Consider the following 72,089-nt stretch of genomic DNA (forward strand, 5'->3'; position numbering starts at 1 on the left):
GAAATTCTACAGAAGTCTGTTCAAAGTGGAAAAGCTGTCATCTGGAAGGATTTTTCATCCCGAATCCAACGAATCTAGTTTCATGGTAATCCGAGTTCGTTTGAGGCATGAACTTGGCTATTTTATCTGATTGCGCAGAATCCTGCGGGAATCGGGGTTTTCCTATCTTATCTAGAATTCATCCTTATCTTGTGCATGGGAAGCTGAGTTCGTGAGGGACTTGTAACTGGAGGTTGCTCCTCTATAAGAGGACCCTCAAAGGGGGAGGGATTGGGATCCGATAGAGCTGGAGAGGCCAAGAGAGCTTATTGTAATCAGTTGAGTGGTTATTCAATAAAGTTCTCTTCCCCTACATTTCTTCTTCTCCTTCGTGGTATTTTCTGGTGTTGTGTTTCGCTGCATTATTGTTGTTAGGTGTGACCTAAGTCATAGAGACTAGGTACCCACGCCAGGAAGGCTGATCGGTTATCTTCGATAGACCGAGCCGCACGTTGTTGGGATTCGCTTTCGTAATCCCTTCGTATGTGTCAATAGTATCAATACAAGCCTGAAAAGAATGCAGACATTACCTTGTCACTTTACATTAGTTTGATTTATTTGCCATGTTTATCAATGCTCCATTCTGCATCATTTGGCTCAAGCAAAGAACTCAGGATGTTGGTAAAGGAATTCTTGCTCTAATAATTTATTGAAGCATTTAATGCTTTTTCTCGTTTCATCTAAGTCATTTCCAACGTCATTGCATTCACTTAATCTGGATGTTTTGCTGTTATCTGCATGTGCAGTATGGATACCCAAGTGAAGCTTGCAGCTGTGGTGAAGGTCACACGGGATGAACGGGGTCAAGAGCTCAAGTGACCCAGGTTAGGGTCAAATTTCTGGATGACCAGAACGGCCTAATCATGCGCAATATGAAGGGTCCTGTGAGGGAGGGTGATGTCCTTTTGTCCCGAATGGGGTCATTGTGAACCCCTGGAGCCAGACTGCTCTTAAAACTAATAGTCTCCATGTCTTCTCAATCCCATTTTATTTACTCTGCAATGATCGGGGCTGACTAAACCGAGCACTTCACTCACTTAAGATCCCTGCTCGTGTATTCCTGCTAGATGTTGCTCTCCATCTAGTTGTTCCATTTATTTGTAAGAATAATTCATTTTGTCCAAAGTCGGAATTATCCATTTCGAGTTCTTTACCCACACATCTTGCTTCGAGTGGGACGACTCAGATACAGTGAGACTTTATTAAAGAAGATTTTACGAATATAAGTTGAAATATGCCTTTCATCATGATGTTCAGAGATATTGCAAGCAACGTATGAAATCATGGTTAGTAACAATGAATTTGAGAATTCTTGGTTTGGGTCTGGTTGGATGAAAAATAGTATATCTGCATATTTTTTTAGCTGACTATCCACAGGACAGTTTAACATTCCCTCACCTTTGCGGTAATTTGCTGAGAAAATTTGCTGCAAGAATAAGGTCAAGGTCTTTTTGATGGAAAAGTTTTGTAAGGAATGGGCTAAAAAATAAAGGTATATCATAGCCCTTCCAACCACACTAACACACTGGTCAATATAAGATTTATACTCTGGTATGTAGTAGAACTATCAGGAGATTTTACCAGCTTGGTAGGCTAGTATCTAACAAATCCTCAAAGGAGTATCTAAGCAGGAAAATATGCTGGAAACTGTTTATGGTATGATGACATGCTTAAAAAAAAAACAAATGTTTACATGGAATCTGAGATGAATTTTTAACAGGTCACATAATTTTCCTTGCTCCTCCATCGAACTTGAACATCTTTTGTCACCATATAAAACATATGTACATAATTTGTTTGAAACGCAGCAAGAGATTCAAAATTCAATACATTTTCTTCGATTAGAGCTTTCAAATAGTTTGATTTTTAGCCTGGTGAAGCTATCCTCTTCACCATATGGTCCATATCCACCATTTGCGAAGAAACTATTCTGCAACGCCTCTTGCAAGATCTCCATAAAGCAAACCTATTTCTGCAAGATCTTCTTCTGGTTCAGTAGCTTGTAAACCTTTTCCTGCTCTCCGCATTCACTATAAAGCTCACCAAGACCACCAATCACAGAACCTTCCAACAAGTGACCAAGTTTGATGACCCTGCCATGCATCTGTTTTGCTTCTTCCAAACCCAACACCCCAACACATGCCTTAATAGCCTGGAAAACTATAAAAGTATCCATTCCAATATCTAAACATACCATCCTGAGGTAAAGCTTCAGGGCTTCTTCACACAACCCATTCCTCACAAACCCGGCTATCATTCTGCTCCACAAGCCTAATTTTTTTGCTACCAAGCTGTCGAAAACTCGATAGGCAATCTCCATCTTATCACACTTCTCATACAATTCTACCAGTGCACCTAGAGTTTTCATCCCTGGCTGATGCCTGAATTTGATAATGTGGGCATGAATCTCCTGCCCCTGTCTCAGTGCCATTTCCACGACGCACGGTCTGATCATCGTCGCAAACCCCAACCTACTAGCCACCTCGCTATTCCTCCCATTTTGCAATGTGCTCCTGATAACATCCATTGCTTCCTTGGCCTTGCCATTTCTATTATACCCCTCGATCATCGCGGTGCAAGCCTCGACCGTCTTAATTTGAGCTTTGTTGAACACCTCACGAGCATCGCCGACACGGCCACACTTTGCGTACATGTCGATCAGTGCCACGGTGACAAACTCATCCTGTTCGCATCCATCTCGTTTAATCTCCTCATGAATTTGGATGCCGAGCTCAAGATCTCCAATGCTAGCGCACGAGTTTAAAGCAATGGTGTAAGTGAAGGCGTTGGGCCGGACTCCGGTGTCGGCGGCGGCGGCGGTCATCGAACAGTATAGTTGGACGGCATCACGGGGAAAGCCGGCATGGAGGTACATTGCGATGGCGGTGGTCCAGGTGGCAACATTCCGCTCGGGCATTTCGTCGAACAGGCGGCGGGCGGCACCCAGGAGGCCGCAGCGGGAGTAGAGGCGGAGGAGGCCGTTGGCGACGGCGGGGTGGGCTTGGAGGCCGGCGCGGGCGGCTCTGTCGTGGACGAGGCGGCCGAGACGGAGGTTGCGGGCGTCGGCGCAGGCGTTGAGGAGGGTGCAGAGGAGAGCGGGGTCAGGCGAGATGGACTGGGCGTCCATGAGGTCGAGCACGGACAGGGACTCTTCGAGGCGCTGCTCCAAGGGCCAGTCGGCGGGCGGGGCCGAGTGGAGGGCGGGGTGGGGGCGGCGCCCGGAGCGACGGAGGAGGGAGGGGAGGCGTGGCGAGGATGGAGACGAGACGGGAAAGAAGGTTTTGGGGAGGCGTTGAGGCAGGTTTGAGGCGAGCACAGCGGCCATGGGAGGAGGAAGTCGATGGAGAGTCGAGTAGAGGAGGCTCTGGAGTAAAGTGCTGAGCTGGGCGTGGACTTGGCTCGACGAATCCCATTGGTGAGAGACATTCCCTGGAGTGGCCAATCACTTGTAAATTTGTCAATTATTTTTTAAAAATAAAAATAAAAATGGTGGTGGAGACGTTGATGTTTAAGGCTGCAAATGGTCGGATCGATCCGTGATCCAACCCAGTCCGACCCGCGTAGATCTAAACCAATTTGAATTTTAGGACCCGTAGGTTCAGGTCGGATTCTACAATTAGATCCGAATCATTTTTTGGGTCGGATCTGGATTTACCGAACGGACTCGACTCGATCTGAATCGTCCTGGAGAGAGAAAGAGAGAGGGGAAAAGCAAAAGCTTTTTTTTTTTTTCTTTTTGTGCATGGGTTGTGGTATTATTGGCCGTCTTTAAGTGAATTTATGGCGAGTTTTCAAGGTAGACAGGAAGGAGATATGGGCTTCTTAGGAGCTTGTTAGCTTGCTCCTCAAGGGATGGGAAATGCCAACCAAACGAGGAGGAAAAGTTTTGTACCAAAAAAAAAAAAAAGAAAAAAGAAGAAGAAGAAGATGATGATGAAGAAGGAAAAGCCTAAGAGTGGATGGTGTATCGAGAGGTGTCGGATTCGTGATCAGAAATTTGTTTGGCAGATTGGTAGCAGCTGGGGGTCGACGCACGCCTGGGATCACTGTTGTAGGGGCAGAGCTTTGGGCCGCATGGGAGGGGCTGTCATATGCGAGGAGGTCCTTTAGAGCCGAGAGGATGTACCTTAAGGGGGATTCCTCAGTGGTGATTGACTGGATCCGAGGTGTGGATAGGTATAGTGATGGCCACCCTCTCATCAGAGAAACCCATAGGCTGGCTCGGGAGATGGGTGGCCTGCAGGCAAGCACATGTGTTTCGAGAGGCGAACAGGGCAGCAGACTGGGTCGCCTTCTTCGCCGCCTGGCACTTCGAAGACTTTCTATGGATATCTACAGGAGATATTTTTTCTTCTTTGTACGCTTTATTTTTTCGTGATTTGGCATGATGTATTCAAGTTAGAGCTATATAAAATATCGTATTTACTAAAAAAAAAAAAGAAAAAAGCCCAAGGGGAGTAGGGCTCAAGTGTGGAAGGATAGCAACAAGCATAGGTTCACATAATCCAAAAGAACCTCAGCCGTCAGGATTCTCTCGCGATCTATTACACCATTGATACCTCTGTGTCTCGATAGCTGGCTTTTTTTTTTTTTTTTTTCCTTCTGTTTTTTTGTTTTTGTTTCTTTTAACTTTTGAAGGGAGAAAGTCAGGGAACACTGAACTACAAATGGGTCATGTGCCATTTTTTTTCAATGGAATTGGATTTTGGAAGAAGGGCTGGGATTTTTTTTGTCCTCCTGAGAGGGAGCAGGGAGACAAACAAGTTCCGTCCAATCAGTCATAGATAAAAAATAGTGTGATATAAAATTTGGCTTGTAGACCGTCTTACTTGGTAAGTCATGGGTCATCTGTTCTGACTGGAGGTCAATCGCAAGTCCTCCACGTCATGGGTCACCCAGAACCTCATAATTACGTTATGACCAAATTAGATTTGCCCAAATTCTTTCCCAAAAGAGGAACCCCCCCCCCCCCCCCCCCCCCCCCCCCCCCCCCCCCCCAAAAAAAAAAAAAAGGGTAACATCCGACTCAAACCCAAATTTGACTCGAATCCGACTCGGACTCAATCTGACCCGACCCTCAACCAGATCAGATCGGGTCCAAAATTAGGACCTAAATAAAAAACCGGATCGGATCGGGATGAAAGATCTGATCCGATCCGATCCATTTGCACCCCTAGGTCCAACACTTGTAAATTTGTTAATTATTTTTAAAAATAAATATAAAAATGGTGGTAGAAATGGTGATGTTTGCAGCGGAGATAGTCGGAATGATGGTGGTAGGTTTAAAGATGGTAATGTGGAGGTGACAACAATAATAATAGCGGCATGGTAAAAACTATTGCAATGATGGTGTTAGTGGCGGCAGTAGTAATGACCGGAGCGATGACTATGACCATAGCGATAACAATAGTGGTGGTGGGGTGGTGGTGTGGTGGAGGTAAAGTAATAGTGAAGACATGGTTGATAAAAGAAATATGAGTTTTGTTTCTAAAAATATTAAAAATAAAGTTTACTTATTTTTTAATCTAAAAATAATAAAAATAATTTTAAAAAATAGAAAATAAAAATATTAATATCAAAAATTTGTTTTTTAATCTCAGTTTTAGTAATTTTATGGTTAAAATAGAAAATAAAAAATAAAAACAATGCTAAATTACATGATTAGCATTTCTTGACCATTTTGTGCGACGTACGTGCACATTTTAGGCTCAGGAAAGCGATTTGTGATAATAATTAGTGATGGAGATATTTTTCGCCCCACGTGTTCGTGGTGATAAAGCTGTTTAGTTGGGAAACAAATAGAAACCAACTCCTCCCTTGATTGCGAATATCTGCTTTTTTTAGCTTATGGTTGTGTTCAAGCTGATATTGATAAATAGGAGGAGAAATTGGCGCCTGTTTTTGCTCTTTAAAATCAGGATCATAAAAAACTGTTTTCAATTGTTGGTTGTTTATTTGGTTGCCTTTGTCATATCTTGTGGTGAGCCTGTCTCATTCTGGCATTAACTGTCTTAATGAATTTAATTGGGTTCCACCCTTTTATTTTTCCCCTCAAATTTGTCGCACTCCCTGATGGATAGGCATCCAACTCTCCACCAGTATGTCAAAACATTATAGCACTCATAGCATTTCTTGCTTGAAAGCGTTTCAAATGGTTCAAACTTTCAGAGGATTGTATCCAAGGCTCTTGCTTACACTTGGTCATCAGTCCAGTCCACTGAAGTTATGCCTTGATATAAATTTCTTGCTACCATTTGGGACTGATCTTTCCATCATTTAGCTATATACTTGTTGCTGGAAATTGGACCCGGGGGCAGTCTTCGGTCGAGGAGAGGGAGCGGCGATGAGTTCTCACGGCGGGGCGGCGGTCCGTCGGCGAGGGGCGTCCTCCGTCTGGGGCGGTCGGAGAGAAGGGGCGGCAGGTCCTCGTGGCGAAGCGGCGATCCGTCAGTTGGCGGCGTCCTCCGTCCGGGAGCCTGCACACGAACCGGTGGCCGGGTTTTCCGGCGCCGGCCCTCCGACGCTCAAGTCAGGGAGGGGGCAAATAGTGTAGAAAGGGAGATAAATAATGTCTGTAGAGTGTATCAATCTTCCAACCCCCTCCTGAGAGGCCAAGGCTCCCTTTTATAGGCGGGGGTCGGTTTACCTGCGATGTAACAGGGCGAGGCCGTAGTACGGCTCGGCATGTTGTTCAGGTCGGCGCATGGTCAGGCGAATCATTGCTCTGATGTCGGCGGTGAGGGCGTCGTATAACCCGAACTAGCACGCTGTCAGACGAATTATTGCATTGGTGTCGGAGGTATGGCCGAGATCGGAGACTTATCATAGTTGACTAGACTCTGCTGGGCTGATTTGCCGTGGAGAGCTGAGAGTCCGTAGATGACAGGAGCCTTGCGCATTTATGGTGGAGTAAGCTGGAGATCCGCATTTATTGTGGAGTAAGCTGGAGGTCCGCATTTATTGTGGAGTAAGCCGGAGATCCGCATTTATTGTGGAGTAAGCCGGAGATCCGCATTTATTGTGGAGTAAGCCGGAGATCCGCATTTATTGTGGAGTAAGCCGGAGGGTTATAGCGACCATGCGCAATAAATGCCAGAGGGGCGTCAGGGTATGGTCCTCGGCCAGACCTCTGAGGCGCACGGCCGTAGTAGGTGGCTGACAAGAGTAGACCTCGAACATCGGGGTTTTTCTTAGGTCGGAGGTCTCGAGGTCGGGCGTTCCGAAGTCGGACGTCGACTTCGGCCGTCCGGGGTCGGAAGTTGTACGGCTTCTTAGGGGCATTTATGTCATTTGGGAAAAAATCTTATTCCCCCCAACACTACCCCCCGACTTCCGAGTTCGAGCGACTTGTGGGCTCGGACGTGGGAAGTAAAGTCTGTCCCTGAGGTTGGGGGGCGAGTCTCGTCCGCCCCCTTGCGCTTCTCGGAGCTTTCATGGCGAAACCTGCGCCCTTTGGCGTCTCAAGGCTGCTTTATTCAGTGAGCTTATGACGAAGCTCGTATCATTATGCTTCTTGAAGCGGAGGTGGCGTCTCTTGAATCGCCAGGATCGCCTTACGGCGGATTAATGATGGGGGTCCTCGAGCTCGTCGAGGCGGTGCCTCAATCCCGTAATCGAGGCTTCTCGCTCATTAATGAGTGTGCCGTTACGGGGTTTAAAACGGACACGCGGCGTGACCCAAGGTCGGACGTTTCCGATTTCGTGTTACTGGATCACAATTCCGGAGAGGTGGAGGCCACATCGAGGCTCCACGTGTCCCAGATCTTATTAAGTGGGGGGAGCGGGGCAGCGTCCGCTCGTTCCTCAAGACGATTTGATTTTGCAGACCCATGATGAGGCCCCGAGATCCGATGGGACAACGCTTCGATTTCGTACCCGATTTATTAATCCGGAGTGAATATGGTGCCTCGGCTTCCGAGGTCGACACGGGGCGCAACCCGATCGGGGGATGGGAACCGATCCCATCGATCTGGGCCGTCAGGGGGGTCTATATAAACCCCTCGAGGTTGCCCTAAAGGTCTTATTTGGCTGCTTCTTATTTTCGTTGCCTTTTTCCCTTGCTTCCTTTCTCAACCGAACCTTGCCGTCAGTGCCCGGAGCGATTTCCGGCGATGTCCAGTAGGTTCTCACCCTGTTTTCACTAGGGTTTCCTCTTTTCTTCTCCTCCCCAGCTCCCATTTTCCGCTTTTTTCGTTCTTCTGTGGGAATGGTTTGGGTCCTGAGGAAGTGGGATCGAGCCTATCGGGGGAGGAGTTGGAGCTGATCCGCTCCCGGTTCTTCTTCCAGCCCGGGTTTCGTCTTGAAACTGCGGGGCCGGAGGACAGGGTGACGCAGCCGCCCCCAGGTCGGATCGCGGTCTACCGCGAGACACTTTGGGCTGGCCTGCGTTTTCCCGCCCACGAGTTCGTGAGCCAGCTGCTGGCCGAGTACCAGCTCGTCCCGGCGCAGTTGGCTCCGAACTCGTGGAGGACCATAATCGGGTTCTTGTCCCTGTGCCTCGGGCACGGGATCTCGATCTCGGTAGGCCTCTTCCGCCGGTGTTTTCTGTTAAAGAAGAACCCGGCGGATGCAGGGTGGCTATACTTTGCCTTTCGGGGAGGTATGTCACTCTTCCAGGTTGCCCCTTCCTCGATTCATGAGTGGAAGGGGAAGTTTTTCTTCCTGGCGTCCGAGGCGCCTTGGGGGTTCGACCCGAGGTGGGGGAACCCTCGGTTGAAGACCCTCAATAAGCTCTCCGAGCCCTCGAGGAGGGAGCTGAGGACCCTGGACTCCGTGCGAGCCCTCGGGAGGGGCAACGACCTGACCGAGCTCCTGCGGGAGGACGCCCTGGCGAGCGTAGGTCTGAGCTCGGCGCGCTCCGAGGGTAAGGGTGGTTACACTATTTTATTTTTTCTTCGTTCTTTGCTTTTACTGTCACTGGTCTGACATTTAACGAAATTTTGATTTTAGATATTCCCCGCCTGCCGACCAGCAACACATCACTTTTCTCTCGCCTGAGGAGGCGAGAGGCCGAGGCCGGGGAGCTAGGCCCCAGCCCCGGAAGAGGGCGAGGTCGGACGGCGCCTCCAGTTCAGCCGGCACGAGTGGCCCCGAGGCGGGGACCCCGGCAGCCGACCCGAGGCGGGAGCGGGTCGTTTGTGATGCGGGCCCGTCGGCCCCTCCTTGCCCTGCCCCCCTTGCCCAGCGGGGGGAGTCGTTCATGGCCCCGCTGCAGCCAGAACCCGGGCTTGCTTGAGGCCCCGAAGCGAGCGGCTCCGGGACCTCGTGCCCGGTCGTGCCGAGCTCTTCCCGGGCTTTTCGAGAAGAGTCGGTCGAGCCGGACTCCCCTATTCCCGAGGGGAGCTCGGCCTTTCAGGATGCCGAGGTCGCGCGCTCCATGTTGCGGCGTGCGGTACTTCCAGCGGACCGGGCCGTGTTCCGGAATGTTTCGCTGGAGGAGGTCGTTGGCAGCGCTTACTGCAACACCGCCCGGGTAGGCTTCCTTCTTAATTTCCTTGAGTTACTAGCGTACTTGTGTGCTTTTCAACTCACAATACCCTCGTTTCTTTCTTTTCAGCATATTCTCGAGCTCGACACCTTGGCGTTCATCGCCCACGGGTGTCGGAAAGAAGTCCGACAGCTCGGCCGACAGCTGGAGCCGGCCAAGAAAAGAGTCGCCGAGCTGGAGGCGGCGTTGGCCGCGGCCGAGGCTCGGCGGGCGGCCAACGAGGCTGAGCGCCTCGCTATGGCGGAGGGGCTCGAGGAGGAGAAGGCCGCCCACGCCCTAACCAGGTCGGCCTTGCGCGGCACGGAGGCGCGCTTAGGGGAGGTCCAGGCCGAGGTCGCGGCCCTCAGGTATGAGGACGGGGTCTCCCGCCTCCGAATCGAGCAACTTGAGGCCCGGGAGAGGAGGGCACTCGAGCGAGCCGAACATGCCGTGGAGCTCTTCAAGGAGTCGCAAGAGTTCCGCGACATGTTGGAGGAGGAGACAGTGGACGGGTTCCTCCGAGGTTTCGAGAACTTCCGGGCTCAGATGCGCCGGTACTGCCCTCAGTACGACCTCTTGACGATCCGTCCGAGGGAGGACCTGGGCCTGGGGTCCGACGTGGAAGCCCTCCCCGCCATTTTGACATCCGAGGCGGGGATATACGAAGAAGACCCCGCCGAGCCTTCGACGGGGGTGGCCGAGGCGGTTGGCACCATAGAGGCGGCTCCGGCGGCCGAGACGGACGCCGTCCCGGAGGCGGTACCCAAGGCCCCTGCCCCCGATCCCGAGCCTGTGCCGGCTGAAAACCTCGAGATCATCAACGTGCCGGACAACCCCCCGGACGTTGCTCCCGCCGCTTAGGACTTAGCGTATTTTTCCTTTCTTTTTCATTGTATCCGAGGTCGGCTCTTAAATGGTCGACCTCCAATTTTGTAATCGGCCTTCGGCCTTCTGTTAATGAAAAACACTTTCATCATTATGTGTTTGCCTTTCTTTTTTGTTGCGAACGAGGCTAGAGCCTTAGCTAACTGCCTCGACGACCTCTAACTTCAGATCTTAGTTTTTGGGTTACTTAACGAAGTTGTCCCCTTTTCCCGGGCTATGTCTTAGCCATCTCGGGTTCCAGTCACTCCGACCAAAAGGAGCTCCGAGTCTTAGGTTTTTTAGAAAATTCCTCTAAGTCCCATAGCTCGGATCTAAGAATCGTGGAAGTCATCACGTTTAGCCTTTAGGAAAATCCCAAGGCATCGAGGTCGGGCCTTAGCCCTTCGGAGATTTTAGTCGGGTTTCCGAACTCAACTCCGAACCCCTCGTAGGGAGCGCGGGCTAATAAGTAAGTCATCGTCGAAGGTTTTCGTAGTTATCGTTCTCGGACTCTGCCGAGATCTCGGTGAGCAGGGCTGGGATTTCCGAAAATTGCCTTGGTATCCATATTTGGCTGACACACTCGTGGTCGAGACCACTTTCTCAGCTAGATGTCGGAGTTTACGTAGAAGAGCCGAGTTGGGCCCTAATTTATGAAGCCTTCGTACAGATTGCGGAGACTTGACGAACGGAGCCTTCATAATGTAGTTAGGGGGTCGATCTTAAGCCGACCCATTGGAGAGGCCCGACTTTGGGGCGAGGCAAGACTCCAACGTTGGGATTCCGCCCAGCAATATGTAGATAAAATTTAACAAGGAGGGCGTCTAGTTGGATGTACCTCTTGCATTCTCCGAGTCACGCTTCGCATGGTGGAGTAGGTTGCCTCCTTTCCTCGTTGACCTCCGGAGTCATTTTGACTTAAAGGGGGGCTCGGGTTTCTCACGGACCCAACAGCGCCCACCGAGGTTGAGAGGATTTGGCGAGGCTTTATTGAATTGTAGCTCTCTGCGAGGTCGAGGGAGTTTTAGACCCCATGGTAGGACCTCGGGCGTCTCAACCTTGGTCGAGGGATCTTGCGTCAGGTCGGCGAGTCCGCGGACGCTTTGCTGACCTGTGGTGCCTCCCGTGGTCGAGGGAGTTTGGGACTCTACGGTCGACCCTCGGGGCATCCCGACCTTAGTCGGGGGATCGTTCGTCAGGTCGGCGGGTCTGGGCACGCTCTACCGACCTGCGACGCTTTCCGAGGTCGAGAGAGTCTGGTTCTCTACGGCCGACCCTCGGGGCATCCCGACCTTAGTCGGGGAATAGCTTGCTTCGGGGATCGGGGATCGTCGACCGCTTCCGGGGGTCCACTTCGTGGCGCCCCGGGTGGAGCCACCCTTTCCACCCCTTACGGCTTCTTCTCGAGGTCGAGGGAGTCTGGTTCTCTACAGTCGACCCTCGGGGCATCTCGACCTTAGTCGAGGGATCGTTCGTCAAGTCGGCGGGTCTGGGCACGCTCTACCGACCTGCGACGCTTCCCGAGGTCGAGGAAGTCTGGTTCTCTACGGTCGACCCTCGGGGCATCCCGACCTTAGTCGAGGGATCGCTCGCTTCGGGGATCGGGGATCGTCGACCGCTCCCGGGGGTCCACTTCGTGGCGCCCCGGGTGGAGCCACCCTTTCCACCCCTTACGGCGGCTTCCCGAGGTCGAGGGAGTCTGATTCTCTACGGTCGACCCTCGGGGCATCCCGACCTTAGTCGAGGGATCGTTCGTCAAGTCGGCGGGTCTGGGCACGCTCTACTGACCTGCGACGCTTTCCGAGGTCGAGGGAGTCTGGTTCTCTACGGTCGACCCTCGGGGCATCCCGACCTTAGTCGAGGGATCGCTCGCTTCGGGGATCGGGGATCGTCGACCGCTCCCGGGGGTCCACTTCGTGGCGCCCCGGGTGGAGCCACCCTTTCCACCCCTCACGACGCCTTCCCGAGGTCGAGGGAGTCTGGTTCTCTACGGTCGACCCTCGGGGCATCCCGACCTTAGTCGAGGGATCGTTCGTCAAGTCGGCGGGTCTGGGCACGCTCTACCGACCTGCGACGCTTCCCGAGGTCGAGGGAGTCTGGTTCTCTACGGTCGACCCTCGGGGCATCCCGACCTTAGTCGAGGGATCGCTCGCTTCGGGGATCGGGGATCGTCGACCGCTCCCGGGGGTCCACTTCGTGGCGCCCCGGGTGGAGCCACCCTTTCCACCCCTCACGGCGCCTTCCCGAGGTCGAGGGAGTCTGGTTCTCTACGGTCGACCCTCGGGGCATCCCGACCTTAGTCGAGGTAGGAGAACGAGCCGAGCTCGTCTGGTCAGAGAGGACCGTGCTCATAGGGAGAAGTTGATGGAGAACGAGCCGAGCTCATCTGGTCAGAGAGGACCGTGCTCATAGATGGAAGTTGATGGAGAACGAGCCGAGCTCGTCTGGTCAGAGAGGACCGTGCTCATAGATGGAAGTTGATGGAGAACGAGCCGAGCTCGTCTGGTCAGAGAGGACCGTACTCATATCTTGACGTCTCGAGCATCCCTATAGCCGGGGCATCCCGACGAACCGGGGCATTCTGACCTTAGTCGAGGGAATTTTGCGCCAAGTCGATATTTCGTCGTCCTGCGATTCTTTCCGAGGTCGAGGGAGTTTGGGACTCTACGGTCGAGCCTCGAGGCATCCCGATTTTGGCCGGAGAATCTGAGGATCACAGACGACCCAATATTAGAAGAGAATTACAGCCATCAAGATAAGAGAATTATTTGCGAAAAGGAAGCTGAGTCCATTGTCCTGATTGTCTTGAACCCCTAGGGGTTTTACTGGTAGTACATTCGTAGATTCTCGGAGTTCCAGCTTCGCGGGATCAGGGTCCCCTCTAGGGACTTTAATTTATACGCCCTGTCGTTGTACCCGGGCGATCTGATACGGCCCCTCCCAATTTGGGGCGAGCTTTCCTTGCTCAGTTGGTTGAGAAGCCTCGGCTCTCCTGAGGACGAGGTCCCCCACTTTGAAGAGCTTGGGCTTGACTCTAGAGTTGTAGTATTGGGCCGTTCGCTGTTGGTATCTCGCCATGCGGACCCGGGCAACCTCTCTTGTCTCTTCGACGAGGTCCAAGTTGCTCCTGAGCTGGGAAGAATTGGTGTCGGGGTCGTAATGCTCCACCCTTGAAGAAGGCAGGCTGATCTCCAACGGGATGACGACCTCGGTGCCGTATGCTAGGTTGAAGGGGGTCTCTCCCGTGGGCAGTCGGAACGTGGTCCGGTATGCCCAAAGGACATTGTACAAGTCCTCGACCCACTGTCCTTTGGACCGATCAAGCCTAGCCTTGAGCCCCTGCAAAATAGTGCGGTTAGTTACCTCAGTTTTCCCGTTTGTCTGGGGGTGAGCGACTGAGGTGAAACGGTGATCAATGCCGAGCTCAGAGCAAAATTCTCTGAAACGAACATTGTCAAATTGTCGACCATTGTCAGGTATAAGGATACGGGGTAGTCCGAATCTGCAGATTATGGACTTCCACACGAAGTCCCGCATCTTTTGCTCGGTGATCCGGGCGACGGGTTCGGCCTCGACCCATTTGGTGAAGTAGTCAATGGAGACGACCAGGAACTTTCTCTGTCTGGTGGCCAGGGGAAAGGGCCCCAGGATGTCGATCCCCCATTGGGCGAACGGCCAAGGGGCGATGATGGAGGTCAGCAGAGCTGAGGGTCGGCGCTGGACATTGGCGTTTCGTTGGCACCGATCGCACTTCCGGACGAAATCCGTTGCATCCTTCTGGAGTGTGGGCCAATAATATCCTTGTCGCAGGACTTTATGGGCTAGTGCCCGACCCCCCAGGTGATTTCCGCAGATCCCTTCATGGACCTCTCGGAGGGCATAGTCCGCCTCGGAGGGGCGGAGGCATCTGAGAAGGGGAGAAGTAAATGATCGTCGATAGAGTTTATTCTCGTACAAGACATACCGGGGAGCCTGGCGCTTGATTCGGCGAGCCTCCATCTCATCGTGAGGTAGGGTTCCATCTTGAAGGTAGCAGACGAGCCCATCGATCCAGCTCGGCTCGGAGTCGATGCACATGGTGGGCTCGGGTTCCTCCGTGCTGGGGATCTGAAGATACTCGAGCGCTGTTCCCTTGGAAAGCTCGCTCATGCGGGAGGTTGCCAATTTGGATAGCTGGTCTGCCCTGAGGTTTTCCGCTCTGGGGATGTATTGAATATTGAAAGAATTCAGGGCAGATATGAGTTTCCGCACCTTTTGGAGATACTTTTGCATGGATGGCTCTTTAGCTCCAAAATCTCCTTGGACCTGGTTCACCACCAGCTGGGAGTCACTGAAGGCCGTCAGGTCTTCCACTCTTAGTTCTTTCGCCAGCTTGAGCCCGGCGATGAGAGCCTCATACTCGGCCTCATTGTTCGAGGCCGGAAATTCGAGGCGCAAAGCTTGCTCGGCCACCACTCCGTCTGGACTGGTGAGGATAAGTCCGGCCCCGCTACCCTCCGAGGTCGAAGACCCGTCCGAGTGCAGGACCCATGGCTGCCTCGGGGCCTCTCCTACGGATTCGGGTGGCCTCTCAGGGTTGTCCGGAAGGGTGCACTCCACGATGAAGTCAGCGAGTATCTGAGCTTTGATAGCCGGCCTGGGCCGATATTCGAGGTCGAATTTTCCGAGCTCGACCGCCCATTTGGCGATCCTCCCCGCACGATCCGACGTCTGCAGTATTTGCTTCATAGGCTGGTCGGTTAATATGGCTATCGTGTGGGCTTGGAAGTAAGGCCTGAGTCTCCGAGCTGAGATGATGAGAGCGAAGATGGTCTTCTCAAGTTTAGAATATCGGGTCTCAGCATCCCTGAGAACCCGGTTGGTGTAATAGACCGGCTTTTGGAGCTTGTCCTCTTCCCGGACGAGAACTGAGCTCGCTGCAGCTGGGGAGACGGCCAAGTATAAGTAAAGAATCTCGCCTTTCTGGGGCTTGGTGAGCAGCGGGGGAGAGGCCAGAAGGCTCCGAAGCTCCTCAAAGGCCTGCTGGCATTCTTCCGTCCACCGGAAGTCTTTCGGCCGTTTGAGGCTCTTGAAGAAGGGGAGGCATCGCTCGGCTGACCGAGAGACGAACCTTCCCAGGGCGGCAACCCGCCCCGCGAGCCGTTGCACCTCCTTGACAGTCTTTGGAGGCGACATCTCTTGCAGTGCCCGGATTTTCTCCGGGTTGGCTTCAATTCCGCGCTGGGTCACTATGAAACCCAGGAACTTGCCCGAGGTGACCCCGAACGCGCACTTCGCCGGGTTGAGTTTCATTTGATATCTTCTGAGCTTGGCGAATGTCTCGTTGAGATCGGCTATGTGGCGTTCCGCCGCCCGGCTCTTTACCAACATGTCGTCCACATAGACCTCCATGTTCCGGCCGATCTGGTCTTTAAAAATTTGGCTGACCAGTCTCTGATAGGTGGCCCCAGCGTTCTTCAGGCCAAAGGGCATCACCTTGTAGCAGTAGGTGCCCTTGTCGGTGATGAAGGCCGTCTTCTCCTCGTCTTCTGGCGCCATTCGGATTTGATTGTACCCTGAAAAGGCGTCCATAAAAGTTAGCAGCTGGTGTCCTGAAGTGGAGTCGACGAGCTGGTCGATGCTCGGGAGGGGGAAGCTGTCTTTCGGGCAGGCCTTGTTCAGGTCGGTATAGTCCACGCACATACGCCACTTCCCGTTGGCCTTCTTTACGAGGACTACATTGGCGAGCCAGTCCGGGTAGGAGACCTCCCGGATGAAGCCGGCCCCGAGAAGTTTGTCCACCTCCTCAGCCGCAGCTCGTTGTCGTTTCGGGGCGGAGCCTCTTTTCTTCTGCTTTACAGGCCTGCTGGTCGGTCTCACCTGGAGTCGGTGGACCATGACCTCAGGGTCAACTCCTGGCACGTCCGCGGGCGACCAGGCGAAGACGTCAGCGTTGTCCCGCAGGAAGCTGACGAGGCAATCCCTCTCGCGGGCGCCGAGGCCGGAGCCGACCTGCACAGTTAGCTCGAAAAAATTTTCTTGTAGTGGGATTTGAATAAGGAGCTCACCGGGCTCTACTTGCTTCTTCCAGAGGGTGTCCCTCGCATCGAGGGTTTCTATGGGCAGCGAAGGGCCCATCGGGTGGTCCGGCGCCTCGGCTGGTTGCTTTACTGTGTGGGCCGCCATGTAGCATTGCTTGGCGACCAGCTGGTCTCCGCGGACCTCGCCTACTCCTTGGTCGGTGGGGAACCGCATGAGCAAATGGCGAGTTGAAACCACGGCTCGAAGGGCATTTAGCCCTGGGCGCCCAAGGATGGCGTTGTAGACCGAGGGCAGACGGACCACCAGGAGGTCCATCCTCACTGTGCTCTCCCGGGGGGCGAGGCCGACTGACCACGTTCCGACTGCCCACGGGAGAGACCCCCTTCAACCTAGCATACGGCACCGAGGCCGTCATCCCGTTGGAGATCGGCCTGCCTTCTTCAAGGGTGGAGCATTACGACCCCGACACCAATTCTTCCCAGCTCAGGAGCAACTTGGACCTCGTCGAAGAGACAAGAGAGGTTGCCCGGGTCCGCATGGCGAGATACCAACAGCGAACGGCCCAATACTACAACTCTAGAGTCAAGCCCAAGCTCTTCAAAGTGGGGGACCTCGTCCTCAGGAGAGCCGAGGCTTCTCAACCAACTGAGCAAGGAAAGCTCGCCCCAAATTGGGAGGGGCCGTATCAGATCGCCCGGGTACAACGACCAGGGGCGTATAAATTAAAGTCCCTAGAGGGGACCCTGATCCCGCGAAGCTGGAACTCCGAGAATCTACGAATGTACTACCAGTAAAACCCCTAGGGGTTCAAGACAATCAGGACAATGGACTCAGCTTCCTTTTCGCAAATAATTCTCTTATCTTGATGGCTGTAATTCTCTTCTAATATTGGGTCGTCTGTGATCCTCAGATTCCCCAGCCAAAATCGGGATGCCTCGAGGCTCGACCGTAGAGTCCCAAACTCCCTCGACCTCGGGAAGAATCGCAGGACGACGAAATATCGACTTGGCGCGAAATTCCCTCGACTAAGGTCAGAATGCCCCGGTTCGTCGGGATGCCCCGGCTATAGGGATGCTCGAGACGTCAAGATATGAGTACGGTCCTCTCTGACCAGACGAGCTCGGCTCGTTCTCCATCAACTTCCATCTATGAGCACGGTCCTCTCTGACCAGACGAGCTCGGCTCGTTCTCCATCAACTTCCATCTATGAGCACGGTCCTCTCTGACCAGACGAGCTCGGCTCGTTCTCCATCGACTTCCCCCTATGAGCACGGTCCTCTCTGACCAGACGAGCTCGGCTCGTTCTCCTACCTCGACTAAGGTCGGGATGCCCCGAGGGTCGACCGTAGAGAACCAGACTCCCTCGACCTCGGGAAGGCGCCGTGAGGGGTGGAAAGGGTGGCTCCACCCGAGGCGCCACGAAGTGGACCCCCGGGAGCGGTCGACGATCTCCGATCCCCGAAGCGAGCGATCCCTCGACTAAGGTCGGGATGCCCCGAGGGTCGACCGTAGAGAACCAGACTCCCTCGACCTCGGGAAGCGTCGCAGGTCGGTAGAGCGTGCCCAGACCCGCCGACTTGACGAACGATCCCTCGACTAAGGTCGGGATGCCCCGAGGGTGGACCGTAGAGAACCAGACTCCCTCGACCTCGGGAAGGCGCCGTGAGGGGTGGAAAGGGTGGCTCCACCTGGGGCGCCACGAAGTGGACCCCCGGGAGCGGTCGACGATCCCCGATCCCCGAAGCGAGCGATCCCTCGACTAAGATCGGGATGCCCCGAGGGTCGACCGTAGAGAACCAGACTCCCTCGACCTCGGGAAGCGTCGCAGGTCGGTAGAGCGTGCCCAGACCCGCCGACTTGACGAACGATCCCTCGACTAAGGTCGGGATGCCCCGAGGGTCGACCATAGAGAACCAGACTCCCTCGACCTCGGAAAGCCGCCGTAAGGGGTGGAAATGGTGGCTCCACCCGGGGCGCCACGAAGTGGACCCCCGGGAGCGGTCGACGATCCCCGATCCCCGAAGCGAGCGATCCCTCGACTAAGGTCGGGATGCCCCGAGGGTCGACCGTAGAGAACCAGACTCCCTCGACCTCGGGAAGCGTCGCAGGTCGGTAGAGCGTGCCCAGACCTGCCGACTTGACGAACGATCCCTCGACTAAGGTCGAGATGCCCCGAGGGTCGACCGTAGAGAACCAGACTCCCTCGACCTCGGAAAGAAGCCGTAAGGGGTGGAAAGGGTGGCTCCACCCGGGGCGCCACGAAGTGGACCCCCGGGAGCGGTCGACGATCTCCGATCCCCGAAGCAAGCTATTCCCCGACTAAGTGTTAGATGTATGCCCTAGAAGCCAATTTGGCTGACACATTGTTGATTCTAGGGACATAATTTTGTACTTGACTATTTATTATTGAATAAATAAAAGGCATTTTTTCATTCATATTGTTTATGTGTCTATGAATCGTCCAAGAAATTAATAAGATGATGATACATATTCTCAAGAGTTGAGAATTTGAGCCATGTATCATTGGTGATTAATTTCTAAATGCTCCTGATCAATGGATCATCACGAGGACGGTGATCGATCCGATCAGTGCACAGATCACTTTCCTTCTGGATGGACGAGACTTGAGTCCACAGTGTAGGGACACTGAAGTGATAGTGCAGGTGCTTGTTAGAGAACAAGGGTACTGAGCGTGACTAAGACAAGAAGTCACTTGGATGTCTATCCACTCGTCAGTGACTTGCTTGATGTTGCAGTAGTGTGACTGGTCCTTTGACCTGCGGTGCTTCGGCTACTCACAGTGAGGTTATTGTAGTTTGACTGCACACATACATGGTCTCTAGCCATATGGGTCCATGCAGTGTAGATTGGCTGCAGTAGGTTCACTGTAGGAGTAGGGTATGCACCTATAAGGAATCTATCGACCTTGATAGAAGAGGAGTGATCCTATGTGATTTGTTAGACTGAGTTCTAAGACCTTGGCCAGGGCAGTAATATAAAGTGGAAAAAGAGTTTTTCATTAGCGAACTCAAGTCGAATAAATCTTGACATATGACAGACGATGGGGTTTGACGAGTTGTCCATGACCTCCGTCCTGTAGGGATCCACGATAGTAGGACTGTATCACACGTTAACTGCACCTAGAGGTTCATCTTTCTATTCTACTGGGTAGCCACTACATGCTGCTAGGTGTCACTGGTGGATGGTGGGACTCATAGGGATTATCTTGATGATCGATAAACCCTAATGAGTTGAGTTGAAATCGTTCCAACCCATTGAAAGGAGTTTTCAATGATATTGAGATAGAGATCACAATATATCTCACTACCAGTCAGAGTAGAACCTATGGGGTCACACACACTAGAAGTATTGACCGATCCGATGGTTGAAATCGTGATTAGGAATCACAAGTAATCAATTTGATTGATAAGAAGTTGAAGAAGGAAAGGGAATTAATTAATTGGACTTGAAACAAGAATCCTACTTTGGGTAGGATTCCTGGAGTCCTAATTGGATTAGGACTGGGAATCCTAGTTGGAGTAGGACTGGGATTCCTACTTGGAATAGGATTCCTACAATCCTAATGAGATTAGGAACTTTGAATTAAAATTGGATTCCTACTTGGAGTAGGATTCCTAGAAATCCTAATTGGATTAGGACTTCGAATTCAAATAAAGTCCTAATTGGATTAGGACTAAAATTAAACAAATCCTAATTGGATTAGGATTTCTTAAGTCTAAATTAATTATTAATCTAATGAATCAACATGACTCCTAATTGGATTAGGATTGAAGAGTTCAATTAAGTCATGATTCATTCAAGTCCTAATTGGATTAGGACTAGCGTAGATTGAACCCAAATTTGGCTAATCCTAATTAGATTAGGATTAAACCATGAGAGAGGCACCTAATCCTTTTTGGAAGAGGATTGGGTTAACCAAGTAAGAGGGGCATCAGCCCCTCTTCACTTAGTTGGTGCGACATGAAGAGAGAAGGGGGGCCGGCGCCCCCTCTTGGAAAGTAGTCAAGGGCTCCTAACTTGTAGGAGCCCTTCATCCTTATTAAAGGAGGACTAGGGCCGGCGCCCTAGATGGACCTTTCTCCTCTTCATCACGTGGCCACCCCCTCTCCATCTCTCCTTGGTTCAGCCGCCATCAGCAAAGGGAAAAGAAGAGGAGGCGTCTCCCTCCTCTTGGTCTTCTTCCTTAGCTCCAACGCATGGAAAAAGAAGAAGGCTGCAGGGGCTTTTGATCTTCTTCCCATCTTCATCCTTCTTCTTCCTCCTCTCAAGCACAATCAAGGGTTGATTGAAAGAGAGGAGATCAGCCATCAAAAGCTATCTCTGCAAGGGAGCTAGCACCCCGGTGAGATTTAGAGCTTGGATCGGATCCTGCTTCGTGTGGATACCCATAGAGGCCGGACGTTTGAACGGCTTCAAGCGAACCCTCTTCCAAAACCACGAATTCAGATTTGCGGTGATCATCTACCCGCGCAAGGTGATGATTTGATCTTCCTAATAGTTTTAAAAGTTTTAATTCTTACCTAATTACGAAAGGTCTAGAAACAACGTTCATGCGATGAACGTCGAACCCGTGCATGCCGATTCCGCTGCCATCTGATTTTTGTTTTTGAAATATCAGCGGCATGGGCGGGTTCCCAACAGTGGTATCAGAGCCTAGGCTTCATAGATTAAGGTAAGAATTAAATATCTAAAGGCATAATAGATCTGAAAATTGAATGATCATGCATGCTGAAAAATTCTGCATGCAGATTTTTCAGGGGTGCTGATTTTTTGCATGCTGATTTTTATGTGATAAAAAGATGATTCTAAATGCATTGTTAATGGGATTACAAAGTTTAGAATCATGATTAGCATGATCAGCGACCTATGTCATGATACAATCAGTTAGTTTTCATATCTGAAAATTATAATTGTTGCATACGGTGATGATTATAGGATTCAAACCCTTTTGGTATCAAATGTAATGACCTGCGATGTGATCTGCGATGTCATGTAATTTTTCAGATGCTTGCATGCATCTTATTTGATGTTTTGAGAGGCCTACGTGCCTCCTAAAAGGAGATGTAATTTATTTTTATTTTTATTTTACATCTGGTTGTATTTCTGTGATGTGATGTACATCAACGATCAAGTTGAAGCAAAGGCATGAGATGAAAGGTGATCTAAGCGGTTGATGGCGATGGGATCAAGAGTTGATCAAGGATCGAATCAAGGAGGCTTAGAACCAATTCAAGAGTTGAAGACCACTTGATCAATTGATGTGCATGTGCTTGTAATACGACCTAATTAGAATCCATGATCATCACCTATTTAAAGTTTAACTTTAATTTGATGCTGCGATTATAACTGCCTGTGATGTACCGTTTGCATGTGATGTGAATGCGAGTCGGGTAGATAGGTTTACATGTGATGTAGCAAACCCAATTGAGACCTAAAACAAAACCTCCTCAATCAAGTCGAGAGTGAACCGACATGAGCAAGTCATATTAGATTAATTGATCTAATTGGTGTCTAGGAAAGCATGAAAGGTGGTTACTTAATTAGGACCTTACTCTCTGAGTAAGGGGAGCCTCCCACCTGCTTACCTGGCCAATTGTTCGATTACCTCTTATGAAGGGCTCAAGTTGCAAACACTAAGACCTGATTAACCAATATTAAGTCAATAGGTCTTCCACTGTAGTAGAGCTGCTAAGGCCTTTCTGATGTTGATTTGTCTCGGCTGGACACAGTGGTCAAGTTGCATCGGGGGGCTGGACCTCTCTATAGACATGAGATGTTGTAGGATAAAGGTGGGGTTGGGCACCAATAACTGTTAGGTGAGGACCCAATGACGACTTTATTCCTACGGTTATACGGTGGGTCTGACTTAACTAAGAAATGGGACCAATAACTGTTAGGTGAGGTCTTCATGGCTTAGAGACCAAGTTACACTGCAACATGCTTGAGAAGCATTGTACAAGAGTTGTACACTCATCCATCTATGTGTCACCAATAACTGTTAGGTGAGGTGGCATGTAAATTGGTGGGACCGCAGTACCCACTAGAAACCCTAGTCGTGTGGGATTTCCGTTTCCCTACCAGGGGAGTGTGAGGGATTCGAGAAAATAGTGGGAGTTACATTTGTTCTAAAAGACCTTAGAACAGATTAGGATCAAGTACAAAAGTCTAACTAGAATCTTTACTCTCTGCAGATACAATGTCAGCTTCAAACCCTTTGACCCGTATTCTTGAGACCAACCGACTGACCGGAACCAATTACAAAGACTGGCTTAGAAATCTCAAAATAGTTTTGGACTGTGAGAAAATAGGCTACATACTCGATTCAGATATCCCCACACTACCAACACGTCCTACTGATGTTCAGCGTGAGATGCATAAAAAGTGGTTGGATGATGACATTAGAGTAAAATGCTATATGATGGCATCCATGTCTAATGAACTCCAATGCCAGCATGAAAATATAAAGACTGCTAGGGAAATACTGGCACACCTGCAAGAGTTGTATGGTGAGCAGAGTCGCACAGCTCGTTTTGAAGTGTCCAAGAGGCTTTTCAAAACGAAGATGCGCGAGGGGCAGTCTGTCCATGATCACGGTCTGACCATGATCAAGGACCTAGAGGAGCTTGAGAAGCTCGGCATGGACATGCACAAGGAATTACAAGTGGATTTGATCCTACAGTCACTTCCTGATTCATTTGGTCAGTTTATAGTAAACTACCACATGAATAAGATTGAATGCACTAAGACTGAACTAATCAACATGTTGGTAACTGCTGAGGGAGCCTTGAAAGGTTCAAGGGGCAATGTCCTTGCTGCTGAGTTGACTTCTGGTTCCAAGAGAAAGTCTGCTTGAAAGAAAAAGAAGCCTGCAAAGAAGCAGAAGAAAGACAAGAAGCCAAAGAAGAAAGTTCAAAAGAAAAAGGCTAACGACAAAGGAAAATGTTTCCACTGCAATGTCGAAGGCCACTGGAAGAGAAACTGTCCTTCATATCTCGAGAGCCTGAAGAATAAGAAAGGTGACACACCTTCAGAAGGTATAGACTTGCTCATAATTGAAACTAATCTAACGGTTTCTTCTACTTCTAGTTGGGTTATAGATTCTGGTTCTAGTGCTCATTTGTGCACTACCATGCAGGGTCTAAAGGAAAGTAGAAGGCTGGCGGAAGGTGCGGTAACCCTTCGGGTTGGCAACGGGGCAAAAGTTGCTGCTGTGGCTGTGGGCACCTACCATCTGCGACTACCGTCTGGATTTAGTTTAATACTTAGAGACTGCTATTATGTACCTGTTGCTAGCAGAAATTTGATTTCTGTTTCATATCTAGCACAGGAAGGTCATGTTTTTACATTTGACAAAGACTGCTGTTCTATTTATTTAAGAAATAAAATAGTCGCACGTGGTTTCATGATCGACAGTCTCTATCATTTACATATGGATGTATCTGTGAATGTTACCGAGCAAGATGTGAGTGCCAAAGGATCCAAAAGATCCAGAGATGAGATAAACCAAAGATATTTGTGGCACCTCAGACTTGGCCATATTGGAGAGGATAGGATGAACAAAATGGATAAAGATGGGCTTCTCGGCTCATTGACTTCCGAGTCATATCCAGTTTGCGAGTCCTGTCTTCAAGGAAAAATGGCTAGACTGCCCTTTGTAGGACATGGGGAGAGGACCACTGAAATACTTACCCTAATACATACAGATGTATGTGGCCCATTCGATGTGCTAGCCAGGGGACGTTATTCTTACATCATTACCTTTACCGATGATTACTCACGGTATGGGTATGTGTATCTTATGAGACACAAGTCTGAGTCTTTTGAAAAGTTCAAAGAGTTCAAGAATGAAGTAGAAAAACAAACTGGAAAATCTCTTAAGGCTCTTCGATCAGATCGAGGAGGAGAATACCTTAGTGAGGAATTCCGGGACTATCTCAAAGAAAACGGCATAGTCTCACAATGGACACCTCCGGGTACACCTCAACTCAACGGAGTGTCAGAGAGGAGGAATCGGACCCTATTGGATATGGTCAGGTCCATGATGAGCTTCACTGATCTACCTATGTTCCTTTGGGGAGATGCCTTACTCACAGCGATTTATTTATTGAATAGAGTTCCCTCTAAATCCGTTCCTACCACACCGTATGAGATATGGCATGGTAAGAAACCAAGTCTGGGTCATCTCAAGATTTGGGGATGTCCGGCCCACGTCAAGCGACTACAGGCGGACAAGTTAGAGGCTAGGACCATAAGTGCTCGTTTTATAGGATATCCTAAAGAGTCATTAGGATACAATTTCTACATCTCAGAGGATCACAATGTATTTGTGAGCCGTCATGCCATCTTCTTGGAAAATCAGTTTATCCTTGATGAGGCAGTGGGAGGAAAATTGAGCTTGAAGAAAAAGTCTCTGAAAAGCAACGAGTCATGGATCCTATAGAACCCATTCATAAAGAGCCAGTACACGATGTCCCTCAACCACCTCGTAGATCTAGTAGGGTCTCCCATCCTCCCGATAGATACTTAGGTATACTAGAAGAGGATACCGAGGAAATGTTCCTAGTGGGAGATAGGGATCACATACAGGATCCCAAAACCTACAACGAGGCGATATCTGATATCGATTCCGAGAAATGGCTGGAAGCTATGAAGTCAGAGTTAGACTCCATGCATTCCAACCAAGTCTGGACCTTAGTAGATCCACCAGAAGGTATTGTACCTATTGGATGCAAATGGATCTACAAAAGGAAGATAGGTTCGAATGGAGAGGTAGAGACCTATAAGGCAAGGCTTGTGGCGAAAGGGTATAGTCAACGCGAAGGCATTGACTATCAGGAGACCTTTTCACCTGTAGCCATGCTAAAATCCATCCGAACATTGCTTGCCATTGCAGCATTTCATGATTATGAAATCTGGCAGATGGATGTGAAAACTGCTTTCCTGAATGGATATCTTGATGAAGATATCTATATGGAACAGCCTTTGGGTTTCACTTCCAGTGATGGAGATCACAAGGTCTGCAAGCTGCAAAGGTCCATCTATGGACTAAAGCAAGCATCTCGGAGTTGGAACACTCGTTCCGATGATGCAATCAAAACGTTTGATTTCATCAAAAACGAAGAGGAACCGTGTGTTTACAAAAAGGTTAGTGGGAGTGCTATCGTTTTTCTCGTACTGTACGTAGATGACATTCTCCTGATTGGGAATGATATTCCCATGCTAACCTCGGTCAAGGTCTGGTTGTCAAAAGAATTCTCCATGAAAGACCTTGGGGAAGCATCCTATATTTTGGGAATAAAGGACTATAGAGATAGATCTAAAAGGATGCTTGGCCTTTCACAGAAGATGTACATAGAGGAGGTGCTGAAGAGGTTCAGCATGGAAAACTCCAAGAGGGGTCTCTTACCCCTAAGGCATGGAATTCATCTCTCCAAGAAGATGTGCCCCAACACATCTGAAGAGATTCAACGCATGAGCAAGATTCCTTATGCATCGGCAATAGGAAGCCTCATGTATGCCATGCTATGTACACGACCTGATATAGCTCTTGCTGTGAGTGTCACAAGCAGATATCAGTCGAATCCAGGTGAAGAACACTGGATAGCTGTGAAGAACAGTCTTAAGTACTTGAGAAGAACTAAGGACATATTCTTGGTCTTTGGGAGAAGATCAGAGTTGAAGGTAGAAGGATGCACACATATTGATGATAGAAAGTCTACATCAGAATATGTGCAATTGTGGTTCAGTAAATTGGAAGAGTTCCAAACAACCGATCATTATAGATTCTACCTTAGAAGCTGAATGTTAAGCCGTATCTAAGGGTGCAGTGAAAACCTTCTGATTAAAAGTTAATTGCAGAGTTAGGTGTAATATCATTAGATGCCATAACACTTTACTGCGATAACATTGGCACCATAACACTAGCTATGGAGCCATGGTCTCATCAGAAGTCCAAGCACATAGAGCGGCACTTCCATTTCATACGCGACTATGATGTAGAGGTGCAGAGAGTAGACTCCACGGATAACGTGGCAGACCCGTTCACTAAGCAGCTGAGTCAGCAAAAGACTGAAGCCCACCTTGAGAAGATGGGCCTAAGATATATGACCAATTGGCTTTAGTGCAAGTGGGAGATTGTTAGATGTATGCCCTAGAAGCCAATTTGGCTGACACATTGTTGATTCTAGGGACATAATTTTGTACTTGACTATTTATTATTGAATAAATAAAAGGCATCTTTTCATTCATATTGTTTATGTGTCTATGAATCGTCCAAGAAATTAATAAGATGATGATACATATTCTCAAGAGTTGAGAATTTGAGCCATGTATCATTGGTGATTAATTTCTAAATGCTCCTGATCAATGGATCATCACGAGGACGGTGATCGATCCGATCAGTGCACAGATCACTTTCCTTCTGGATGGACGAGACTTGAGTCCACAGGTGTAGGGACACTGAAGTGATAGTGCAGGTGCTTGTTAGAGAACAAGGGTACTGAGCGTGACCAAGATAAGAAGTCACTTGGATGTCTATCCACTCGTCAGTGACTTGCTTGATGTTGCAGTAGTGTGACTGGTCCTTTGACCTGCGGTGCTTCGGCTACTCACAGTGAGGTTATTGTAGTTTGACTGCACACATACATGGTCTCTAGCCATATGGGTTCATGCAGTGTAGATTGGCTGCAGTAGGTTCACTGTAGGAGTAGGGTATGCACCTATAAGGAATCTATCGACCTTGATAGAAGAGGAGTGATCCTATGTGATTTGTTAGACTGAGTTCTAAGACCTTGGCCAGGGCAGTAATATAAAGTGGAAAAAGAGTTTTCCATTAGCGAACTCAAGTCGAATAAATCTTGACATATGACAGACGATGGGGTTTGACGAGTTGTCCATGACCTCCGTCCTGTAGGGATCCACGATAGTAGGACTGTATCACACGTTAACTGCACCTAGAGGTTCATCTTTCTATTCTACTGGGTAGCCACTACATGCTGCTAGGTGTCACTGGTGGATGGTGGGACTCATAGGGATTATCTTGATGATCGATAAACCCTAATGAGTTGAGTTGGAATCGTTCCAACCCATTGAAAGGAGTTTTCAATGATATTGAGATAGAGATCACAATATATCTCACTACCAGTCAGAGTAGAACCTATGGGGTCACACACACTAGAAGTATTGACCGATCCGATGGTTGAAATCGTGATTAGGAATCACAAGTAATCAATTTGATTGATAAGAAGTTGAAGAAGGAAAGGGAATTAATTAATTGGACTTGAAACAAGAATCCTACTTTGGGTAGGATTCCTAGAGTCCTAATTGGATTAGGACTGGAAATCCTAGTTGGAGTAGGACTGGGATTCCTACTTGGAATAGGATTCCTACAATCCTAATGAGATTAGAAACTTTGAATTAAAATTGGATTCCTACTTGGAGTAGGATTCCTAGAAATCCTAATTGGATTAGGACTTCGAATTCAAATAAAGTCCTAATTGGAATTAGGACTAAAATTAAACAAATCCTAATTGGATTAGGATTCCTTAAGTCTAAATTAATTATTAATCTAATGAATCAACATGACTCCTAATTGGATTAGGATTGAAGAGTTCAATTAAGTCATGATTCATTCAAGTCCTAATTGGATTAGGACTAGCGTAGATTGAACCCAAATTTGGCTAATCCTAATTAGATTAGGATTAAACCATGAGAGAGGCACCTAATCCTTTTTGGAAGAGGATTGGGTTAACCAAGTAAGAGGGGCATCAGCTCCTCTTCACTTAGTTGGTGCGACATGAAGAGAGAAGGGGGGCCGGCGCCCCCTCTTGGAAAGTAGTCAAGGGCTCCTAACTTGTAGGAGCCCTTCATCCTTATTAAAGGAGGACTAGGGCCGGCGCCCTAGATGGACCTTTCTCCTCTTCATCACGTGGCCACCCCCTCTCCATCTCTCCTTGGTTCAGCCGCCATCAGCAAAGGGAAAAGAAGAGGAGGCGTCTCCCTCCTCTTGGTCTTCTTCCTTGGCTCCAACGCATGGAAAAAGAAGAAGGCTGCAGGGGCTTTTGATCTTCTTCCCATCTTCATCCTTCTTCTTCCTCCTCTCAAGCACAATCAAGGGTTGATTGAAAGAGAGGAGATCAGCCATCAAAAGCTATCTCTGCAAGGGAGCTAGCACCCCGGTGAGATTTAGAGTTTGGATCGGATCCTGCTTCGTGTGGATACCCGTAGAGGCCGGACGTTTGAACGGCTTCAAGCGAACCCTCTTCCAAAACCACGAATTCAGATTTGCGGTGATCATCTACCCGCGCAAGGTGAAGATTTGATCTTCCTAATAGTTTTAAAAGTTTTAATTCTTACCTAATTACGAAAGGTCTAGAAACAACGTTCATGCGATGAACGTCGAACCCGTGCATGCCGATTCCGCTGCCATCTGATTTTTGTTTTTGAAATATCAGCGGCATGGGCGGGTTCCCAACACTAAGGTCGGGATGCCCCGAGGGTCGGCCGTAGAGAACCAGACTCCCTCGATCTCGGGAAGCGTCGCAGGTCGGTAGAGCATGCCGAGACCCGCCGACCTGACGAACGATCCCCCGACTAAGGTCGGGATGCCCCGAGGGTCGACCGTAGAGTCCCAAACTCCCTCGACCACGGGAGGCACCACAGGTCAGCAAAGCGTCCGCGGACTCGCCGACCTGACGCAAGATCCCTCGACCAAGGTTGAGACGCCCGAGGTCCTACCATGGGGTCTGAAACTCCCTCGACCTCGCAGAGAGCTACAATTCAATAAAGCCTCGCCAAATCCTCTCAACCTCGGTGGGCGCTGTTGGGTCCGTGAGAAACCCGAGCCCCCCTTTAAGTCAAAATGACTCCGAAGGTCAACGAGGAAAGGAGGCAACCTACTCCACCATGCGAAGCGTGACTCGGAGAATGCAAGAGGTACATCCAACTAGACGCCCTCCTTGTTAAATTTTATCTACATATTGCTGGGCGGAATCCCAACGTTGGAGTCTTGCCTCGCCCCAAAGTCGGGCCTCTCCAATGGGTCGGCTTAAGATCAACCCCCTAACTACATTATGAAGGCTCCGTTCGTCAAGTCTCCGCAATCTGTACGAAGGCTTCATAAATTAGGGCCCAACTCGGCTCTTCTACGTAAACTCCGACATCTAGCTGAGAAAGTGGTCTCGACCACGAGTGTGTCAGCCAAACATGGATACCAAGGCAATTTTCGGAAATCCCAGCCCTGCTCACCGAGATCTCGGCAGAGTCCGAGAACGATAACTACGAAAATCTTCGACGATGACTTACTTATTAGCCCGCGCTCCCTACGAGGGGTTCGGAGTTGAGTTCGGAAACCCGACTAAAATCTCCGAAGGGCTAAGGCCCGACCTCGATGCCTTGGGATTTCCCTAAAGGCTAAACGTGATGACTTCCACGATTCTTAGATCCGAGCTATGGGACTTAGAGGAATTTTCTAAAAAACCTAAGACTCGGAGCTCCTTTTGGTCGGAGTGACTGGAACCCGAGAAGGCTAAGACATAGCCCGGAAAAAGGGGACAACTTCGTTAAGTAACCCAAAAACTAAGATCTGAAGTTAGAGGTCGTCGAGGCAGTTAGCTAAGGCTCTAGCCTCGTTCGCAACAAAAAAGAAAGGCAAACACATAATGATGAAAGTGTTTTTCATTAACAGAAGGCCGAAGGCCGATTACAAAATTGGAGGTCGACCATTTAAGAGCCGACCTCGGATACAATGAAAAAGAAAGGAAAAATACGCTAAGTCCTAAGCGGCGGGAGCAACGTCCGGGGGGTCGTCCGGCACGTTGATGATCTCGAGGTTTTCAGCCGGCACAGGCTCGGGATCGGGGGCAGGGGCCTCGGGTACCGCCTCCGGGACGGCGTCCGTCTCGGCCGCCGGAGCTGCCTCTATGGTGCCAACCGCCTCGGCCACCCCCGTCGAAGGCTCGGCGGGGTCTTCTTCGTATATCCCCGCCTCGGATGTCAAAATGGCGGGGAGGGCTTCCACGTCGGACCCCAGGCCCAGGTCCTTCCTCGGACGGATCGTCGAGAGGTCGTACTGAGGGCAGTACCGGCGCATCTGAGCCCGGAAGTTCTCAAAACCTCGGAGGAACCCGTCCACTGTCTCCTCCTCCAACATGTCGCGGAACTCTTGCGACTCCTTGAAGAGCTCCACGGCATGTTCGGCTCGCTCGAGTGCCCTCCTCTCCTGGGCCTCAAGTTGCTCGATTCGGAGGCGGGAGACCCCGTCCTCATACCTGAGGGCCGCGACCTCGGCCTGGACCTCCCCTAAGCGCGCCTCCGTGCCGCGCAAGGCCGACCTGGTTAGGGCGTGGGCGGCCTTCTCCTCCTTGAGCCCCTCCGCCATAGCGAGGCGCTCAGCCTCGTTGGCCGCCCACCGAGCCTCGGCCGCGGCCAACGCCGCCTCCAGCTCGGCGACTCTTTTCTTGGCCGGCTCCAGCTGTCGGCCGAGCTGTCGGACTTCTTCCCGACACCCGTGGGCGATGAACGCCAAGGTGTCGAGCTCGAGAATATGCTGAAAAGAAAGAAACGAGGGTATTGTGAGTTGAAAAGCACACAAGTACGCTAGTAACTCAAGGAAATTAAGAAGAAAGCTTACCCGGGCGGTGTTGCAGTAAGCGCTGCCAACGACCTCCTCCAGCGAAACATTCCGGAACACGGCCCGGTCCGCTGTGGAGTAAGCTGGAGGTCCGCATTTATTGTGGAGTAAGCCGGAGGTCCGCATTTATTGTGGAGTAAGCCGGAGGTCCGCATTTATTGTGGAGTAAGCCGGAGATCCGCATTTATTGTGGAGTAAGCCGGAGGTCCGCATTTATTGTGGAGTAAGCCGGAGGTCCGCATTTATTGTGGAGTAAGCCGGAGATCCGCATTTATTGTGGAGTAAGCCGGAGATCCGCATTTATTGTGGAGTAAGCCGGAGATCCGCATTTATTGTGGAGTAAGCCGGAGGGTTACAGCGACCATGCGCAATAAATGCCAGAGGGGCGTCAGGGTATGGTCCTCGGCCAGACCTCTGAGGCGCACGGTCGTAGTAGGTGGCTGACAAGAGTAGACCTCGAACATCGGGGTTTTTCTTAGGTCGGAGGTCTCGAGGTCGGGCGTTCCGAAGTCGGACGTCGACTTCGGCCGTCCGGGGTCGGAAGTTGTACGGCTTCTTAGGGGCATTTATGTCATTTGGGAAAAAAATCTTATTCCCCCCAACAATACTGATTCTAGGATATGACCAGAACTAGATGGAACTAAGACTCTTTATTATACCAAACTGCAAGAAGGAGAAAAGAATTGACCTATGTGATTATGGAATTTAAATTCGCCATAACATAAAATCTTTTGTATATATAAAGCGAATGCCTGTGGTTTCAACCCACTCTGGAGCACTCCCAAAATGCGCCTTCTCAGAGTTCAGAGCCTCTTCCTCTTTTAGTCATTTAAACTATCCAACTCTACATGGTTGAAGCTTGAATCTGGATGCTCTCTCCCTCCTAACCCCCTTCTTTTTTCGAGTCGTAAACCTAGATAATGCATACTAACATAAATTTAAACGAGGGGATGTTTCAATTCATCTGTTTTGGTTCACCTTTGCCTTAAACTTATCAAAGAAACGAGGAACCAAAGAATATTCAATGCAGGACTCAGAAGCGACATGGCGCGGTAGTATATCTACACACCAGTGTTCTATCTGTAGCTCCAACTAGCAATGTTAGTTAATGGCGTTGATTTCTATTGATCCACCAAAAATTCATTACAGTTTGAATAACGTATTCCTCTACAAATCTGCAAAACGAATGAATTGAATATTCTCATCTCTATACGTATGAACTCAATCATTGAAAGAATTTCCTCTCCTTTATCTATCACTGCTAGATTTCTGTAGTTGTCGGTGATGATGCTTCTGGCAATTTAGGACAGCGGCCTGTTGCATTCCTGGGCGAAGCAAATCTTGCAGGCCCAGCACTTCTTGGAGATAAGTTCACTTGTTCTAAAGCACGGAGCTGAAGCTCTGATGGATAGTCCCTCACACACCCAATCCGAGGCCCAGCACCTGTGGTCCACTTGCAAGATAACTGCTTTCCCAACTGATATGACTTCATTCCTTTCTTAGAGTTAATCCTCCGAAGAATCAATTCTTGTGGAATAGAAGCATCTTCATCTTCTTCTTGCTCCTCTGCAAATAGATTTTGTTTGCGGAACACGTACTGTTGTTCGGAAGCAGATGAATCTTCAACTGCTTCATCATCTCCATATATATTGATCCCGTTCTGTCCTGTGGTGCAGTTTACTTCCTCGTCAGATTCTTCTTCGCTCTCACCTGGGTCCCTGAACATTATCTGCTTCTGGAGTTTGTGGCACAGATCCAAAATGAGTGATTTTTTGTCTGCCCCAAATCTGAATTCAGCAAGGGAACTTATAACACCCAATCCTCTGGATCTCTTAGATGAATCGAGACTCTCTGTTGCCAAAGCCTTGCCTGTTGTTCTTTCAGAGCCATAAGATGGTTGTGTTGAAGCTTCGGGGTTGGCACAAATATGTTTCTCAGCCAACTTTAGTGAGCGGTTGCTTCTAAGTCTAATCAGGAACTCGTCATCTCCTTCAGTTGGACTCAACTGTATAAAATGGAAACCGAATAATTCAAATCAGTCTTGCTAAAACAATTAAGTTACTTAATAAGAAGTAATCTTTCAAGTCATCAATAAGTTTGAAGTTCAAGGTTTTGAGGATTATATATATGAATATTATAACATGCTAACCTGAACATCATTAAGATCCACATTGTTTTCCATGAGATAGTTCATGAAATCCTGAAAGTTCTCCTCTGTCGGGCGGTAGTGCCCACTATGAGGCCACACAGCCTGCCAAGATAAGATCAGCAAAACACATTAAATGGAGAGTTCTTTATAAATGATGCAAATCATTCTGCTGACCAATCTCTTACCTTCAGAATTCCATTTTCTACAACTAATCTCCCAGCAGCAGATGTAGCTCCTCCAGCAAGAAAACTTGAGTGCTGAAATGTACCTTTTTGCTTCTGCAATGGTAAATGAATTACATCAGGCTAGTTAACATAACAAAAAGATACTGCTTTATAGTTATCTGAGATATCTAAAGTTACCTGACCAACATATAAACTCTTTGATGTGCTTAGAACAAAGATCCACTTGGCATCTTTGGGGCCCTCAGATGTGTCTAGGATTTGCCTGCTTTTCTTGTACATGAACTTCCCATCTTCAACTATTACTTCATAGGCCTCCCTTTCTTTCTGCATGATGAGAATATAAATCAGCTCTATGTTGGACTGGTCCAAATAACTGCTTTTTGTGCATAAAGTTTGTTACGATAGAGGCTTACCGGGCCAAGATATTTGATGCACTGCTGTTGAAGCTTTGACCGAGGGCAATGTTCTCCAAGACTGACCTCCTTCCCATCTCCCACATCCAGCCTGATTATTCCAACCGGTGGTTTTTCTCATGAGGCATACATTGTAACTTTCTATCCTATCATTTATATTTGATGCTTGATTATTAGCATCATGAAAGAGGACTTCACAAGCCTACCAGTAGAAGAAAGGTTGCCTGCTCTCATAGTGAAGCCAACAATCATAGTACAAGTGGAGATTGTGACCATAGCGATGCCGAGGGTCAATCTATTAACAGAATGTAAACAATTTTGTATGCAGCACATGCCAATTTAATGAACAGACAGAAGAAAAAATAGGGTTTTTTCCAGGCCTACCGCCTCGAGCCAATGCTGCAATGCGAGTTTCTGAGCTTTCTCATTCTTTGATAAACCTTTACCAACCTGTGATTTATGAATATGAAAGCTTAAGTTCAGACATCCAATGTAACATAACTTGTAAAAGAGGTCCATAACATGACTGAACTATATATTGTTTTATCACAAAGTACCTTAGCTGCCCTGGTTCTGGCCCTTGACCACCGAGATACGGCTGATTCCGGTTTCTCAATATCAAAGAAAGAGACAGAACTCCGCTTAAGCAATGCAAAATCTAACAATTTCCACCTAAAGCAGGCAGTAGATTAGGAGCTCAAAAATAGCATTAAAAAGGGGCTATAATTTAAACAATGAAAGCAACAACTAGGTAAAGCCATACCAACGCTGCTCTATGAGGACAGCGCAATCAGCAAGCTGTCTTCTCGTCCGAAAGCTTTTGTAGACCTTCTGCAACTTCACTGCAGCCTCATGTTTTGGACCTTCTGCAATCACTGGTGATTCCGGAGCCTGTTCTTGTAAATGACTGAACCTCGACTTTTCAGAACCGATTGATCTCGTGGCATTTTCTTTCTTAGAAGTTGGACTTTTTATTGAGAACTTTGTTTCCAGGTGAAAGGGATCCCTTTCTTTTCTATTAAAGCTCAGAGATCCTTCAAAAATTAACTTCCCAGATCCAAAAGATTCGACAATGGCAGGATGAGAGTCTCGGCCATTGAAGCTGACTGATCGCAAGGTGGATCTCACACTGTCAGCAAAACTGAGAGATCTCATGAAGAGAGCTTCAAATGACTCATCCAAAGCAGCATAATCGGCTCCAGGGCATGAAAATGATATCCCCATGGTGGAACGCAACAGATTGTCTCTGAACCTTCTATACTAGAATTGGCAGGACAATGAACAAGTTACGAGAAAAGTTATAGATCTCCTCCTGTAAAGAGAAGATTGGGATAATTCAAATTGAGTTAGATTCACTCTAACAACAATATAGAGAAAAAATAAACACCAAAATTTGGTACATTTGGGAGAGATAGATGAAAGAAAATAAAAGAAAGTATCGATTTAGCCACATATATAGAAAACCCAGTCCCGAAACTCATTTAAGTAACCCAAGAAACTTCAATAAAAGTCAAGAAGGAAGAGGATAAAGGTAGAAGTATTGTGAAAGCTCATATAAATGTTGGCTTTGAAGAATAGAACTGCATTTAATCATTATCTTGTTTATCCCTTCTATGAACACCAAAGAAAGAGTAATCCGGGCATAAAAGCATATAAATTAGAGCCATAACAAACAAATAACCCCATCCTGATCTTCTACTGCAGTAAGATAAAAGATCAGAGACAAGACGAGACCCTATTCCATTTAAAACTAAGCAATCCTCGTTTGACAAAAAAAATTGCATGCAACAGTTTCCATTTTCACGCTATGAATCGTGCAAATGAGATTCGAGGAAACCTACGAAATCCAGCCTCATTTAGCAAAAATAACTGAAATCGCCAAACAAAAGGAAAAAGGACACAAAAATGAATCCCTTTTCACAATTATAGAATAACAAAAACCACCAAATGCCCACCCATAATCCAACTGAAAACATGCTTAAAGGCAAAAAAAGAAGAAGAGAGGATTAGAAAAGATCAAACAAAAACAAAAGTTTCAAGAATTCAAAGACAAACATCTTAAACACGACACCTTTGCCTCCCTTGCCTTCAGGATTACGTCAGAGCCAGGCACAGAGAGAGAGGAGATAAAGAGAGAGAAGAAGAGAGAGGATGAACCACTGTGAGAGGAGGGGCAGGAGGAGGACGAGGAAGAGGAGGAGGAGACTAAGAGAAGAGAGAATGCGTGGGGGGGTGAAGAGGAGAGGAGGTTGGTTGGTGGGAGATGGCATGAATCGTTCGGGGCCGGACAAAGAATAGGGTGGTTCTTTAGTTATCTAAAATAAGGGAATAGAGAGAGGGGAGGGTTCTTAGCGAAAAGAAAAGAGAGAGCGGAGGGTAGCACTGGCTAAACTGGGGTGGTCCGTTTAAATAGGAGGTTGGGGAGGGCCAGGGGGACTCTTCGGCGATTCCTAGTTTCGAATCACGCGTTCTCGAGAACCCCATACTGTTTTCAGTTTCTCTCACACGGATTCCTCAAGAAAATGAGGGAGGGAAGACAAAACATATAAAAATCAAAAAAAAAAAGAAAGAAAGAAAAATGCAGAAGAAGAAAGGAAGAAAGTTGCGAGACCTTTTTTTTTGCATTAAAAATAAAAGTATCATACCAAATATTTACAAATACAGCCAAAAGAATCAAAATACAAAATATTTCCGAGAGCACCAGATAACTCCGCCTCACCCACCCATAGATGTCTTTCCAAATAGTCAGCAACAAAAAAAGCCACCCAATCGGCCGCCTCGTTGGCCTCCCGATAAACATGCATCGCCTGAATAGCTAACTTGTCCCGAACCATGGTTCGAATATCTCTCAGTAGCGGGTGGTAATCGCCGATCCCCCCGAAGATCCGCAGAATCCACCCAATGATTGTCGCAGAGTCGTCCTCCAAAAGGACCATCCTGCCTGTAGAGCATGTGGCACATAGCACAAACCAGACCAAGCCGCTCTCAACTCCACCGCGGGCACCGAAGTATCAAACAACTGACAACCCCAGCAGCAATCATCCTAGAGTCCGGGCCTCTGACCATAAAGCTCGCATTTCCTCTCGCGTCGCCCTGCAAGATGCAACCGTCGAAGTTGATCTTGAGGAAGCTTGAAGATGGGAGCTCCAAGGTGAAAAACACTGTACGGGGCGCTCTACGAGTAGAGGTAGAGCTCCAGATGTTTCGAGGTATCAAAGGTCTATCCGAATAATCCGCCTGAAAGACCTTCACAGCTAGCAGCCTCGTCCTCTCCACCACCACCCCTGGAGGGGGGCAAGACTTCCCGAATGTCCATGCGTTCCTCGCAAGCCATATTTAGTAGGCAGTATAAGTCACCCTTACCGCCTCTAGTCTAGACTACAAGGCATCCGCCGAACGAGAATCTGTAGAAAGGATACCGCATGGCACCAAAACTCTACAGGAAACCCTGATCGCCTCCAGATCCTCCTAGCCCGATGGCACTGGAAAACAGCATGATCAAGAGACTCATCTGTCATACACTTAGGGCACTAGGGGTGGATGACCATGCCCCTCTCAAACAGTAGAAGCCTCGTTGGTAGCCGACCTCAAGCGAACTTTGATGGGGACATAAGAGTCCTTCATCGAGTTGATCCTGAGCCCCCGGATTGGGTCCATTTGAGTTCGAGTCATTTTCTTTTATTACATTATTTGCTTTTGTCTTAGTTAAGTCAATTTGGTTAGTTGTTTTGTTATTAGACTAGTCAATTGGGTTTATGTAATTGGGTCAATTTAGTGGACCAATTTTGGTAAGGGATTAATTGATTAAGAGTCCAAATTTAATCAGTGTCAATTGACTGATTTGATTAATTGATTACTTGATTTGGTCAAGATATAAGATCTATATAAAGACTACCCCTCTCATGTATGAGACAATGGATGATTGAATGAGAAAACCCTAGCCTTCCTCTTGTTCTTTTTCTTCCTCCTCTTCTCTTCTTCTTTCTGCGTCTCTATAACCTCTTCTTCCTTTTCCTCGCTTGTTCTTCCTCCTTCTCCTCTTCCCTTGCAGTGGTTCTACATCACATTGTTTACCTTCAAGGAACCCTTAGTACAGATAAATCAAAGCCTAGGTAGGTTTCTGAATGAAACAAGTCATGGAAGGGTCTTAGTTGAATAAGTCTTGCAAAGACTGATTAATACCTACTCATGCAATTTGGTTGTTTGATGTAGATGGCTCAGCGTATGGAAAATATTTGCAAAAGACAATTAAATTGTATTTCTGGAGATAGAATTGCCGTCTTTAAGATGTAACTATTTGTTCGAACACAATATTGGAGGGCTTTTAAGTCTGGTAAAGTCAAGGTGATCAATCAATTCATTTTATCACCATAATAGTAACAGTCCAAACTTTTTGACCCAATCTTCATCCATTATAATCTCTGCCTGTAAAGTCCATGATTTTGATTTAGGTTTACTTCATGTGTTCTACAAACTTTGCAGTAAGATTTTATTTCCCTGCAACTCATGCCTGATAATCTAATATAAAAAAGAATATCGAAAGAAATAAACTGATCATATAAAGGGTAATCCTTGATATAAAAATGACTTTTCCTTTCTTTAACATTAATTGCAAATTTTTGTCCATATCTATCCATATGCATGCTTTGCCATATTACATAATGTCAACCATTGCATAGTAAGAAGATATTAGCTTTTCATAGAAAAAGAACTACAGTGATCCTTGGTAATCCATTAGGGAGAAAATAAAAATTTCTTCAACCCACTTCCACTTGATTATATGAAAAAATAAAAATATTATTATTTTTTTAAAATGGGTTCAAAGTACTTTATTTTTCTTAAAGATAATTAAAACCATTATACAGGTCTTCTATTTACACAAGTGAGGTCCAGTTTTCAAAAAACACATCAAATTCTTCTTTTAATTGGAAAAGGTTACAACTTTTCCTAGATGACCCTGACTAATGAAAATAGTTATGAAAAAGTTTAAAATCCTTCTGGTGCTAATTTCAAGGTCTGCATCAACTTTGCATTTAATCTATCATGTTAGCTAATTTCTTCTAGATTATAATTATGCCCATCAAATTATTACCTTAAAAGGAAGCTTTTTTTTTTTTTTGATTAGCCTGTTTCAAGGCCCAAATATCATCAAAACCTATATTAGTTCGAAGTGATGAACCAGCTGCAGCCTCATAGTATTTGTAGAGAGTTTTGTATGGTGCATGGCATGGCGAAATAGATAATATATGAGAAAGTTATAGTTTTTAGAAGTTTTTATTTGCGATCAAGTCTAGGATGGAGCATATGTCGCTACAAAGCCATCCTAATCTACTCAGAGTAGTCAAAGTAGTCAATTATCATTCAATCATCCATTGCCTCATACATGAGAGGGGTGGTCTTTATATAGACCTTACATCTTAACCAAATCAAGTAATCAATTGATCAAATCAATCAATTGATACTGATTAAATTTGGACCCTTACATCAATTAATCCCTTACCAAAATTGGTCCACTAAATTGACCCAATTATATAAACCCAATTGACTAGTCTAATAACAAAACAACTGACCAAATTGACTTAACTAGGACAAAAGCACTAATGTAATAAAAGAAAATGACTCGGACTCAAATGGACCCAATTCGGGGGCTCAAGATTATCTGGATGAAGGGCTCTGATGTCCCCATCAACTCCTTCCGGATGAGAAAAACTCAACCTCTTTGAGTACAGATCTGGCCGGCTATCATACTGCTCCAGAAGATCGGAGTCAAGGCGCTGCAACTGGGCTCTGAAAATTCACGTCACGTCAGACTTTGGTCGACCTTTTCATTGAATAAAATAACGTTGGTAACCACCATTCCTGGTTAACATAATCTGCTTATCCAATATATGTTCTATTTGTTCTCTGCGTGCATGAAATTTGGGAGATGGTGGCTCAACAGCATGTAATAGTTTAGGATGTTCGACATGGGTAGGTATATCAATAAAGAAGTTAGAAGGCATGAATGTTGTTTTTTTTGGATGGAACTAAATTTTCAATATTAAATATCACACTAATCCCATTATCATCTGGAAGATCCACAGCATATGCATTCAAATTAATTTTCCATAGGACTTTGAACGGTTCCGCACTACGAGATTGCAATTTTTTGAACGTTTCCTAAAAAAGTCGTTCAAGCTTAATTCTTATCATGACATAACCTCTTTTACTTAGCTCTTTATAACGTCCGTATAAATCAGCAAGAGATTTACATTATTTTAAGTTATTAAAGTGAATGCAATTGCTAATTTCTTGATGCAATAAATGTGGATGTGATACAAATGATTGTGCAGACTTAGAGACTCTATACTGATGATAAATGGAAAACAGATCTATGGGTTGCCTAGGTTTGTAATCACGCACCATTTTGAATAGATTCATGCCTATGGACTTGTTAACCGAACTATTATATGCAAACTCAACTGTCGGTAATTTTAAATTTCAGGTCCTAGCATATGCATTTGGGTTGAGCCTATATTATGGAAGGTTAGGTAGAGATGCTCCGAAAACTAGATCAATTGCATGTTGGATATCATGCATCGGAGGAAGTGCATCCAGAAGATCATTAAGGACTACATAATGAAACTCCTCCAGAAAGAGAACTACTACAGGGGAATGCTCAAGGTTGGACTTCGCATTAGTATCTTTAGTCACAAGTGCCAACTCAGGTGACTAGCTCTTAATATCTTTCACTACATCTTCTATAGTAGTGATGTGAAGTGGCTTGGCTGTACTTAAATCAATAGTCTCCCTTTGAAAATTATTTTGGACAAAGTCTAATCTTGTGGGTTCGTCTTCAAAGTCATCTACATAGTCTTCTATATTTGGTTCATATACTTTTTCGACATATTCAGCCTCTTGGTTTCTAAATTCTGGTTTAGTAATCAGGTAAGTCTTAGTGGAACATTGGGACGCTATGTGGCCGAATTGTTGACACCTAGAGCATTGATTTTGGTTTCTAAGAGAATGGGAAAGGACTATAGGTGATGCGACCAAACCGATTTTAGGTTGGGCTGCAATAGGGGTTGACGGTTTAGGGGTCCTAGAATTTTGCATGAGCTCACAGATCTCTTGTTTGAATTCCTCGTGTCTAGCCTGCATGGCAGCGAATTGTTCTATGAGAGATCTATAAACGTCGGAATTCATGGTAGCTACAGGGGTTTTAGGTTGTTTGGAATAGTACTCCCTATCACTACAGATTGGTATGTAATAACAACACTAGGTGATGATGTGAAATGCAGTGTCACTAATGAACCATAATAAATGTGATGCAGGACCAAATTTGATGTAGGACAACCTACTAATTTAATCTATTACGATTTCAGAGATAAGAAAGTTTTCACAAGAATAACTTAAAGTTTAAATATTGCTGATTTTTATTTTGGTTATTCAGAATTAAGGATTAAGATTATTCAATTTAAGAAATTAGATTGCAATCAAGTAGTACAGTTGTTCTGACCCTAAATCAATCTGATCAAAGAATGTTGAGAAACGTCCAGTTGCTAGGGTGTGCTAATTTAATATGTAGATTTTAAAAGGGAGAATAGGATGAGTTTGAAAATAGGGGGTCTATGTTCTGAATTTTGACAGTAAAAGTAAGTTTCAAGAATATGGCTATCATGCAAGAGAACTAAAACATAATTAAATGAACAAGCCTAAGAAAAGTGGAAACCTATCACCTATCACGGAGCAGACGACCAGAATCGTTCGCTTGTGGGCTGGGGCGATGATCAGGGGCGCGACGAGTCGGCTCGTCAGATGGCGCGAATCTGGTCGAGTCACAGCAACTCGGTGGACCTAATATCAACAACTTGGCGGCCTAATCAAAAAAAATTGGTGGGTCTGATGATGGGCCTCAGGGGCGCGGCTCGGGCCTGATTCAGAGTGGGCCGCTGTGAGGGTCGGGGAAAATGCCCCTCATGTGGGGAAGAAGGCTTCAATGTTGAAACCCCGAGTAAATGAGAGGGGAAGGGAGGGGCGATTGGGGAAGATGCGGCCGAAGGAAGGGAGAACAGGGGAGAGGAGATGGAAAAGGAGATGGCGGGAGCAGGGGCGGTTTGCTCGGGGGAAGGAGAAGGCGACGCTCGGAGGAAGCGGGCGGCGCTCGGGTGGTATGCCGGCTGCTCGGGCGGCATTGCGGCTGGTTTGGGCAGCGCTGTGGTTGGCTGCGGGGAGGAGGCACCTCGATCGGTGGCGTCGCGGCTCGGCAACGGCGTGCGGACGCAGTCAACACAGGAGGTGTGGCTCAGCGACAATGGGGGACGGCATGGCGGAGCGGCGCTGGCTCGGACGGCGCAGCAGGCGGTCACGGCGGGGAGGCCACGGAAAGAAAGAAGAAGATGACAGAGGTAAGGGCTTTTTTTTTTCTCTTTTTTTTTACCCTTTATGGGTTCGGGTTATCGGTTTCGGATTTTCGGGCGCAACCTGTTCCAATACCCGTACAGCCCGCACGTGCAACTCACATGCACTGCTTTTTTTCTTTCATTCTTTTTTTTTTGGACCCGAGTTACCGGATCGTGGGTTAACGGGTGGGCTCTTACCCGTTAATTTGCCTTTTTTCAACCTCCTGATGGATTTGGGAGGGCGCTCAACCCCTACGGCGGCGACTGCGAGCGGATCTTCGAGGTTGAGACGGACGGCAATCACGTCCCTGGCATATGGTGGCTTCTGGCGGCGCGTCACAGGGCACAGTGGCTAGCGGGATCCTCTGCGGCTGCGGGGCGGGGCTCCGCAGCCTGCGGTGAGGGGCGGTGGCTAGTCATAGCGGTGCCCGAAGGCGGCTTCCGGGTGTGAAGGGTGGAAGTGGTGGCCGCGAACGTGGTGGAGGCGAGCAAGATGAGGACGGTCGCAGGTGGGATGATCTGAGAAAGGGGCTCCCCCCCCCCCCCCCACCCCCTTTTTTTTTTGAAGCCGAGGGACTATTTTCCTTTTTTTTGGTGGGAGAACCGAGAGAGAGGGAGGGTCAGACGCGGATGGGTGGCGATCCGGGCCTTCACAGACTCGGCGGTGGTGTCGAGGAGGCGGAAGTGGTGGGGGTGGCTGTGCAGCGGGGCCGAAGGTGGGGGCGGTGGTGGATTCAAGCGGCAGCAGCGGCAGATGTGGGAAAGAAATCAAGATCCAGGGCTTTGGCAACAGAGGCAAAGCCGAGGCTCTGATACCAAGCTGATGTAGAACCACTGTAAGGGAAGGAAGAAGGAGGAAGAATGAGGGAGGGAGAAGGAAGAGAGAAGAGGAGGAGGAAGAAGAAGAACAAGAGGGAGGCTAGGATTTTCTCATTCAATCATCCATTGCCTCATACATGAGAGGGGTGGTCTTTATATAAACCTTACATCTTGACCAAATCAAGTAATCAATTGATCAAATCAATCAATTGATATTGATAAAATTTGGGATACTAATTAAATTTGGACCCTTACATCAATTAATCCCTTACCAAAATTGGTCCACTAAATTGACCCAATTACATAAACCCAATTGACTAATCTAATAACAAAACAACTGACCAAATTGACTTAACTAAGACAAAAACAAATAATGTAATAAAAAAAAATGACTCGGATTCAAATGGACCCAATCCGAGTTTAACTCAATTCAGGGGCTCAAGATCATCTGAATGAAGGGCTCTGATGTCCCCATCACAATGGCAAGCGATTTACCACCAGATAATTCTTTTCCTTTGGTCACCTATCAACTCCAAACATCACGTAGTTTAATTCCCTAAGCCATTTTCTAACCAAAACCAAAAGTATACTTCCCCACCCAAATTAAAGATTAATATTATATCCATGTATCCAGACAATAAACTCCGAAATTTTCTTTCAGTTGGTTTAAATGAATGAATATTAAAATCACACGAAATTCTCTAGGAGCTCGACCCCATTAGGAAAATTTTTTCTTCCACTACTAGCGATGCCGAATGGCACAAGAATCAGTTCTTTACCAAAAAGGAGAAAAGTATAAAAAACCTCCTGGAAGAATATGTTTCAAGTCCATTGTACAACAGTAAATGGAGCCTCAATTTTGCAACATTACAAGCAATACATTGGATGCTTCTAGGGTATTATATGCACAGTGATGCATTACAAGCAGCACGTATACCATGCTTTGCATTGTGTTGCAGCCCTACCTGCAGTGAAAACTCTATTTCTTCTATGCAGCAGACTTAACCTGCTCTCTCTTGAATTACTCCAATCCCCTAAGTCATACCAATCCCCTAATTTATTTCATGGAGCATTTCTGTAGTGCAGAGAAATTTTATGACGGAAGCTTCTCCATTCCCTGATTAATTTCCTATTCTATAACATGACTGTTTAAAGATTGATGCAATACAAAGAGGTAGGTGTGTGTCATGTAAGCGTTAGGCTATCCATGATCAGGTGCGAAATTAAATGTCTTGACATCTTTCTTGTGGTGCAAATAGTTCAAAACAAACAGAAATGTAGAAGTTTAATTTGCTAGAGGCCCACCTGCAATACACTACGGACTATAGGACTAAGTTTCAACATCATCTCATATAATTGCGAGGGCGAGCATCCCCTAGAACTCAATAGTCTATAACGTATATTATTGTTGGACACTAGCAGACCTAAACCGGGTCCATTAATTTCACAGCCGAGGCCAGAATTTTCTTGGACCTGTGAGTGATGTCATGGCTCACGTGAGATGTGGGTTTGACGCTGCATGGTTTAGAAAGACTTCTGACGTTACGTCAAATACTTGTCATTATTGTGTCGATCGACGAAGGAGAGATAACGGACCCGCGAGTGTAGACTTAGGGACAGGGGTTGTATCCTTGGCGTGAAAGAAGGATTCACATCTTCCTTGGCATGAATTCGTTGTTGGATTGGTCACTTCAAAATGTATGTAGATGGATGAAGGAGAGAGTTTGAAGTGTTTTGACGTCTTTGCAGAGTGTGATCCAATGGTTGATCAATCATTCTTCTATGTGAAAGATACAACCCGAATCCATGACTCAGTGGTCATCGACTTCCACAATCTAGAAGAGACCTCGTCATGCTTGTAGAAGGGGTGGGAGCTGTCGCTTCTTCTGGTCAACTACTTTGTGTTTATCAGTTGACTGTCAAAATTCCATGAAATTCCCAGGTATCTATCCAAGATGATGGAGATGGGAAGAGACTATACACATACTTGTCAATTTTTGGAATTTTTGCCCCCCTTTAATTAATTTCTTGTATTATAACTTGGTCCACGGGAAAACGAGGGAGATCTCGCTAGTCCCAATTTTCAAGGCCATGCGCGGGTGGAAGACGTGCACGAGAAGAAGTTTAATTCCAGAGAAGAATGGTAGTGTAAACCATGAGCAGCAACGTGAGAAATGGATATTTATAGCCTTATAGGGAGAAACCACTTAAAAAACCAGGAAGTGTTCATTTTCCTTGACTTTGTTGAACTACAATCCGTTTTCTCCATGGCTTTTCTACGCTTTCAGAGCGTTTCTATGCAGTTCTCATTTAAGCTTGGTGAACATACATGCTAAAAGTATTTGTGATAAATAACGGTCCTACGTATATAACTGTTTAGTATGACTTGTGTTGAAACTCTTAAAACGGATATTAAAATGGGGACCTAAACCCTGATCCTTGGTACCAAGCTCCAAAGAATTTTTATCAACTGCATTGCCATCCTTTGTTTTACTATCAGTTTATGTTTACCCTTATTTAAATCGATAGATTTTGGAACAAGAAAGATTGGAGTACAAACAAGTGGATCCTTTGCGTAATCTTAGTTTGGATTAAAGTACAAGTTCTTTTTTTTTCGTTTGTAGCTAATAGGTATGTTATAAATCACATTTCCAGATATAAGTACAATATTGAAATTTTTGTGTTTAGCCCTTTGCACCCTTATAAAACTATATTTCTTTTTTTCACAAAATCATGCCTGTTTCTACACGCAAGTATACTTGTTTTATATACACATATACGAGGATCAAGGAATAAAGATAAAGTGCATACTTGCACCAAAAGAAAAATAAAATCGACACTAAATCAAGGATTGGAATAAAATTTTTAGTTAACGAGGGCTAAACATAAGATGCTAATAAGTCCAATCTTTGGATGGATCTCAATTTCCCTCATAATTTTATGAACCAACCTCAACAAAAACATCCCACAGCTTAAGGTGTGAGTCCAAAAATTTAAATTGCATCAAATCCAATTTACTTGATTATTGGCTTCGGGTGCCAGTGTATCACATACTAGTAGGGGTGCAAATGGGTCGGGTCGGGTCGGGTCCTAGGTGACCCCGACCCGACCCGGTTTTTTGTTCGGGTCCCAATTTTGGACCCGGACCCGACCCGGTTGAAGATCGGGTCGGGTCGGGTTGGGTCCGAGTCGGGTTCGGGTCGGGTCCGGATCTGAGTCGGGTCGGGTCCGGGTCCGATCGGGTCCGATCGGGTCCAATTTTTTGTGCTTTTAGGAAAAAAATTGGAGCAAATCTAATTTGGTCATATCATAATTATGAGGTGCTGGGTGACCCATGACTTGAAAGACTTGCAATTGAGCTCCAGTCAGAACAGATGACCCATGACTTACTAACTAAGTCGGTCTACAAGCCAAATTTCATATCACACTATTTTTTATCTATATATCTGATTGGACGGAACTCGGTGTGTCCCAGCTCCCCTCTCACGAGGACAAAAAAAATCCCAGACCTTCTTCCAAAATCCAATTCCATTACAGAAAACTGGCGCATGGCCCATATTCAGTTGCAGTGTTCCCTCACTTTCTCCCTTCAAAAGTTAAAAGAAACAAAAACCAAAAAACAGAAGGAACAAAAAAAAAAAAAAGGCAGCTACCGAGACACCAGAGGTATCAACAGTGTAATAGATCGGGAGAGAATCCTGACGGGCCGACGTTCCTTTGGATTCTGTGAACCTATGCTTGTTGCTAACTTGCTATCCTCCCACGCTGACCAACAGTACCACAGGTCCACAACCCACGCCACAAAAAAAAAGGAAAAAAGAAAAAAAAAAAAGACTCTTTTTTGCTTTTCCTCTCTCTCTCTCTTCGGGTCCATTCGGGTCGGGTCTGGTTCGTTTGGTAGACCCAGACCCGACCCAAAAAATGATTCGAGTCCAATTTTAGGACCCGACCCGGATCCGCGGGTCCTAAAATTCGGATCGGATCGGGTCTACGCGGGTCGGGTCGGGTCGGGTCACGGGTCGACCCAACCCATTTGCAGCCTTACATACTAGTGTCAGGCATATTATGTAATGCACATTTAAAGCAAGGGTGGCTATGATTATCCATCAAAATAATATTTTCCATGATGTCTTATGTAACTTGATAAGCTTCCCAACTTCGGTTTTTCTATTATTTTAAAGAACTTGAACTACAAACAGCCATCTATGATAGCCAAACAACTAAACAAGAAATAAAAATGTTTATTGTAATTTAGTATCCTGTGTAGGTTGGAACGCATGGCGTTCTTGAAATAGAGGACTTCACCAAATGATGAGCAAATAATAAGGTACCAGATGTTACAAGGCAAATTAATAAATAGGCAGCATCTTCTTTTAATAGATACTGTACGTTCATGTGACTATATCTAGACTCCTGTAGTCTTCATGTTGAGTACCTTTCTGCTAGCTAACAAAATAACTTCTTTTTTATTTAGTGGTAAACTACTTAATTACCATATATATCGTCCATTCAAATGTAAATAATGATAAATATATATATGTGGGATCACTAATTTTGATATAAAATAATGATATATCACTAAAGCACTAATTTTAATGTGGCATACTCATCTATTCAATAGACCTCTAAAGGCTCATTCACCTAAGCGATTTGACAACCTTGCAGCACTATAATCAACCCATGGGATCTTGTTACAATGATGACTAACTGGTCACTCCCTAATTAATTAAAGTCTAAACATGTTGAGCTTAAATCTACTTATCAAGATTTGGTAAGCACAAGAAGAAAAGACAAATTTTGAAACCAACCAGAAGAGGAGACTTGGCTGGCTTCAACAGCAAATTAACAACAATAATGTTAGAAAGTTTTGAATTGAAAGCAATTTACGACCTATGGGTATCCAATAATTGAAGGGTAGGTAAGTCACATAAGCATCTGAATAAGATACTGACTTGAAATACGAACAATTCCGACCAGTAGCTACTAACAAATGTAGAAAATCAAACACATCCAAGTCGAGAATAATAATTAAAAACTACAACTAGTCATTCAAATCTTTTGAATCCACCAATGCAACACATGGTAGAACAAACTGAAAAAAGATATTCTGATCATAAGGAGCAAGAAAGAACCACAGCCCGGTGGGAAGCTCAAACTTACTATGATCATAGAAATGGTGAAAGCATTTTTCAGAAATATATACAGTATTAGTTAAGGTTAACTTCTATAGAAAACAATTAGAACCCTAACAACATCAATTATACTTCTTCATGAAGACACTAACTACTTGAACTAACACAAAACAGATTATGCTATTACTTATCTATCATTTAGGAAGCAAACCAAAAATATGACACTACAGTAGTGTATCTGATATAGTCAGTGGTGCGTATTCTTTTGCTATTCTCAGAAGAAGGGTGAATGCTATGGCTCCTTCATATTCTCATCAATCTGGTTCAATTAAAATAGAGGATTTTGGTAGGTTCTTGAACCAAGATAAAGCAATCACAGGCAGAGTATCTCTCAATGCCAACAGGAATGGGGATGATCCAGCACTACTCTAGAGGAGCTGGCCAATACTCAACAAGATTCAAATCCTCCTAATGAAGTTCATGGTTTTAACTGTTTGCTGTAATAATTAAAATAGAGTTTCATTAGCATTCTTCAATATTTAGTTCTTTATGAATCATTGCAGGAAAATGGTATAAGTAGTTCCCAACCTGAATAGAGGAGCATTAGAACGCTATATATAACTTCAGACAGAAATGAATATACTTCTTCAACCATTAATGTATCTGTCAAGTGATTTGTTACTAACAAGCACCCACAATGAAAATATTACTTGGTTCTCGTAAGCAAATTATCCTTGTAAAAAGTTGAACTTCTTTTTATTGTAATAAAATCCAGCGCATGATAAAGTAACTTCTTTCTTGTTTCCTAAGTTGCATGCATTGCACTTGCTTGAATAAGATGTAAACACAGCTATTTGTTTTTTCAATTAATGAAAGATTTTGTTCAAGTCTTGCCAAAAATGCTCAAGCATATTTATCAAATGATTGAATCAGAGGTGTCATCAAAAAGTCCTTGTCAAATCAGTCAAGTATCACCCATAATGAGTCTTATGTCCTTTATATTATAAAGAGAAATTGTTTTACTTGGCCAAAATAAAAAAACGAGTCGAGGAACAAAAACAATGTAAGTAGCATTTATTTTTTGACTCCAAAAAATTAAACATCAAATCTTATTCCAAACATGGTATGGAGTCAACACAAAATGAACTTGGAAAATAGAAGTAATGATAAACTTGATGAAGGTCGCCAAGTAAGGTATAAAGCTAAAATACCAGAAATGATTAGTACTCAGTCATCAGTTGAAACATCAGTTGGAGATATGACTTAAATCATATGGGCAAGAAAACCAAGCCTGGACATAACTATGAAACTAATGAAAGCCTAAATCTGAAAACTCGGCACTAAATCTTAATCTCCAATACTTTTTTTGGTATGTCATCTTGACTCATTTTTGGCAGTAAAGCAAGTTTCCTCAGGGAATGTGTTGGAGAAATTAGACTATCATACAATGAAAATGAGTTAAATCAATTCAATAATTTACCATAGAAAGGGAAAAGATGAATGTTAAGCTATAAAGCACCATGAGAATTCATGTTGAATTTTAAGCTATATAGCAAGAAATCCCACAATGTTGTGAAGTATTAGCCTTGCCTTGTCCCACAAACAGTAGTTAGGCTATTTTCAATACCTTAGGTAAAAAGTGATGCTCCTGAATGGTGGGCAAGTCAAACAATTACAATCCAGTTGTGAAGATCCTAAACTACCAAAAGTTTATAATGAAGTCATTGTCAAAAATGCAATAATTAAATCAAGTCTGATTATGTTTTCAATGAAGCACCAAAACTGATCGACAACTATTCACTCGATCAACGAGATGACAATTCATGAGTGCTTACGAAAAATTCAGGAGGCTATGGCTTCTCCCTAAAGTGATATTATGCCAGTTTCACATATGCATACATATGTATATATATATATATACATATTCACTCGATCAACGAGAGGTTATACATACATACATATACATACATACATACATACATACATACATACATATATATATATACACATACATGTATATGTATATTTATATGTATGTGTGTATATATATATATATGTATATACACACACACACACACACACACACACACACACACACACACACACATAGATCGAGTGAATAGTTGTTGAACAGTTTTGATGCTAGATGATCACAGATCTGACGCAGCAGTCTCTCTCTCATAAAAGCTGGGGAAGAACCATTAGCTCGCTCCATAGCTTCATTACAACTGGAGACATGGTAGGCCTTCCTCTGAATTTTCCTGGACACACAACAACCTTATATTTCTGGATTTGATTAGTTCCCCTATTGAACAAGGACCATCAAGCAATGGATCCATCAACTCCATCTCTCTACCTTCATTCCACAGTTGCCATGCCTGTTACAATGCAATATGAAGTAGTAAAGTGAGATTATCTCTGAAACTTGTAAATTGAGAGGCTAATGCATCTTTAACTTCACTTCGAAAATACTAATAGATTATACAACTCAGAAGGATCTGCCCATGTAGCTGAAAATGCGACCGAGCATTCATTTCTCCAATTAAAACTTTCCAATAGGAGTACGCAGAATCTATAAACATAAAGATTTTACAGAGTAAAACCGTCCATAGCATACTTTAAAGCCATGTATCTAGTGTCTCAAATGTTAGTAAGATTAAGGTCAGGTCCTCTGAGACATAACCAAGCATTTAGATATGTGCATTTACAGTAAGAAGCTATTGGTACTGCTTTATGACTGAAAATATATATTGCCCCAGAATTAAAGGACTGAAAGAAAATAGATTCACTTACTAAATTTCAACAACTCTATTAGTGTTAATTTCGCTTTCCTCTGCCCTAGAAATCTTTGCCATGCCAAAGTCTGATATTTCGGACTCGTCTCATTATCTTCCAACACATTGCTAGCTTTGAGATCCCTGTGAATGACTTCGAATAGTGAGTCCTTATGAAGATAGAGAAGACCCCTTTGCAATTCCTGCAACTGTAGGACGGCGTCTCCCCCAACCCAACTGAACGCTTGTTTGGATCTGGCAGTTGTATCATTAATAGTATATTGTTAGGTATTCATGTTTGAAAGGTTTACAGACCTTAAGTTTCACAGTTACAACTAGAGTAGAGTAATTATTTCTAGGAGCTTGATGGTTAGTATAGTTTGCCAACTTATGCCTGTTTGACAATCTATTTATGAACTCTCCTTTATGACAGACGCTTTGCTGTCCATAGAAGTTTAGAAATATGTTTAGAATTCAGTAATAAAACATTGAGGATTGACCACATAGAAAGGCATCGAGGCTTTTCTTGGGCAGGTATTCATAGACCACATACCGACCCATGTCGTCGGGCAACCAGTCCGGTCTCTGATTTCGGCACAGCAGTCCTTAGTCCTGTCAAAATAATACTATGCATTAGCAGTTGACGTTTTCATGCCCAGTATCAGATGGCATTCTAGAATTTGTCTGTTTTGTTAGTTCTAAGATCTGTCGATAGCTTTAGAAAGTCAAAATTTTGCCTGTTTGACTTAAGAATTGCTATGGAGAGCATGAAAGCAGAATTTACCTGTGCTTCAGGGTTAATTGCTAACAAAGAATTTTCTATGGATAAAGGGAAACAAGTACTACATAACAGTTGCTAGTTTTTTACTTTTTAATTTATAAAATCATGAGCAACGTGGACTTTGGTCAACTGTTTCAGGAGGAACCAATTTGCGAGAACACAGAAGAGATGGCTGATGGCTTGTCCCAAAAAGTAGCTGAATTGTGTGCCTAAAACCTGGAAAGTTATGACGATACATAGGTGGAAGATTAGTCAAGATTAGGATGTAAGCCCTGAACTCCAAGTTTCAGGTCAGATTATCTAAGATTGTTACTAAACATGGCATCTTCACTTTTTTTGCTTATAGTAGTTGTTAATTATGATCTGCAGTTGCATCAGTTCCATCCCATATGTTGTTTTCTCAACTATACTATATGTTCGCATTGTTGCTGGAAGATTAATATGACTTGTCGTGAGTGTTTGCTGGTATTTGTATTTTTGAAGGAAAACAAGGTTTCTTTCATTCAGTAGGTTAATTTTATTATTCCTACTTTTTTTTCATCTGAGATTTCTAATTTGTTAATTACTCTCATTTATCTGCATATTTTCTGTTCTGATAGTCTACGAAGAAGAAACATCCCTCTGCTGAATCGCTGATTGCACTAGTAATTTTTAAGTTTTCATGGTTCAGATGGGGAACCAGTCAGTATATGGTTCTCAGCCTCCATCGGGTAAGCCCATGATTGTGGACTGGACCCAGTCCTGCCCAATTCAGGTTTGAAAGCAACAATGCCTGAGACTCATGCTGAGTTCCATTTCCATTGCATTAGCTCACCAACTTCAAGCTGAGGAATATCAAGAAAAGTCTGCAATTGTATTAATCTGCTGCTTGGCCGAAAACATTGGATGGGCCCTATCAAATTTTAGTATTTCCAATGTTATCTTTAAGACATCACTCCATTTAAACAAAAAGGGAATGTTAAACCACATTTCTGGTATAAAGATGGATCAATGCTTGTTGTTCTCGGCCTCCCTATTGAAACTCTACAGAAAATTCCCTCTTTAGAAAATCTATTTGCTTGGATCTAGTTGTTTCCTCTATTAATGTAATATGGATAAGCATTCTTAAATACCTCCTAATTGCCAGGCTGCGGCAGACGTTATTTTTTTTGAAAAAGGGGGGTTTGGGACGACGGCTTCAAAGCTATTATGCTGACAATGAAACTATTAAGCTCTTCATAGTTTAGAAACTAATTAATCTAAACTAGTAAAATTGGCCCTCGGATTTATATCTTTTCTTGCTCTAGCTTCTATATCCGGTGATGTTCAGCTAGCGTGGGGTACAATAGAATTTGTCAATTTATGTCTATAGGAAAGAGCTTATAGTTTCTCATACCGAAAAAGAGGCGGTAGAAGGCCTACAGTCTTTCTCATTTCAATCTCAATCAAGAAGTACTTATTCTATACAATTGATAGGCTCTTTTCTCTTTGACCCTTTCCTTAGTTGTTACGGTCTCGTTGAGTGAAATAGAAGCTCAAATTTATGTTTGTGATCTCGTATATTTCACTTTTCCGACGTCTTACTTCGTTTCTTTCTTATTTTTTAGCAAAAAGCCGAGTCTAATGGTGCCAAGCCACAATCTCAGGTGTATGTTCCCCTGGTTCAGCCCCCTTGCTCCTCGGCGCGCGTGACGTGGACACCTTCTCCCCATCACCTTCTCCCACGCCAGAAATGGAGGACACCACAAAGTCGATTCCTAGTGAGTGCCTCGGCATCCTCTCTGTTCCACCCTTGTGCCTTTGATCTCGTCTTCCTATGATCAACTATTTACTCTTTTTTAGTTTTGTTTTCGATGCCATCTTTCTGCATCTTTCCTTTGAGATCTCATTTTCCGTTGGTTCATTGCAATTGAGATGATCGACATCTTGAACAATTTTTATATATTTCAAAATTGCCTATGATTTTTACTGAATTCTATCAAGTAAAAGTTATTGCCGAAGTGAGTCTTTTCATAGAGTTTTTCTCTTATAATTTAAACAGTCTATTAGGGTGTCTCGCTAGGATAGCGCGACTCTTTAATCGTGTCTCTCGTTCTAATATTCGAATGAGCTTTAACAACAGCACTATTTTGAGGTCACATGAGTTTTCTTTACTCTTAATTCATTCAATCATAACAAATTCTAGCGACCGGTAATCGCGTGACTATTCAATGTTATTAGTGTTTTATTTGCAGGCTTTCTTTTTCTTCTTTTTTTTTTCTCTCATTGAGAGGTTCATCGTTTGATTCTAGTTTTTCTAGTTGGACCATCATCTACATTCTGGTCAGGATACCTTGAGATTTTATATCTTGAATAATCTTGATATATTTGAAAATTGCACCTAATTTTTATTGAATTTTACCAATTAAAAGTTATTGTTGAAGTGAGTTTGTGATAGAGTTTACTCTTATAATTTGAGCAGTATATTAGGATCTCTTGCTAAGATAGCAATCTCTTTAATCATGTCCCTTGTTCTAATATTGAAATAAGCTTTAACAACAACACTATAGTGGGGTGTCATGAGTTTTTTCTTTACTTTTAATTTATTCAACCATGAAGAATTCTAGTGATCGGTAATTGTGTTTTCCATTATCAGTATTTTTTTGTAGTTTTCCCCTTCATTGAGCAATTGATTATTTGATAATAATTTTTCTCTGGGGACAGCCATGTACATTCTAATCAGGGTAGTGCAGGATTTTTTTGGAGCATCTCGGACAGTGTATGCTTGACTAATTGAATGATATATGGTCTAATGGGTGCTTCTCATTAGTTAATACTTTCATTTTCTATCTTTTGTCCTAAAATTATCACTTTTTTATTACCTCTCCTTATAATTATCTTAGGATGAGCACACATAACACATACATAATATATATTATTTTAAATGGAAAATTACATCATACCCTTCAAATTTGAATGAGAAATATTTTGATCCTAAATTTTTAAATCTTTCAATTAGTCGCCATAATTTTTTTTTTTTCATTACAGTGTGGCATAGTCATCTATCCCCGTTAGGAATTGTGATCATGTAATTATCGTATGATAAAAATATGGCCTCCTATTCCTTTAACGCCCTTCCTACTTGGATTAGTAACGGTGTTACTTTTTTAGTGGCAAGGGATAGAGATCATATAGGACTTATACAAAAAATACAAAAATAAAAAATTATTGTACCATGAACAAATTAGTAGCATATATATCCACCGATAATTCAGAATAATCACAACATCTAATTTCTATATATACTTTTTGTTTTCTATCAATGATAAAAGGAAAAATAGATTAAAACTAGAAAAAAAGGGGGAAGGGGGTTGATGCTCATGTCTTCTCTCGCGAGGCTATGTTCTCTTGAGAAGCGAGGCTGTAGATCATAGGAAGTATGTAGTTGTATTACTGGTCTCCAAAACTTTGAAAATTAAATTGTTTGCGGATCACCTATTGTTATTAGTGCTATGACTATATAAAATAAGCTAATTAGTTAATTAAGAAATTTCCAGAAGTAAGTGTACTATGAGAAAGTTACAAGAGTCCTATGGAATGTTTAATTTAGTTTAGTAGAAGTTGTATATGATATGAAAAATTTGATTCTAAATGGTAAATCTAACCAGCCTACATTGACTAGTTGATAGAGTATGTAGGGGATCACCTGGCTTTTGTTATACTAATATTGGGTGTTGTGTATTACTTTCACCCTCTTGTCGTTCGGAGCATTATATTACATAATTATCAGCAGGTAGTTAGTTACTGATTTAAGTTAATAACTGTGACTATTTCTACAAGATAGCAGGATAGTAACTTTCGCTCCTATTTTTATTAGCAAAATTAATGCTGTAGAAGATTATTGGTTTATTTTCTCAGCTTTCTCATTTTGCAATTCTTGCATGAAAGAAGTTATGTTAATTTGTGGGATTGTCTGGTTAATTTCCTAAATAACTTGCAAATACTTTTTAAATCTACTTTAGTTTTATATTGTAATGGGTTTTCTCAAATAATGCCAAGCAGACATGGCCTAATTAAGATTGATTTTTCTAAGGGTTGATCATGGATTGATGTTGCTGGAGATAAACTGCTAAAATAGTATATATGTGAGCAGGACAAGATTTGGCTAATATACTTGCGATTTTTCTTAGTTATCTTTTTTCTCCGTATGATCAGATTATTTTTTTGGTTCTTTTTCTTTTGAGTAATGGAATTTGAATTTGATTCTTTATAAATGAAAAAGAAATACATGTTGCACTAATTTTAGTTTTATTTAAATGTTATGGATTTTCTTTGTTATATAGAAAGTCAAGTGATCTTCAATTAACTGAATGGATATTTCTTTTTTTGAATAATTCAATTTTGCTCTTCATGTATTGATAGAGCAATTCATGCATAAAAACCGCTTACAAGAATATGCTCAAAGGTCATCCATACCTTTGCCAATATATCAAACTGTTAATGAAGGGTATCCACCTGCATCACAATTCAGATCTACTGTTCTGATAGATGGAGTAACATTCATGTCATCTCGGACATTTCCTCGTCGAAAAGAAGCAGAGCAAGACATGGAAAAACTTGCTCTTGAAGGCATATCTAGAAAGATAAAGGATGAAGGAATTTTCCTAATTCATGCAGTATATTGCATCTATCTAATCATTGTTTTATTTAAATTTGTCATTGCAACATTTTTACACTTTCAAATATTGTATAGTGTCTGTATGTCCATACTCCAAAAATTGATACCACTGGTCATGCAATTTGAGTTATTTGTGTCTTAATTTGTTTTGATACTTGTACAGAAAACAAGAGAGCTAACACAAAAAGAACTGCTACGATAATATATTGGGATATCTAAGCCTACTTTTTATTCATTAATTATATTGTCATCCACTAAGAAGATTAAGAAATTTTTTGTTCCTTCTTTGTTATTGTTTTGCTAAGTCGTGCGGTTGTTTGTGAATTCAGGATGTTGCTCATAAAGCAAAACAAGGGTTAGGCAGGCATATATGTTCCATGTAGGTAAATTTAAGATTACCCAATAGAAAGCATGAAAATCATGGAATATAAATCATAACCACAATGCTTTATAGGACATTTGCAGATCAGTTGATCATTAAAAAAAAATGATGCAATGGATGTCATATCCGAAAATATCTTATCGAGAAATTTATGGCTGGCTTTTATTCTTTAATTATATAGTCATACTCTAAGAAGATTAAAAAATTTGTTATTCCTTCTTTGTGATTATTTTGCTAAGTCATGCATTTGTTTGTGAATTAAGTATGTTGCTTATAAAACAAAATAAGGTTTTGGTGAATTTAAGATTACCCAACAAAAAGCATCAAGATCATGGAATATAAATCATAACCACAATGCTTTATAGGTTATTTTCAGGTCAGTTGATCATTTGAGAAAATGATGTAGTAGATGTCATATGATTTATTTGTCGATAGTGCTGTTTAAAGTTTCAGATCAATTGTTCATGTAACAAAGGGCAAAGAATGTTGTATCATTTGTTTGCTTTGAAATATATTACTAAGTAATTGGACTCCATGACTTTCACTTCATGTTACTTTGTTGCCCAGATAGACAACCCAAGAGGGGGGGGTGAATTGGGTTTTTAAATTAACTTGAATATTTAAAACTTTGTGGATGTTTAATTTAAAACTATAGCAAGTTGTTTAATTAAAGCTAAGTGCTGTGAGTAGTGTCCGGGGAAGAAGATGAGAGACAATGCACTACAAACACAAAGTTTTATAGTGGTTCGGAGCTAACCCTTGCTCCTACGTCCACTCCCCAAGTCTCACTTGGGAATTTCACTATAACCCCCTTGGATTACAGCCGGTTGTTTTGCAAGCTCACAACCAAACTTGTTGTTTTACGAGCTCACAACGAACTCGGTCGGTTTTCCCAGGCTCACCGACTAGAACCAAACTCCGATTGTTTTCCCGGGCTCACAATCAAACCCTTACACACGTTGGTTTTAACTTGGCTCACCAACCAACCTTAAACCCCTTGATTCAATCCCCCGATTGAATCAAGTAAATACAAGAGATAGAAGAAAACAGAAAATAGCTTCTCAAAAAGCAGATTTAAAACAATATAATCGTAAAGGAGTTAGAAGCCCTCAAACGCTTTTAAGCTGGTGAAGAGGTATGGCTTCTGGAACTCCGGTCTCCTCTTGAAAGAGTGGTCGACTTGAATGCAGGAGGAGGAAGCTTTGATTGTTGGGAAGAAGTTGTTGGAGCAGTCAATGCAGATCTCCCCTTTTTCGTTTAAGAGCACTTGGAGAGCTTGAAAACTTGAATGCTTGGAGTGGAATGTCTATTCTCTGCCTTGCTACAGTCCTCTGTGGCTATTTAAGCCAACCTCCACGGAAACTAGCCGTTACTCTGCTTTTTCTGGCCGTTCTGCACACTCTGCGCAGCCTGACAATATGACCGTTGGTGGGTTGGAGTCGACTCGCGCGATCAGGAGTCGACTCGGCTGTAGCAGGAGTCGACTCACGCTTTTCCGGAGTCGACTCGGCAACTGTTTCAAATTTGAATTAAAGTTGCCGTCTTGACTGGGAGTCGACTCGTCTTGACCTGGAGTCGACTCGCCAACTTCTGGAGCTGACGTGGCAATTTTGGAGTCGGCTCATCCACTGAAGTCCGTGGATCCAAATTTGAATTTTGTCCACTCGAGTCGACTCGACTGTCCTGGGAGTCGACTCGAATCTCAGAGCCCGAACTCCCGATTCTCTGTCTTTTGGCTCATCCAGTCTTGGAGTCGACTCGAACTTCCTTGGAGTCGACTCGGCTCTCAGTTTCCGAAAGTTGGTCTTCTGCCTTTTGACGTGAAGCTTGTTTCGGAGTCGACTCGAGCTGTCTGTGAGTCGACTCGAATCTCAGAGGCGGTAACATGGTCTTCTGTCTGTTGATGGTCGCTCAGTCTCGGAGTCGACTCGCGTACTGCAGGAGTCGACTCGAATCTCAGAGTCCGAAAATCGTTCTCTGACTTTTTCTTTGTGTTCCTCTGAGAGTCGACTCTTACCTTCTTTGGAGTCGATCTGCCAACCATCGGAGTCGACTCGCGTTCCACTGGAGTCGACTCGAATCTCAGACCCGAAAACTGCTCTCTGACTTTTCTTTGTGTTTCTCTTGGAGTCGACTCTTACTACCCTGGAGTCGACTCGTTGAACATTGGAGTCGACTCGCGCACTTCGGGAGTCGACTCGTTGACAGTTTCTGAGTTGAAGCTTTCTATCCTTCTGTCTGTTCTCAGTCGGAGTCGACTCGTACTGATCTGGAGTCGACTCGAGCTCGTGCCAGTGAACTTGATACGCTTGGAGTCGACTCGTGATACTCGGGAGTCGACTCGAGTCTCAGACATTGGTTCATGCAGACTTCTTAACTTATCCAAAATACTATGAACCAAGTCTAGAAACACTTGGACAGGATTTTCACTGAAACACTCAATTGAATTCATTAGTAATCACAAGATATACTCAAATGCTTTGAGCTCATCAAAATCAAATGGGGTTTTAATCAATCACTCCACAATCTCCCCCTTTTTGATGATGACAAAACTTTGAGTATATGTAAAATGAATTGCTCATAAAACAATGAAGTAAAATTCATAAATGAATTCAAATGTCTGATAATTTAATTTATCCAAGTTTGAAAGGAGTGAAACATTAAATTTCGGAGTTAAAGCTCCCCCTTTCATTTGGAATTATATAAGCCTTCATATTATGCAATCAATTGTTCGGCTTATATGTCATTAATGATTTAGCTTGATTAAAATTCAGATTCTCCCCCTCAACATATGCATTCAACTATGTTTTGATTCTCTGAATTTCCTTTTAATGCTTTGAAGTTTTTGAACTGAATTTTATCTTTTTAGAGGGAAAATCCGTCAATTTGTTCTTGAGTAGGATTCAGCTAATCTCCGAATATCCCTTGAATAGATTCTGGAGATTACTCCATTAGGAGCCCCAAAAGAGAGATAATGAGCCTCGAGGTATCGAATCCACTTAGAACAAATTTGTATGTGTTATTAAGAGTTTATCTTTTTATTTATTTCCATTGATTTCTTTTACATATTTTTTCATATTTCTCCCCTTTTTACATATTTTATACATATTTCTCCCCCTTTTTGTCATCATATCAAAAAGGAGGTAATCACACACAATCAATGGCACAACCAATCATCAAATGGCACATAATTGAAGATAAAATGTCTACTCATTGTATTGATATGAATGTGAATACATGTGAGAATACAATAAGTAAAGCAAAGCAAGACAAAACACAACTCAAACACATCTATGTCCTCCTCGAGGATGAAGCTCCCCCTCTCGAGGATGCATCTCCTCCTCTGGAGGGTGTGGCTCCTCCTCTCGAGGATGTGGCACCTCCTCTGGAGGATGGTGCTCCTCCTCTCAATCGGCTCTGCTCCATGAGGAGGGTGACTGGATCTGTCACATGTCCGAGCTGCGTGATAATAGACGTGGTGGCTCTGCTATGTGTAGTGGAGAGCTCTGTCACCGACGCCTGAAGCCCAGTCACCGATGTCTGTAGTGCGTCCAGCTTGTCGATGAGTACATTCGACAAGCGCTCGGCCCCCTCGGTGGTGGTGTGCATGTCACGACCTATCTCCTCTCGCATCTGTCGAGTGGAGCTCGTGACCTCACTCATGCTATGGAACTGGGCCTGGACCAAACTCCGGATATTGTAGATCTCTTTCCGTACATGAGCCGTCATGTCAGTCACGGCTGTCAAGGAAGGGACCAGGGCAGAGGAAGTGGGCGCAGAAGAGGGAGCAGGCACCGAGCCGCGGATCTCCCGAAGCAGCTCGTCCTTCAGATCTCGGACGATCTCCTGCCGCAGCTCCCGGAGCTGCTCTGTATCAATACGGACCTCCATAGATGGTGGAACTGAGGAGGAAGGTCTGGCAGAGGTGGTAGGAGCAGGAGAAGTGGATGGGAGGTCTGGATGGTCTGGAAGGTCTGGGTAGTCTGAATCTGGCTCAGGACTGGGTGATGGTCTGGTGGTCTGAGCAGTGAGAGTGGACTTCCTAACCCAGATCCCTTCTCTCTTCCGAAACCCCATCCTGTGCATAGTCCCCGTACATAAGCGATCAGTCCATCGCAAGGCACGAGAGGGTTCCCTCTCAGGAATGGAAATCTCGTACTGCCTAAAAAGAAGAGTGAATAACATCCCGTATGGGAGTGAGAGCCTAGGTCTATCTAGGGGCTCACACATATACCTATAAATGAGCTTTGGGAAGTTGATCGGGGTGTCCTGAAGGATATAAGACATAATAGCTAAGTCCCTCTCATTCACAAAATCAAATCTCCCTGTCTTAGGAAAGATGGACCTGGACAGAATGCTCAAAAGGATTCTCACTTCAATAGGAAGTGAGCTAGCAGATACCTCATCTAGGGGGGACTGAGGTGGATGCCCTAAGACGACCGTAAGGGCCGCAACTCTATCCTCAGGGTGTGCGGGAGCCACCCCTACTAATGGAAGGTGAAGGATATGGGCAATGAGGTCCTCTGTGACACGCAACGGGACACCTACTACCGTGCCCTCGATACCTCCATCTCCCCGATGGACGGTACTGTAAAACTCTTGAACTAGGCCAGGATAGGTGGGAAGGTCCAAGGTGAGGAAGTACTCTAGGCCCTGGGCTCTAAGCCTATCGCCTATGGTGAACCCCTCCCGGGAGAGATAGTCGAAATCGACAAACCTCCCGGAGGTGACGGCCTTCCCGGCCAACGGCCTAACGAGAACCACCCTAGGCGGGGAACGATCCGGAGGTGGTTGCCTCGCGGGATCGTGCCGCGCCTTGGAGCGCCGCTCGGGACCGGCCTCGGGACGGGACCTCTTCCTAACGACGGTCTTACGAGGCATCTTGACCTAAACGGGAAGAAAAATACCTAGAGGACGGTGAAGGACCGACAGAGGAAGCTCGGGACGGACCGGAAATGACCTAGGAACGGACGGAAACTCAATGTCCGGCGAAGAATCGACGGAAAAAGGGCTTGGAGACGATCGGGGATGACCTAGGAGTCGGCTCTAGGGCTTTGTGAACAGTGGCGGCTTGAGGAAAAGTGTTTGCGAAACGACAACCCTAGGGTTAAAAAGTCGGATCCCGACTGCGAGTCGACTCCCCTGAGTCGCGAGTCGACTCGACCTCGAGTCGACTCCAGAATATGCGCGAGTCGACTCTCTGTTAGCGCATGTAGACTTCGAGTCGACTCCCGACAGTGTGCGAGTCGACTCCCCCTCAGCTGCCAACTTTGCGAGTCGACTCCCGCAAATGTGCGAGTCGACGCCCCCTTAGGAGCCGGCTCTGAAACTTACTCGAGTCGTCTCTAACCTTGGCACGCACCTAAAAACCATGCCATAATCGTGCCAAATGAGGAAAAATCAGCTAATTAAGGACTGATTTGATGATCACTGCATAGAAACTCTATTTTAACCTCATTCTAATCATCAAAATCAATTAATCTAGTGAAAAACTCCCACTAGGATGGATCAATCACTCCTAATCCCCTTCTAAGCACACTAAACCTCTCTTCACTTAGGGGTTTTGTAAAAATGTCTGCTAATTGATTATCAGTACACACAAATTGGAGTGACACATCACCATTCAATACATGATCTCTTATGAAGTGATGTCTTATCTCAATGTGTTTAGTTCTTGAGTGTTGAATTGGATTTTTAGTGAGATTTATGGCACTTGTGTTATCACAATTAATGGGGATTTTATCTTGTTTAATGCCATAATCTTCTAATTGTTGTTTAATCCATAAGATTTGAGCACAACAACTCCCGGCTGCAACATATTCAGCTTCTGCAGTGGATAATGCAACCGAGTTTTGTTTCTTGCTAAACCATGAGATTAGGTTTTCTCCTAGAAATTGACAGGACCTGCTGGTATTTTTTCTATCCAGCTTACATCCAGCGAAGTCTGAATCTGTGTACCCTATTAAGTTTAGGCTAGATTCTTTAGAGTACCACAGCCCTATGTTCTTAGTTCCAATTAAGTATTTAAAGATTCTCTTAACTGCAGCTAGGTGTGATTCTTTAGGATTAGCCTGATATCTAGCACACATGCACACACTAAACATAATATCAGGCCTACTTGCAGTAAGATACAGTAAAGAACCTATCATACCTCTATAAAGTTTTTGATCTACAGATTTACCTGATTCATCTTGGTCTAACTTGCATGATGAGCTCATGGGGGTGCTGATTGACTTGTTTCCCTCCATATCAAACTTCTTGAGCATCTCCTTGATATATTTTGCTTGATTGATGAAGATGCCTCCTTCAGATTGTTTGATTTGAAGCCCGAGGAAGTAGTTCAGCTCTCCCATCATGCTCATCTCAAACTCACTCTGCATCAAATCAGCAAATTCCTCGCAGAGGCGATTGTTAGTAGCACCGAAAATGATATCATCAACATAAATCTGTACTAATAACATATCCTTATTTTTCTTTTTCAGAAATAATGTTGTATCTACATTTCTCCTAGAGAATTCATGTTCTAATAGGAATTTACTAAGTCTCTCATACCATGCTCTAGGTGCTTGTTTTAGTCCATAAAGTGCTTTGTTCAGTTTATACACATGATTAGGGTATTGATGATTTTCAAAACCAGGAGGTTGTTCTACATACACCTCCTCATTAATAAACCCATTTAGAAAAGCACTCTTTACATCCATTTGATATAGTTTGAAGTCCTTAGAGCATGCATATGCTAATAGAAGTCTAATTGCCTCAAGTCTAGCTACGGGAGCAAAGGTTTCATCAAAATCTATGCCTTCTTCTTGATTATAACCCTTTGCTACTAGTCTAGCCTTATTCCTTATAACAATTCCATTTTCATCTAGCTTATTTTTATATATCCATTTAGTACCTATAATTGGATATTCAGAAGGTCTCTCCACTAGATCCCAAACCTTGTTTCTAGTAAATTGATTTAGTTCTTCTTGCATTGCATTTATCCAATTTACATCATTTTCGGCTTCTTCTATATGTTTGGGCTCAAAGTGTGAAACAAAAGCTAGATGATTATTCAAATTCCTAAGGGATGCTCTAGTCCTAACCGGTTGTGATGGATCATCTAGAATTAGTTCCTTAGGATGCCCGTGAGCATACCTCCAAGCTTTAGCTAGCCCATGATCCACTATAGGCTCTTGGTTTGACGATTCTCCTTCAATCAACTTTTGATTATCATCTTGTAATCCCATCTCATCTATCTTTTCTTCAAGTATTTCAATATCATCATTAAAATTAACCTTCTTACTAGATGAGATGTCACTAGAGTCATCAAAAACAACATGTATAGATTCTTCTATAACTAGGGTTCTTTTATTAAAGATTCTATAGGCTTTACTAGTTGTAGAATAACCTAGGAATATTCCTTCATCAGATTTAGGATCAAATTTTCCTAGATTATCTTTTCCATTATTATGTACAAAACACCTACATCCAAAAACATGAAAATAGTTAACTTTTGGTTTTCTGTTTTTCCACAGTTCATAAGGTGTTTTCTTTATAATGGGTCTTAATAAAACTCTATTTAATATATGGCAAGAAGTATTAATGGCTTCTCCCCAAAAGTACTTAGGGAGGTTACTTTCACATAACATCGTTCTAGCCATTTTCTCTAGAGTTCTATTCTTCCTTTCCATAACTCCATTTTGTTGTGGTGTCCTAGGTGCAGAAAAATTATGGGTTATCCCCTTTTTACTACAAAATTCGTCAAATAATTGATTTTCGAATTCGGTACCATGGTCACTTCTAATGGCTATGACTGAAGACTCTCTAGCATTTGTTACTTCCTTATGGAATTTTTTAAACATAGAAAATGCTTGATCCTTATGTGCTAGGAACATGACCCATGTGTACCTAGAGTAATCATCTACTATAACAAGACCATATTTATTTCCACCTAGACTTGTTGTTCTAGTTGGACCAAATAGGTCCATGTGTAATAATTCTAGAGGCCTAGAGGTAGAGACACATTTTATGGATTTAAAGGAGTTCCTAGATTGTTTGCCAAATTGACATGCTTCACATATTTTGTTCTTTTCAAATTTTAATTTTGGCAAACCTATCACGGAGTCTCTTTTAACTAATTTAGTTATTGTGTCCATGCTTGCATGACCTAACTTACGGTGCCATAACCAACTAGCATCATTATCTTTAGTTTCATTTACAACTAGACATTGGTTATGTTTTGCAAGATCTTCTAGGTCTACAACATATACATTTCCACGTCTAATCCCTTTAAAAACTAAGCTATTATCATTAGGATTTGTTATAATACATAGTGATGGTTTAAACATAACATCATATCCTTTATCACATAATTGACTGATGCTTAACAAGTTATGCTTAAGACCATCAACATATCTGACATTATCTATAAAAGTAGAAGGGGTGATTTGAACTTTACCAATACCAATGATGTGACCTTGGTTGTTGTCTCCAAACGTCACAGCACCTCCCTTCTTAGCTTCAAGGGTGAAAAATTGGTCTTTATCACCCGTCATGTGCCTTGAGCAGCCACTATCCAAATACCAGCAATTTTTGTTGACCTTGGCTGCAAGACACTCCTACACAAGCAAATCATGTCATCTTAGGTACCCAAGTTTTCTTGGGTCCTTCATGGTTAGTCAAGTTGGTTCCTTTTGGAACCCATACCCTTTTAATCTTTCTTTTAGTTTTCCTTTTCCTATAGTCACATGCATTTGCCTTATGTCCTATATTTCCACAACAAAAACAGATCATTTTCTTAGTTTTATTTTCCCCAGCTTTGACAAAGAAGTTACTAAGAAGTTTTTGTTTATTTTTCGGTTTATACCCTAAACCCGCTTTATTAAATACGGCTCGTTGACTGTTAAGTATCATGTTTAACTTTTCAGAACTATATGTGAATTTTTCAACTAAGGGTTTGTATTTGTTAAGTTCTTTAGTTAATGTTTGATTTTCGGCTTTTAGATCATTTAGTTCTTTTGTTAGATCCTTGTTTAAGACTTGTTTATGGTTTTTGAGTTCTGAAAGTTCCTTAGTTAGTTTTTCATTATCTTTAGTTAAGGTATTAGTTTTCTTAATTAAGAGTTGATTGCTTGTCTTAAGTTCTAGATTTTCTTTGGTAATAGCATCTTTATCCTTAATTAAAGAATCATACTTACGGATATAAGTTTGGTTAGTTACTTTTAGTTCCCTGTTTTTAACATTAACATCCTTATATTCAATCATTAGTTCGTTAAACGCATCATAAAGTTCATCAAATGAAAAATCATAGTGCGTATCAGAAGTTACCTTATTTTCGTTGGCCATGAAACAAAAATTGGCCTTCTCTTCTTGTTCTTCATCCGATGATGAGGATGATGCGTCGGAGTCCGATAGGGTGGTGACAAGGGCTTTCTTCTTCTTCTTGTACTTGCTGCTCTTCTTTAGTAAGGGACACTCAGCTCGGATGTGTCCCGGCTTTTTGCACTCATAGCACCCGATCCCCTCACTTTCCCTTTCCTTACCTTTGTCCTTGCGGTAGGAATTTGAGGGGCCTCTCCTTTGATGATAGGACTTCTTGTGGTTGATGAATTTCTTGAACTTGCGCACAAGAAGAGCCTCACCACCATCTTCCTCATCTTCTTCTTCTTCACTGCTGCTGCTGCAAGACAAGTCCTTGTTAGAAGAAGTAGATTTTAAAGCTATTACCTTTTTCTTATGGGAGGACTCTTCCTCGTTGTGTTGTTTCATGGTAAGCTCATGCGTCATAAGGGATCCAAGGAGCTCTTCAAGTGGAAGCTTGTTCAAGTCTTTAGCTTCTTGGATTGCCGTCACTTTAGCTTCCCACGACCTTGGTAGACACCGAAGGATTTTCCTGACAAGTTCACTGTTAGTATAGTTCTTGCCAAGGCTTTTTAGGCCATTGACAATATCAGTAAACCTAGTGAACATGCATGTAATTGTTTCGTTAGAGTCCATTTTAAATAGTTCATATTTATGAACCAAAATATTTATTTTGGACTCTTTCACTTGATTCGTGCCCTCATGGGTCACTTCAAGTCTGTCCCAAATCTCTTTTGCAGAATTGCAAGTAGAGACCCTATTGAATTCATTACGGTCTAAGGCACAATAGAAGACATTCATTGCTTTAGAGTTTAATTGTGCCTTCCTCATGTCATGTTCATCCCAGTCCATTTCTAGTTTAGGTACCTTAACACCATCTACGTATATAGATGGGATGTAGGGCCCATTTACTACAATGGACCACATCTCATAGTCTTGGGCTTGGATGAATATTCTCATCCTAGCCTTCCAGTATGAGTAGTCAGATCCATTGAAGAAAGGGGGTCTTTGGGTGGACTGACCCTCAATGTGAGAAGATCCAAATGGGGTTGTCATTTTGATCTTTTAACTCTTGAGTGGAAGAGTTTTTGGCTCTGATACCACTTGTTGCCCAGATAGACAACCCAAGAGGGGAGGGTGAATTGGGTTTTTAAATTAACTTGAATATTTAAAACTTTGTGGATGTTTAATTTAAAACTATAGCAAGTTGTTTAATTAAAGCTAAGTGCTGTGAGTAGTGTCCGGAGAAGAAGATGAGAGACAATGCACTACAAACACAAAGTTTTATAGTGGTTCGGAGCTAACCCTTGCTCCTACGTCCACTCTCCAAGTCTCACTTGGGAATTTCACTATAACCCCCTTGGATTACAGCCGGTTGTTTTGCAAGCTCACAACCAAACTTGTTGTTTTACGAGCTCACAACGAACTCGGTCGGTTTTTCCCAGGCTCACCGACTAGAACCAAACCCCGATTGTTTTTCCGGGCTCACAATCAAACCCTTACACACGTTGGTTTTAACTTGGCTCACCAACCAACCTTAAACCCCTTGATTCAATCCCCCGATTGAATCAAGTAAATACAAGAGATAGAAGAAAACAGAAAATAGCTTCTCAAAAAGCAGATTTAAAACAATATAATCGTAAAGGAGTTAGAAGCCCTCAAACGCTTTTAAGCTGGTGAAGAGGTATGGCTTCTGGAACTCCGGTCTCCTCTTGAAAGAGTGGTCGACTTGAATGCAGGAGGAGGAAGCTTTGATTGTTGGGAAGAAGTTGTTGGAGCAGTCAATGCAGATCTCTCCTTTTTCGTTTAAGAGCACTTGGAGAGCTTGAAAACTTGAATGCTTGGAGTGGAATGTCTATTCTCTGCCTTGCTACAGTCCTCTGTGGCTATTTAAGCCAACCCCCACGGAAACTAGCCGTTACTCTGCTTTTTCTGGCCGTTCTGCACACTCTGCGCAGCCTGACAATATGACCGTTGGTGGGTTGGAGTCGACTCGCGCGATCAAGAGTCGACTCGGCTGTAGCAGGAGTCAACTCACGCTTTTCCGGAGTCGACTCGGCAACTGTTCCAAATTTGAATTAAAGTTGCCGTCTTGACTGGGAGTCGACTCGTCTTGACCTGGAGTCGACTCCCCAACTTCTGGAGCTGACGTGGCAATTTTGGAGTCGGCTCATCCACTGAAGTCCGTGGATCCAAATTTGAATTTTGTCCACTCGAGTCGACTCGACTGTCCTGGGAGTCGACTCGAATCTCAGAGCCCGAACTCCCGATTCTCTGTCTTTTGGCTCATCCAGTCTTGGAGTCGACTCGAACTTCCTTAGAGTCGACTCGGCTCTCAGTTTCCGAAAGTTGGTCTTCTGCCTTTTGACGTGAAGCTTGTCTCGGAGTCGACTCGAGCTGTCTGTGAGTCGACTCGAATCTCAGAGGCAGTAACATGGTCTTCTGTCTGTTGATGGTCGCTCAGTCTCGGAGTCGACTCGCGTACTGCGGGAGTCGACTCGAATCTCAGAGTCCGAAAATCGTTCTCTGACTTTTTCTTTGTGTTCCTCTGAGAGTCGACTCTTACCTTCTTTGGAGTCGATCTGCCAACCATCGGAGTCGACTCGCGTTCCACTGGAGTCGACTCGAATCTCAGACCCGAAAACTGCTCTCTGACTTTTCTTTGTGTTTCTCTTAGAGTCGACTCTTACTACCCTGGAGTCGACTCGTTGAACATTGGAGTCGACTCGCGCACTTCGGGAGTCGACTCGTTGACAGTTTCTGAGTTGAAGCTTTCTGTCCTTCTGTCTGTTCTCAGTCGGAGTCGACTCGTACTGATCTGGAGTCGACTCGAGCTCGTGCCAGTGAACTTGATACGCTTGGAGTCGACTCGTGATACTCGGGAGTCGACTCGAGTCTCAGACATTGGTTCATGCAGACTTCTTAACTTATCCAAAATACTATGAACCAAGTCTAGAAACACTTGGACAGGATTTTCACTGAAACACTCAATTGAATTCATTAGTAATCACAAGATATACTCAAATGCTTTGAGCTCATCAAAATCAAATGGGGTTTTAATCAATCACTCCACATACTTGTTGGGTACAACCATTACATAATAATGTGTGCATATGTATGCATTCACAAGTTCACTTGTGGAAGTGAGATGAGCTATGATATCTTATCTCCAGCTTTGCATTACTTAAAAATGAGAGCATTGCAAGTTAATTTCTTAGTAAAGCAATATAACTTCTTATCATTTAGAAGGGCGAGATAAGCCACTCTACCCACTTTGTTTTAATACTAAAAACTAATTGATATAGCTCTGGAACTACTTGAAATTAGCCTCTATTTCTACTTTTGCTAATGTCAAGTCCACCACTATTTTGAGGTGTCTTTCTCCACTGTAATCAGTATTGTCATTAATCGTGATGAATGTTTTACCCATAATTTTTTTTGAGCATCACAATATACCACCTAACTATGCTTCAATCGAAAACTAAAATCTGTTAACCAGTTGGCTGATTAGATATTTTAATAATTTAAAATTTATGGTTCTATATAAACTTACTAGTCTGTGTATAAAAATGCCAACTGTGTTTTTGAAGAAATAATTGATAATGATGGTATTGATAATGACTTTGCTTATGTGTTATTCATGACATCATGTTTGAGTTTCTGATTTTTTTTTTATAGCATAAACTTTGCCTTTTGAAAGATTATGTATATCAAAATATCTCACTTTATCTACCACTTTTCAAGATGCTACATTCTGCAAGTCTATCCTTCATGAATGTGCAATGAAGATGAATATAGAGAAGCCTACATACACAACATCTCAATTAGAAGGGGTGCTGCTTCCTTCTTTTACATCGTCTTTGGTTTTTGATGGAAAAACTTATAAAGGTGCTGCAGGAAGAAACAAAAAGGAAGCATAATAGATTGTTGCACGTGCTGTTATTCAATCCATCTTAGGTTCTCTTTATTGTGTTTACTTGATTTGTACCTGGTTAATTTAGAGCATGTATTAATAAGTCATAGAGTTACTTGTAGAAGCTCTTTAATCATTCATCATGATTTGCCGCTCACTTTGGTACAAGGATATGTTGAGAATTAAACTTGTTCTTATTCTTTATTTATTTTTTTGATAATATATATGTCTTGAGTATTGAAAAGTTGTATTGGAATATATAGAGACTCCTAGAAGTATGAGGAGTCAGTCTAGAAAGTTGAAGACTCATTATGTGGTTCATGAACTTAGTTCTAGGAACTTGGTTCTTGTCTTTTAGAAAGTTGTGTATGAATCTAGTCTAAATTCGTATGGAAATTGGTCTATAAATTTTCAGCTTTGTAACTTTATATTACAACACTAGAATCAATGAAATCTGAGTCCATTATCAAGTAGTAATGTTCTAGCCTCATTTTCTCCATTGTTCATCAAGAATACACCCTTCTTGATCAGTTTTTTGTGCTGGTTATCTCCAACAAATTTTGGTATCAGACCTTGGTTCAGAATCATAAACTCAAGCAGTGTTCAATCATCGGTTCCCAAGTTATCAAAAGAAAACTATGATATATGGTGTATCCAAATGGAGGCCCTGTTGGGTTCTCTTAATGTATGGGAGCTGATCGTTGATGGATATGTGAAGCCAAAATAAGCCGAGGCAAAAGCGGCATTGGAGAAGGCAGAAAAGAAGTTACTACAAGATTTGAGGAAAAGAGACAAGAAAGCTCTTTATATAATTTATCAAGGGCTTGATGATTCAATGTTTGAAATTGACTCTGAAGCAAAGACATCAAAGGATGTGTGGAAACTCCTCAAAAAAGCATACAGTGGAATAGAGAAGTGAACAAGGTTCGTCTACAAGTTTTAAGAACTCAGTTCGAGACTCTACACAAAGAAGGTACTGAATCAATTTTAGATTATTTTACTAAAGTTTTGTCTATTGTGAGGCAATTGAGAAGAAATGGAGAAAAATAGAAGATGTTCGAGTGATGGAGAAAATCTTGTGTTCCCTATAAGCAAGGTTTGATCTTGTGGCTACAATAATTGAAGAATCGAAAGATTTGGAGGAGATGAGTCTACAACAACTGATGGGCTCTCTTCAAATTCATGAGCAAAGACTTGCAAAAAGAGAAGAAGAAAATTCTGTGGAGCATGCATTGCAAACGAAGCTCACACTTAGAGACAACAAATCTGAATCAAGTAAAGGAGGATTTCAATGAGGACGAGGCAGAGGAAGAGGCAGTAGATGACAACAATCAAATGAAACGAAAGAAGAAAATGATCAAGGCAATTCATTTAGAAGTCGTGGACGTGTCCATAGTCATGGTCGTGGTCGAGGTCCAGGCTGTGGACACGGTGGACAGTCAAAACGGAGGTATGATAAATCTGAAATTCAATGCTATTATTGTAAGAAGTTTGGTCATTATGCCTCTGAATGTTGGTACAATACTAACAATAATGAAGAGAAAGTGAATTTTGTTGATAAAGAAGAAGAAGAGAAGCAAGAACCAGTGTTGTTGTTGGCCTATGACAAGTTTGAAGACTGCAATTCCAGCACGTGGTATCTTGATAAGGGTGCCTCGAATCACATGTGTGGAGAAAAGGAGTTTTTTGTTGAGCTTGAAGAAAAACAGTATGGCAACATTACTTTTGGTGATTTGTCTCAAAAACCAGTAAAAGGCAAAGGTAAAATTTTGCTCGAATTGAAGAATGGTGAGCGGTATATCTTTAATGTCTATTATGTTTCATACATGAAAAACAATATTTTGAGTTTGGGGCAATTGCTTGAGAGAGGATATGATATACAAATGCAAAAATTGAGTCTTTCTATTCGTGATAAAAATAATACTTTGATTGCTCATGTAAAGATGGCCAATAATCGGATGTTTTCTTTAACTTTGTCTATTGATCATTCGAATTGCTTCAAGGCTACTGTTGCAGATGATTCTACTCTTTGGCATCTTCAGTATGGGCATCTGAATTTTCAAGCATTGAAGATTTTGGAGAGGAAGAAAATGGTGATTGGTCTACCAAGAATTGAACACCCAAGCAAGTTGTGTGAAGTTT

At 44.1% G+C, this 72,089-nt stretch overlaps 2 protein-coding genes across 2 annotated transcripts; both read right to left on the reverse strand.

Moving 5' to 3' along the window:
* Positions 1 to 2,005: 2,005 nt before the first annotated feature.
* Positions 2,006 to 3,364, reverse strand: LOC103722899 (pentatricopeptide repeat-containing protein At3g22690-like). The gene has a single exon (XM_008813624.1). The coding sequence runs from the start codon at positions 3,362 to 3,364 to the stop codon at positions 2,006 to 2,008; it is 1,359 nt and encodes a 452-aa protein (XP_008811846.1).
* A 28,777-nt stretch (positions 3,365 to 32,141) lies between these two features.
* On the reverse strand, positions 32,142 to 36,262 carry LOC120104809 (IQ domain-containing protein IQM2-like). Its single transcript, XM_039116614.1, has 10 exons — positions 35,859 to 36,262; positions 34,551 to 35,099; positions 34,345 to 34,459; positions 34,172 to 34,237; positions 33,994 to 34,082; positions 33,788 to 33,878; positions 33,552 to 33,698; positions 33,375 to 33,467; positions 33,190 to 33,291; positions 32,142 to 33,045 (listed from the first exon to the last, which is right to left on the reverse strand). Exons 2-10 carry the CDS (start codon positions 35,009 to 35,011, stop codon positions 32,302 to 32,304), a joined length of 1,908 nt encoding a protein of 635 aa, XP_038972542.1. The 5' UTR covers positions 35,012 to 35,099; positions 35,859 to 36,262; the 3' UTR covers positions 32,142 to 32,301.
* Positions 36,263 to 72,089: the final 35,827 nt, after the last annotated feature.

This window comes from Phoenix dactylifera, unplaced genomic scaffold (genome assembly GCF_009389715.1).
Source record: "Phoenix dactylifera cultivar Barhee BC4 unplaced genomic scaffold, palm_55x_up_171113_PBpolish2nd_filt_p 000113F, whole genome shotgun sequence".
In the NCBI taxonomy this organism is placed as follows: Eukaryota; Viridiplantae; Streptophyta; class Magnoliopsida; order Arecales; family Arecaceae; genus Phoenix; species Phoenix dactylifera.

What these genes read in the sequence shown, in the direction of transcription:
- LOC120104809 (XM_039116614.1), bottom strand. Translation starts at nt 35,011, where the DNA reads ATGGGGATATCATTTTCATGCCCTGGAGCCGATTATGCTGCTTTGGAT. An exon ending in AGGCAACCTTTCTTCTACTG is followed by an intron (nt 33,879 to 33,993) that starts GTAGGCTTGTGA and finishes TGGAATAATCAG; the next exon opens with GCTGGATGTGGGAGATGGGA. An exon ending in TAGAAAATGGAATTCTGAAG is followed by an intron (nt 33,292 to 33,374) that starts GTAAGAGATTGG and finishes TTATCTTGGCAG; the next exon opens with GCTGTGTGGCCTCATAGTGG.
- LOC103722899 (XM_008813624.1), bottom strand. Translation starts at nt 3,364, where the DNA reads ATGGCCGCTGTGCTCGCCTCAAACCTGCCTCAACGCCTCCCCAAAACC.